Here is a 72,089-nt window from a genome sequence, read left to right on the forward strand (position 1 = left end):
ACTCTCTGCACTCTCTACACTTCTACAGTACTCCTCCTAGTCCTAAGCTCCAGTAAATCTCTCTCTCTTATAATCTAAATGGAGAGGACGCCAGCCACGTCCTCTCCCTATCAATCTCAATGCACGTGTGAAAATGGCGGCGACGCGCGGCTCCTTATATAGAATCCGAGTCTCGCGAGAATCCGACAGCGTCATGATGACGTTCGGGCGCGCTCGGGTTAACCGAGCAAGGCGGGAGGATCCGAGTCTGCTCGGACCCGTGAAAAAAACCATGAAGTTCGGGCGGGTTCGGATTCAGAGAAACCGAACCCGCTCATCTCTAGTATTTACCCTGCACAGAAACAAAATAACCCACCCAAATCTAACTCTCTCTGCAAATGTTATATCTGCCCCCCTGCAGTGCACATGGGGGGTCATTCCGAGTTGTTCGCTCGCAAGCTGCTTTTAGCAGCTTTGCACACGCTAAGCCGCCGCCTACTGGGAGTGAATCTTAGCTTATTAAAATTGCGAACGAAAGATTAGCAGAATTGCGAATAGACACTTCTTAGCAGTTTCTGAGTAGCTCCAGACTTACTCGGCATTTGCGATCAGTTCAGTCAGTTTCGTTCCTGGTTTGACGTCACAAACACACCCAGCGTTCGCCCAGACACTCCTCCGTTTCTCCAGCCACTCCCGCGTTTTTCCCAGAAACGGTAGCGTTTTTTCGCACACACCCATAAAACGGCCAGTTTCCGCCGAGAAACACCCACTTCCTGTCAATCACATTACAATCACCAGAACGAAGATAAAACCTCGTAATGCCGTGAGTAAAATACCTAACTGCATAGCAAATTTACTTGGCGCAGTCGCACTGCGGACATTGCGCATGCGCATTAACGACTAATCGCTCCGTTGCGAGAAAAAAATAACGAGCGAACAACTCGGAATGACCCCCATGGTTTTCCCCAACTGCTAAAAAATTTCCTGCTGCGATCAACTTGGAATTACCCCCTTTAAGTCACTTGAAATAGTGACTCCTAAATCCCTTTCCTCCTCAGTAGTTTCCATTATAGTACCCTTGATACTATATTTAGCCTTTGGGTTTTTGAGACCCAAGTGCATGATTTTGCATTTTTTTAGCATTAAACTGTAGTTGCCATGTTCTTGACCATTTTTCAAGTCTACTAGGTCATCAATCATTTGTTTTACCCCTCCTGGTGTGTCTACCCTGTTGCATATCTTTGTATCATCTGCAAAAAGGCATACTTTCCCTTCAATACCATTTGCAATGTCACCAACAAAGATATTAAAGAGAACTGGTCCGAGTACAGATCCCTGGGGTACTCCACTGGTAACATTTCCCTCCATAGATTGCACTCCATTTTCTACAACTGTCTGTTTCCTATCCTGCAACCAGTTTCTTATATATTTAACTATTTTATAATCCACCCCCACACTTTCAAGTTTATTTATCAGTCTGCGATGTGGGACAGTGTCAAATGCCTTACTAAAGTCTAGATATGCTACATCTACAGCTCCCCCTTGATCTATTATTTTCATCACAGAGTCAAAAAAGTCAATAAGATTTGTTTGGCATGATCTCCAACCAGTAAATCCATGCTGTTTTGGATCCAGTAAATTGTTTGATTTAAGATATTCCACAACTCTTTCTTTTAGTAGTTTTTCCATTACTTTCCATACTACTGGTCTGTAGTTACTTGCTTCTTCCTTGCTTCCACTTTTGTACAGTGGAACTACATTTGCTCTTTTCCAGTCCTCTGGAATGGCACCTGTATTTAGTGACTGGTTAAATAATTCTGTTAGTGGTGCCACCAGCACATCTTTTAGCTCTTTTAGTATCCTTTGGTGTATTCCATCTGGCCCCATTGATTTATCCACTTATAGTTTTGAAAGTTCAGTTAGGACCTTCTCCTCTGTAAATGTACTTTCATCTACCTTATTTTTATGTATTGTTCCCCTATCACACTGCACCAGACCCCAGTGTGCCCTACCAGCATGTATTGTCCCCTATCACACTGCACCTGCCCCCAGTGTGCCCTACCAGCATGTATTGTCCCCTGTCACACTGCACCAGCCCCCAGTGTGCCCTACCAGCATGCATTTTTCCTATATCACACTGCACCTGCCCCCAGTGTGCCCTACCACCATGTATTGTCCCCCTATCACAATGCACACACCCCCAGTGTGCCGTACCAGCATGTATTGTCCCCCTATCACACTGCACCTGCCCCCAGTGTTCCCTACCAACATGTATTGTCCCCTATCACACTGCACCTGCCCCAAGTGTGCCCTACCAGCATGTATTGTCTCCCTATCACACTGCACCTGCCCCCAGTGTGCCCTACCAGCATGTATTGTTCCCTATCACACTGCACTTGCCCCCCGTGTGCCCTACCAGCATGTATTGTTCCCCTATCACACTGCACCTGCCCCCAGTGTGCCCTACCAGCATGTATTGTCCCCTATCACACTGCACCTGCCCCCAGTGTACCCTACCAGCATGTATTGTCCCCTATCACACTGCACCCACCCCCAGTGTTCCCTACCAGCATGTATTGTTCCCCTATCACACTGCACCTGCCCCCAGTGTGCCCAACCAGCATGTATTCCCCTATCACACTGCACCTGCCCCCAGTGTGCCCTATCAGCATGTATTGTCCCCCTATCACACTGCACCCACCCTCCAGTGTTCCCTACCAGCATGTATTGTCCCCTATCACACTACACCCGCCCCCAGTGTGCCCTACCAGCATGTATTGTTCCCCTAACACACTGCACCCACCCCCAGTGTGCCCTACCAGCATGTATTCCCCTATCACACTGCACCTGCCCCCAGTGTTCCCTACCAGCATGTATTCCCCTATCACACTGCACCTGCCCCCAGTGTGCCCTACCAGCATGTATTGTCCCCTATCACACTGCACCTGCCCCCAGTGTGCCCTACGAGCATGTATTGTCCCCTGTCACACTGCACCTGCCCCCAGTGTACCCTACCAGCATGTATTGTCCCCTGTCACACTGCAACTGCCCCCAGTGTGCCCTACCAGCATGTATTCCCCTATCACACTGCACCTGCCCCCAGTGTGCCCTACCAGCATGTATTGTCCCCTCTCACACTACACCTGCCCCCAGTGTGCCCTACCAGCATGTATTGTCCTCTATCACACTGCACCTGCCCCCAGTATGCCCTACCAGCATGTATTGTCCCCTATCACACTGCACCCGCCCCCGAGTGTGCCCTACCAGCATGTATTGTTCCTCTATCACACTGTACCATCCTCCAGTGTGCGCTACCAGCATGTATTGTTCCCCTCTCACACTACACCTGCCCCCAGTGTGCCCTACCAGCATGTATTGTCCCCTATCACACTGCACCTGCCCCCAGTGTGCCCTACCAGCATGTATTGTCCCCTATCACACTGCACCTGCCCCCAGTGTGCCCTACCAGCATGTATTGTCCCCTCTCACACTACACCTGCCCCCAGTGTGCCCTACCAGCATGTATTGTCCCCTATCACACTGCACCTGCCCCCAGTGTTCCCTACCAGCATGTATTGTCCCCTATCACACTGCACCTGCCCCCAGTGTTCCCTACCAGCATGTATTGTCCCCTATCACACTGCACCTGCCCCCAGTGTTCCCTACCAGCATGTATTGTCCCCTGTCACACTGCACCTGCCCCCAGTGTGCCCTACCAGCATGTATTGTCCCCTATCACACTGCACCTGCCCCCAGTGTGCCCTACCAGCATGTATTGTCCCCTATCACACTGCACCTGCCCCCAGTGTGCCCTACCAGCATGTATTGTCCCCTGTCACACTGCATCAGCCCCCAGTGTGCCCTACCAGCATGTATTGTTCCTCTATCACACTGCACCTGCCCCCAGTGTACCCTACCAGCATGTATTGTTCCTCTATCACACTGCACCTGCCCCCAGTATGCTCTACCAGCATGTATTGTTCCTCTATCACACTGCACCTGCCCCCAGTGTGCCCTACCAGCATGTATTGTTCCTCTATCACACTGCACCTGCCCCCAGTGTGCCCTACCAGCATGTATTGTTCCTCTATCACACTGCACCTGCCCCCAGTGTGCCCTACCAGCATGTATTGTCCCCCTATCACACTGCACCCGCTCCCAGTGTTCCCTACCAGCATGTATTGTCCCCCTATCACACTGCACCTGCCCCCAGTGTGCCCTACCAGCATGTATTGTCCCCTGTCACACTGCACCTGCCCCCAGTGTGCCCTACCAGCATGTTTTCCCCTATCACACTGCACCTGCCCCCAGTGTGCCCTATCAGCATGTATTGTCCCCTATCACACTGCACCTGCCCCCAGTGTTCCCTACCAGCATGTATTGTCCCACATCACACTGCACCTGCCCCCAGTGTTCCCTACCAGCATGTATTGTCCCACATCACACTGCACCTGCCCCCAGTGTGCCCTACCAGCATGTATTGTCCCCTGTCACACTGCACCAGCCCCCAGTGTGCCCTACCAGCATGTATTGTTCCTCTATCACACTGCACCTGCCCCCAGTGTGCCCTACCAGCATGTATTGTTCCTCTATCACACTGCACCTGCCCCCAGTGTGCCCTACCAGCATGTATTGTCCCACTATCACACTGCACCCGCTCCCAGTGTTCCCTACCAGCATGTATTGTCCCCTGTCACACTGCACCTGCCCCCAGTGTGCCCTACCAGCATGTATTGTCCCCTATCACACTGCACCTGCCCCCAGTGTTCCCTACCAGCATGTATTGTCCCACATCACACTGCACCTGCCCCCAGTGTTCCCTACCAGCATGTATTGTCCCACATCACACTGCACCTGCCCCCAGTGTGCCCTACCAGCATGTATTGTCCCCTATCACACTACACCTGCCCCCAGTGTGCCCTACCAGCATGTATTGTCCCCTATCACACTGCACCTGCCCCCAGTGTGCCCTACCAGCATGTATTGTCCCCTATCACACTACACCTGCCCCCAGTGTGCCCTACCAGCATGTATTGTCCCCTATCACACTGCACCTGCCCCCAGTGTGCCCTACCAGCATGTATTGTCCCCTGTCACACTGCACCTGCCCCCAGTGTGCCCTACCAGCATGTATTGTCCCCTGTCACACTGCACCAGCCCCCAGTGTGCCCTACCAGCATGTATTGTTCCTCTATCACACTGCACCCGCCCCCAGTGTGCCCTACCAGCATGTATTGTTCCTCTATCACACTGTACCAGGCTCTTCTGCACCCTCCACCACATAGTACCAGCCTACCCAACCTGTGGCTCCATTATACTGTGCCAGCCCTTTGCCACAGTTTCATCACATATTACCAATGTTCCTGTGCCATCCATCACATAGTCTAGCCCCTAATGTTTCTCCATCACAATGTACCAATCTCTTAGTGTCACATCATACTATCCCAGCCTGTAATATGATTGATCACACTGTACCAGCCTCTAATGTAAACCATCACACTGTACCAGCCTCCAATATGCCCCATCACACTGTACCAGCCTCTAATATGCCCCATCACACTGTACTAGCCTCTAATATGCCCCATCACACTGTACCAGCCTCTAATGTGAACCATCACACTCTACCAGCCTCTAATGTGCCCCATCACACTGCACCAGCCTCTAATATGCCCCATCAGACCGTACCAGCCTGTAATATGCCCCATCACACTGTACCAGCCTCTAATGTGCCCCATCAAACTGTACCAGCCTCTAATATGCCCCATTACATTGTATCAACCTCTGATGTGTCTTCTCAGACTGTATCTTCTCCATGTGCTCTATCACACTGTAGCAGCCTGTAATGTCTCACATTGGGGGTAATTCCAAGTTGATCGCAGCAGGATTTTTGATAGCAATTGGGCAAAACCATGTGCACTGCAGGGGAGGCAGATATAACATGTGCAGAGAGAGTTAGATTTGGGTGTGGTGTGTTCAATCTGCAATCTAATTTGCAGTGTAAAAATAAAGCAGCCAGTATTTACCCTGCACAGAAACAAAATAACCCACCCAAATCTAACTCTCTCTGCAAATTGCTATCTGCCTCCCCTGCAGTGCACATGGTTTTGCCCAACTGCTAAAAAATTTCCTGCTGCGATCAACTTGCAATTACCCCCATTATACCGTATTGTACCAACCTTTAATGTGAACTATCCCAGTGTACTAGCCTCTTATGTGTCCCAACACACTGTACCTTCCTCTAAGTGTCCCATTGCACGTGCTGTTCCCTATCGCTGGAATTCTCTACCTCTTCTTATCAGACTTTCCACCTCTCTACAAAATTTTGATGGGCTCTCAAGACCCACTTCTTCATCAAACCTAGCCGTCTCTCATCCTAACCCTGTGTCTCCTTGTGAGCTCTCACTAGCAGGGCCCTCTCCCCTCGTGCTTATTCCTTCTTGACATTAGACTACCTCCTACTCCATACTTCCTACACTGGCACCTAACCCTCTGTTTTGGCCACCCTGAGGCTTTTCTTAGTGTCATGACCACTACAGCGTCTATATTGTCTTATAGTCGCTGTGTCTTGTTTTGCTAATTTGTTTATGTACGTTGGGGGTAATTCAGATCTGATCACTGCTGTGCGTAGGCGTGACGGACGGCTGCAAAGGGGATCCATTCGCCCAGGCATTTGCAAGGAGATTGACAGGAAGAAGGCGTTTGTGGGTGGCAACTGACCGTTTTCAGGGAGTGTTTGGAAAAACGCAGGCGTGTTCATGCATTTGCAGGGCGGGTGTCTGACGTCAAATCCGGTCCTGAACAGGCTGAAGTGATCGCAGCGGCTGAGTAAGTCCTGGGCTAAGCAGAGGCTGCACAAGATCTGTTTGTACAGCTCAGCCTCACATGCGATCGCACACTTGCACAGTTAAAATACACTCCCCGGTGGGCGGCGACTATCTGATCACAGGGCTGCAAAAATCGCTGCCCAGCGATCAGGTCTGAATTACCTCCTATAACGGGCCTTCCTGTGCCCCATCACACTATATTGGGTCCTCCTGTTCCCTATCACACTATAACAGGCCTTCCTGTGCCCCATCACACTATAACAGGCCCTCCTGTGCCCCATCACATTATAACTAGAGATGAGCGCCGGAAATTTTTCGGGTTTTGTGTTTTGGTTTTGGGTTCGGTTCCGCGGCCGTGTTTTGGGTTCGACCGCGTTTTGGCAAAACCTCACCGAATTTTTTTTGTCGGATTCGGGTGTGTTTTGGATTCGGGTGTTTTTTTCAAAAAACCCTAAAAAACAGCTTAAATCATAGAATTTGGGGGTCATTTTGATCCCAAAGTATTATTAACCTCAAAAACCATAATTTACACTCATTTTCAGTCTATTCTGAATACCTCACACCTCACAATATTATTTTTAGTCCTAAAATTTGCACCGAGGTCGCTGTGTGAGTAAGATAAGCGACCCTAGTGGCCGACACAAACACCGGGCCCATCTAGGAGTGGCACTGCAGTGTCACGCAGGATGTCCCTTCCAAAAAACCCTCCCCAAACAGCACATGACGCAAAGAAAAAAAGAGGCGCAATGAGGTAGCTGACTGTGTGAGTAAGATAAGCGACCCTAGTGGCCGACACAAACACCGGGCCCATCTAGGAGTGGCACTGCAGTGTCACGCAGGATGTCCCTTCCAAAAAACCCTCCCCAAACAGCACATGACGCAAAGAAAAAAAGAGGCGCAATGAGGTAGCTGACTGTGTGAGTAAGATAAGCGACCCTAGTGGCCGACACAAACACCGGGCCCATCTAGTAGTGGCACTGCAGTGTCACGCAGGATGGCCCTTCCAAAAAACCCTCCCCAAACAGCACATGACGCAAAGAAAAAAAGAGGCGCAATGAGGTAGCTGACTGTGTGAGTAAGATAAGCGACCCTAGTGGCCGACACAAACACCGGGCCCATCTAGGAGTGGCACTGCAGTGTCACGCAGGATGGCCCTTCCAAAAAACCCTCCCCAAACAGCACATGACGCAAAGAAAAATAAAAGAAAAAAGAGGTGCAAGATGGAATTGTCCTTGGGCCCTCCCACCCACCCTTATGTTGTATAAACAGGACATGCACACTTTAACCAACCCATCATTTCAGTGACAGGGTCTGCCACACGACTGTGACTGATATGACGGGTTGGTTTGGACCCCCCCAAAAAAGAAGCAATTAATCTCTCCTTGCACAAACTGGCTCTACAGAGGCAAGATGTCCACCTCATCATCATCCTCCGATATATCACCGTGTACATCCCCCTCCTCACAGATTATCAATTCGTCCCCACTGGAATCCACCATCTCAGCTCCCTGTGTACTTTGTGGAGGCAATTGCTGCTGGTCAATGTCTCCGCGGAGGAATTGATTATAATTCATTTTAATGAACATCATCTTCTCCACATTTTCTGGATGTAACCTCGTACGCCGATTGCTGACAAGGTGAGCGGCGGCACTAAACACTCTTTCGGAGTACACACTTGTGGGAGGGCAACTTAGGTAGAATAAAGCCAGTTTGTGCAAGGGCCTCCAAATTGCCTCTTTTTCCTGCCAGTATAAGTACGGACTGTGTGACGTGCCTACTTGGATGCGGTCACTCATATAATCCTCCACCATTCTTTCAATGTTGAGAGAATCATATGCAGTGACAGTAGACGACATGTCCGTAATCGTTGTCAGGTCCTTCAGTCCGGACCAGATATCAGCAGTCGCTCCAGACTGCCCTGCATCACCGCCAGCGGGTGGGCTCGGAATTCTGAGCCTTTTCCTCGCACCCCCAGTTGCGGGAGAATGTGAAGGAGGAGATGTTGACAGGTCGCGTTCCGCTTGACTTGACAATTTTCTCACCAGCAGGTCTTTCAACCCCAGCAGACTTGTGTCTGCCGGAAAGAGAGATCCAAGGTAGGTTTTAAATCTAGGATCGAGCACGGTGGCCAAAATGTAGTGCTCTGATTTCAACAGATTGACCACCCGTGAATCCTTGTTAAGCGAATTAAGGGCTCCATCCACAAGTCCCACATGCCTAGCGGAATCGCTCCGTGTTAGCTCCTCCTTCAATGTCTCCAGCTTCTTCTGCAAAAGCCTGATGAGGGGAATGACCTGACTCAGGCTGGCAGTGTCTGAACTGACTTCACGTGTGGCAAGTTCAAAGGGCATCAGAACCTTGCACAACGTTGAAATCATTCTCCACTGCACTTGAGACAGGTGCATTCCACCTCCTATATCGTGCTCAATTGTATAGGCTTGAATGGCCTTTTGCTGCTCCTCCAACCTCTGAAGCATATAGAGGGTTGAATTCCACCTCGTTACCACTTCTTGCTTCAGATGATGGCAGGGCAGGTTCAGTAGTTTTTGGTGGTGCTCCAGTCTTCTGTACGTGGTGCCTGTACGCCGAAAGTGTCCCGCAATTCTTCTGGCCACCGACAGCATCTCTTGCACGCCCCTGTCGTTTTTTAAAAAATTCTGCACCACCAAATTCAAGGTATGTGCAAAACATGGGACGTGCTGGAATTTGTCCATATTTAATGCACACACAATATTGCTGGCGTTGTCCGATGCCACAAATCCACAGGAGAGTCCAATTGGGGTAAGCCATTCCGCGATGATCTTCCTCAGTTGCCATAAGAGGTTTTCAGCTGTGTGCGTATTCTGGAAAGCGGTGATACAAAGCGTAGCCTGCCTAGGAAAGATTTGGCGTTTGCGAGATGCTGCTACTGGTGCCGCCGCTGCTGTTCTTGCGGCGGGAGTCCATATATCTACCCAGTGGGCTGTCACAGTCATATAGTCCTGACCCTGCCCTGCTCCACTTGTCCACATGTCCGTGGTTAAGTGGACATTGGGTACAACTGCATTTTTTAGGACACTGGTGAGTCTTTTTCTGACGTCCGTGTACATTCTCGGTATCGCCTGCCTAGAGAAGTGGAGCCTAGATGGTATTTGGTAACGGGGGCACACTGCCTCAATAAATTGTCTAGTTCCCTGTGAACTAACGGCGGATACCGGACGCACGTCTAACACCAACATAGTTGTCAAGGCCTCAGTTATCCGCTTTGCAGCAGGATGACTGCTGTGATATTTCATCTTCCTCGCAAAGGACTGTTGGACAGTCAATTGCTTACTGGAAGTAGTACAAGTGGGCTTACGACTTCCCCTCTGGGATGACCATCGACTCCCAGCAGCAACAACAGCAGCGCCAGCAGCAGTAGGCGTTACACGCAAGGATGCATCGGAGGAATCCCAGGCAGGAGAGGACTCGTCAGAATTGCCAGTGACATGGCCTGCAGGACTATTGGCATTCCTGGGGAAGGAGGAAATTGACACTGAGGGAGTTGGTGGGGTGGTTTGCGTGAGCTTGGTTACAAGAGGAAGGGATTTACTGGTCAGTGGACTGCTTCCGCTGTCGCCCAAAGTTTTTGAACTTGTCACTGACTTATTATGAATGCGCTGCAGGTGACGTATAAGGGAGGATGTTCCGAGGTGGTTAACGTCCTTACCCCTACTTATTACAGCTTGACAAAGGGAACACACGGCTTGACAAATGTTGTCCGCATTTCTGGTGAAATACTTCCACACCGAAGAGCTGATTTTTTTGGTATTTTCACCAGGCATGTCAACGGCCATATTCCTCCCACGGACAACAGGTGTCTCCCCGGGTGCCTGACTTAAACAAACCACCTCACCATCAGAATCCTCCTTGTCAATTTCCTCCCCAGCGCCAGCAACACCCATATCCTCCTCATCCTGGTGTACTTCAACACTGACATCTTCAATCTGACTATCAGGAACTGGACTGCGGGTGCTCCTTCCAGCACTTGCAGGGGGCGTGCAAATGGTGGAAGGCGCATGCTCTTCACGTCCAGTGTTGGGAAGGTCAGGCATCGCAACCGACACAATTGGACTCTCCTTGTGGATTTGGGATTTCGAAGAACGCACAGTTCTTTGCGGTGCTTTTGCCAGCTTGAGTCTTTTCAGTTTTCTAGCGAGAGGCTGAGTGCTTCCATCCTCATGTGAAGCTGAACCACTAGCCATGAACATAGGCCAGGGCCTCAGCCGTTCCTTGCCACTCCGTGTGGTAAATGGCATATTGGCAAGTTTACGCTTCTCCTCCGACAATTTTATTTTAGGTTTTGGAGTCCTTTTTTTACTGATATTTGGTGTTTTGGATTTGACATGCTCTGTACTATGACATTGGGCATCGGCCTTGGCAGACGACGTTGCTGGCATTTCATCGTCTCGGCCATGACTAGTGGCAGCAGCTTCAGCACGAGGTGGAAGTGGATCTTGATCTTTCCCTAATTTTGGAACCTCAACATTTTTGTTCTCCATATTTTAATAGGCACAACTAAAAGGCACCTCAGGTAAACAATGGAGATGGATGGATACTAGTATACAATTATGGATGGACTGCCGAGTGCCGACACAGAGGTAGCTACAGCCGTGGACTACCGTACTGTACTGTGTCTGCTGCTAATATAGACTGGTTGATAATGAGATGTAGTATGTATAAAGAAGAAAGAAAAAAAAACCACGGGTAGGTGGTATACAATTATGGATGGACTGCCGAGTGCCGACACAGAGGTAGCTACAGCCGTGGACTACCGTACTGTACTGTGTCTGCTGCTAATATAGACTGGATGATAATGAGATGTAGTATGTATGTATAAAGAAGAAAGAAAAAAAAAAACACGGGTAGGTGGTATACAATTATGGATGGACTGCCGAGTGCCGACACAGAGGTAGCTACAGCCATGGTCTACCGTACTGTGTCTGCTGCTAATATAGACTGGTTGATAATGAGATGTAGTATGTATAAAGAAGAAAGAAAAAAAAACCACGGGTAGGTGGTATACAATTATGGACGGACTGCCGAGTGCCGACACAGAGGTAGCTACAGCCGTGGACTACCGTACTGTACTGTGTCTGCTGCTAATATAGACTGGATGATAATGAGATGTAGTATGTATGTATAAAGAAGAAAGAAAAAAAACCACGGGTAGGTGGTATACAATTATGGATGGACTGCCGAGTGCCGACACAGAGGTAGCTACAGCCGTGGACTACCGTACTGTGTCTGCTGCTAATATAGACTGGTTGATAATGAGATGTAGTATGTATAAAGAAGAAAGAAAAAAAAACCCACGGGTAGGTGGTATACAATTATGGACGGACTGCCGAGTGCCGACACAGAGGTAGCTACAGCCGTGGACTACCGTACTGTACTGTGTCTGCTGCTAATATAGACTGGATGATAATGAGATGTAGTATGTATGTATAAAGAAGAAAGAAAAAAAAACCACGGGTAGGTGGTATACAATTATGGATGGACTGCCGAGTGCCGACACAGAGGTAGCTACAGCCGTGGACTACCGTACTGTGTCTGCTGCTAATATAGACTGGTTGATAATGAGATGTAGTATGTATAAAGAAGAAAGAAAAAAAAAACCACGGGTAGGTGGTATACAATTATGGACGGACTGCCGAGTGCCGACACAGAGGTAGCTACAGCCGTGGACTACCGTACTGTACTGTGTCTGCTGCTAATATAGACTGGATGATAATGAGATGTAGTATGTATGTATAAAGAAGAAAGAAAAAAAAACCACGGGTAGGTGGTATACAATTATGGATGGACTGCCGAGTGCCGACACAGAGGTAGCTACAGCCGTGGACTACCGTACTGTGTCTGCTGCTAATATAGACTGGTTGATAATGAGATGTAGTATGTATAAAGAAGAAAGAAAAAAAAAACCACGGGTAGGTGGTATACAATTATGGACGGACTGCCGAGTGCCGACACAGAGGTAGCTACAGCCGTGGACTACCGTACTGTACTGTGTCTGCTGCTAATATAGACTGGATGATAATGAGATGTAGTATGTATAAAGAAGAAAGAAAAAAAAACCACGGGTAGGTGGTATACAATTATGGATGGACTGCCGAGTGCCGACACAGAGGTAGCTACAGCCGTGGACTACCGTACTGTGTCTGCTGCTAATATAGACTGGTTGATAATGAGATGTAGTATGTATAAAGAAGAAAGAAAAAAAAAATCCACGGGTAGGTGGTATACAATTATGGACGGACTGCCGAGTGCCGACACAGAGGTAGCTACAGCCGTGGACTACCGTACTGTACTGTGTCTGCTGCTAATATAGACTGGATGATAATGAGATGTAGTATGTATAAAGAAGAAAGAAAAAAAAAACCACGGGTAGGTGGTACACAATTATGGATGGACTGCCGAGTGCCGACACAGAGGTAGCTACAGCCGTGAACTACCGTACTGTGTCTGCTGCGACTGGATGATAAATAATGATATAAAAAATATATATATATCACTACTGCAGCCGGACAGGTATATATTATATAATGACGGACCTGCTGGACACTGTCTGTCAGCAGAATGAGTTTTTTATTTTATAGAATAAAAAAACACCACACAAGTCACACGACGTGTGTTTAACTTTTACAGGCAGACATTCACAATACAATATAGTATACTATATACTGGTGGTCAGGTCACTGGTCAGTCACACTGGCAGTGGCACTCCTGCAGAAAAAAAGTGTGCACTGTTTTAATTTTAATATGTACTCCTGGCTCCTGCTATAACCTAACTGCTCCCCAGTCTCCCCCACAATTAAGCTGTGTGAGCACAGTCAGATATTATACATAGATGATGCAGCAGCACACTGGGCTGAGCACAGATATGGTATGTGACTGAGTCACTGTGTATCGTTTTTTCAGGCAGAGAACGGATTATATTAAATAATATAAAACTGCACTGGTGGTCACTGGTCAGTCACTAGTATAACTAACTAATACTATCAGCAAAATTCTGCACTCTCTGTCTGAGTACTCCTCCTAAGCTCCAGTAAATGAAGTGTCACTGTCTCACTCTGTCACTAGTATAACTAACTAATACTATCAGCAAAATTCTGCACTCTCTGTCTGAGTACTCCTCCTAAGCTCCAGTAAATGAAGTGTCACTGTCTCACTCTCACTCTCCTATCTATTTCTTCTCTAAACGGAGAGGACGCCAGCCACGTCCTCTCACTATCAATCTCAATGCACGTGTAAAATGGCGGCGACGCGCGGCTCCTTATATAGAATCCGAGTCTCGCGATAGAATCCGAGCCTCGCGAGAATCCGACAGCGTCATGATGACGTTCGGGCGCGCTCGGGTTAACCGAGCAAGGCGGGAAGATCCGAGTCGCTCGGATCCGTGTAAAAAAAGCTGAAGTTCGGGCGGGTTCGGATTCCGAGGAACCGAACCCGCTCATCTCTAATTATAACAAGCCCTCCTGTGCCCCATCACACTATAACAGGCCCTCCTGTGCCCCATCACACTATAACGGGCCCTCCTGTGCCCCATCACACTATAACAGGCCCTCCTGTGCCCCATCACATTATAACAGGCCCTCCTGTGCCCCATCACACTATAACAGGCCCTCCTGTGCCCCATAACACTATAACAGGCCCTCCTGTGCCCCATCACACTATAACAGGCCCTCCTGTGCCCCATCACACTATAACAGGCCCTCCTGTGCCCCATCACATTATAACAAGCCCTCCTGTGCCCCATCACACTATAACAGGCCCTCCTGTGCCCCATCACACTATAACAGGCCCTCCTGTGCCCCATCACATTATAACAAGCCCTCCTGTGCCCCATCACACTATAACAGGCCCTCCTGTGCCCCATCACACTATAACGGGCCCTCCTATGCCCCATCACACTATAACGGGCCCTCCTGTGCCCCATCACACTATAACAGGCCCTCCTGTGCCCCATCGTATTATAACAGGCCCTCCTGTTCCCCATCACACTATAACAGGCCCTCCTGTGCCCCATCACACTATAACAGGCCCTCCTGTGCCCCATCACACTATAACGGGCCCTCCTATGCCCCATCACACTATAACGGGCCCTCCTGTGCCCCATCACACTATAACAGGCCCTCCTGTGCCCCATCGTATTATAACAGGCCCTCCTGTTCCCCATCACACTATAACAGGCCCTCCTGTGCTCCATCACACTATAACAGGCCCTCCTGTGCCCCATCACACTATATCAGGCCCTCCTGTGCCCCATCACACTATAACACGCCCTCCTGTGCCCCATCACACTATAACAGGCCCTCCTGTGCCCCATCACACTATAACAGGCCCTCCTGTGCCCCATCACATTATAACAAGCCCTCCTGTGCCCCATCACACTATAACAGGCCCTCCTGTGCCCCATCACACTATAACAGGCCCTCCTGTGCCCCATCACATTATAACAAGCCCTCCTGTGCCCCATCACACTATAACAGGCCCTCCTGTGCCCCATCACACTATAACGGGCCCTCCTATGCCCCATCACACTATAACGGGCCCTCCTGTGCCCCATCACACTATAACAGGCCCTCCTGTGCCCCATCGTATTATAACAGGCCCTCCTGTTCCCCATCACACTATAACAGGCCCTCCTGTGCCCCATCACACTATAACAGGCCCTCCTGTGCCCCATCACACTATAACGGGCCCTCCTATGCCCCATCACACTATAACGGGCCCTCCTGTGCCCCATCACACTATAACAGGCCCTCCTGTGCCCCATCGTATTATAACAGGCCCTCCTGTTCCCCATCACACTATAACAGGCCCTCCTGTGCCCCATCACACTATAACAGGCCCTCCTGTGCCCCATCACACTATATCAGGCCCTCCTGTGCCCCATCACACTATAACAGGCCCTCCTGTGCCCCATCACACTATAACAGGCCCTCCTGTGCCTCATCACATTATAACAGACCCTCCTGTGCCCCATCACACTATAACAGGCCCTCCTGTGCCCCATCACACTATAACAGGCCCTCCTGTGCCCCATCACACTATAACAGGCCCTCCTATGCCCCATCACACTATAACAGGCCCTCCTGTGCCCCATCACACTATAACAGGCCCTCCTGTGCCCCATCACACTATAACGGGCCCTCCTATGCCCCATCACACTATAACGGGCCCTCCTGTGCCCCATCACACTATAACAGGCCCTCCTGTGCCCCATCGTATTATAACAGGCCCTCCTGTTCCCCATCACACTATAACAGGCCCTCCTGTGCCCCATCACACTATAACAGGCCCTCCTGTGCCCCATCACACTATATCAGGCCCTCCTGTGCCCCATCACACTATAACAGGCCCTCCTGTGCCCCATCACACTATAACAGGCCCTCCTGTGCCTCATCACATTATAACAGACCCTCCTGTGCCCCATCACACTATAACAGGCCCTCCTGTGCCCCATCACACTATAACAGGCCCTCCTGTGCCCCATCACACTATAACAGGCCCTCCTATGCCCCATCACACTATAACAGGCCCTCCTGTGCCCCATCACATTATAACAGGCCCTCCTGTGCCCCATCACACTATAACAGACCCTCCTGTGCCCCATCACACTATAACAGGCCCTCCTGTGCCCCATCATACTATAACAGGCCCAGTGGCGTAACTAGAAATTTTTCTCCCCCAAGCCAAAAAATTCTTTGGCGCCTCCCCCCCACCCGCCGCATAATTGGGAGCAAGAAAGGGATAAATATGCGCGCGCCTTCGGCGCGCGCTGCAAAAAAGGGGCGTGGTTTTGTTGGAATGGGCGTGGTTTCTCATAAAGGGGCGTGGTATTGCAGGAAAAGACTACCTTATACCCCAGTTTTGCAACCTGCACGCCCAGACGTTAGCCACCACAGGAAAGAAAAATAATCCTGATTCATGCCCCTTACATTATTTGTCATTTTTCCTCCTTATAGTAATGCCCAGTATACATTATGCCACATACTGCAATGGCCTTAGCCATTATGCCACACACAATAATGCACATGACACAATATGCACACACCATAATGCCCCCGACACATTATGCCACACACCGTAATGCCTGTGACACATTATGCCACACACCGTAATGCCTGTGACACATTATGCCACACACCATAATGCCCCCGACACATTATGACAGGAATCGCAATGCCCGTTATACATTATGCTACACACTGCAATGCCCCTGATACATTATAGCACATACAATGCCTATGACACATTATGACACACACCGCAATGACCTTGAGACATTATACCACAATGCCCGTGATATAGTATACCATACACCGTAATGCCTGTGACACATACCGCAATGCCCTGCCCGTTATACCCTATGCCACACACCGCAATGCCCGTTATGTATTATGCCACACTGCAATGACCCTGAGACATTATACCACATACCACAATGCCCGTGATATAGTATACCACACACCGTAATGCCTGACACATTATGACACACACCGCAATGTCCGTGATACATTATGCCACACACTGCAATGACCCTGAGACATTATACCACATATCACAATGCCCGCGATATAGTATACCATACACCGTAATGCCTGTGACACATTATGACACACACCGCAATGTCCGTGATACATTATGCCACACACCGTAATGCCCATTACACATTAAGTCCTGCAGTAAGGCTTCTAATTACTTTTCAATTACCTTCTCGTTGTCAGGGGTTTCATGCACTGGGTGTCATGCTCGTTGCCAGGTGTTTCATGCACTGGGTGTCATGCTCGTTGTCAGGTGTTTCATGCACTGGGTGTCATGCTCGTTGCTAGGAGGTAGTCCTTGTTGCTAGGGCTGTGCTCCCAGTGCCACATATGACCCCAGTGCCAGATATTCCCCCACGGTGCCAGGTACTCACATGCCCCCGGTGCCAAATATAGCCCCCCCCCATGTGCCAGGTACACATATACCCCCCCCCGTGCCACATATGCCCCCAGTGCCAGATATTCCCCCCCAGTGCCACATATGCCCCCAGTGCCAGATATTCCCCCCGTGCCAGATATGCCGCCAGTGCCATATATTCCCCCCCAGTGCCACATATGCCCCCAGTGCCAGATATTCCCCCAGTGCCAGATATCCCCCCTAGTGCCAGACATCCCCCCCCCAGTGCCAGACATCCCCCCCCCCAGTGCCATATATGCCCCAGTGCCAGGCATCCCCCCCCCCAGTGCCAGATATCCCCCCCAGTGCCAGACACCCCCCCCCCCCAGTGCCATATATGCCCCAGTGCCAGACATCCCCCCCCAGTGCCATATATGCCCCAGTGCCAGACATCCCCCCCCAGTGCCAGATATCCCCCCCAGTGCCAGACATCCTCCCCCCCAGTGCCAGATATCCCCCCCAGTGCCATATATGCCCCAGTGCCAGATATCCCCCCTAGTGCCAGACATCTCCCCCCCAGTGCCATATATGCCCCAGTGCCAGATATCCCCCCCAGTGCCAGACATCCCCCCCCCCAGTGCCAGATATCCCCCCCCCCCAGTGCCATATATGCCCCAGTGCCAGATATCCCCCCTAGTGCCAGACATCTCCCCCCCAGTGCCATATATGCCCCAGTGCCAGACATCCCCCCCCCCCCAGTGCCAGATATTCCCCCCAGTGCCGCCGTCGCCGCCGCCGCTTATTGGAGGGACACGGAGGGCACAGATCGCCTCTCCTATGTCCCTCCTGCTGCATCATCTCCGGCGGCCGCGGGTCTAATAGGGGGAAGTGCCGTCCGTGAGCCAATTAGAGCTCACGGACGGCACTTTCCCCTATTAGACCCGCGGCCGCCGGAGATGATGCAGGAGGGACACAGGAGAGGCACACGCTGTGCCGTCCGTGTCCCTCCAACAAGCGGCGGCGGGAAGGAGAAAGCAGACTGACATGCGGGCGCTCGTCCGCATGTCAGTCTGCTGTAATCAGTGGCGCCCCCGCAGCCCCTCGCCCCCAAGCCACCGCGAGGGCTGCGGGGGCAGTAGTTACGCCACTGAACAGGCCCTCCTGTGCCCCATCACATTATAACAAGCCCTCCTGTGCCCCATCACACTATAACAGGCCCTCCTGTGCCCCATCACACTATAACGGGCCCTCCTGTGCCCCATCACACTATAGCGGGCCCTCCTGTGCCCCATCACACTATAACGGGCCCTCCTGTGCCCCATCACACTATAACAGGCCCTCCTGTGCCCCATCACACTATAACAGGCCCTCCTGTGCCCCATCACATTATAACAGGCCCTCCTGTGCCCCATCACACTATAACAGGCCCTCCTGTGCCCCATCACACTATAACAGGCCCTCCTGTGCCCCATCACACTATAACAGGCCCTCCTGTGCCCCATCACATTATAACAAGCCCTCCTGTGCCCCATCACACTATAACAGGCCCTCCTGTGCCCCATCACACTATAACAGGCCCTCCTGTGCCCCATCATCACATTATAACGGGCCCTCCTGTGCCCCATCACACTATAACAGGCCCTCCTGTGCCCCATCACACTATAACAGGCCCTCCTGTGCCCCATCACACTATAACAGGCCCTCCTGTGCCCCATCACACTATAACAGGCCCTCCTGTGCCTCATCACACTATAACAGGCCCTCCTGTGCCTCATCACACTATAACAGGCCCTCCTGTGCCCCATCACACTATAACAGGCCCTCCTGTGCCTCATCACACTATAACAGGCCCTCCTGTGCCCCATCACACTATAACGGGCCCTCCTGTGCCCCATCAAACTATAACGGGCCCTCCTGTGCCCCATCACACTATAAAGGGGCCTCCTGTGCCTCATCACACTATAACAGGCCCTCCGGTGCCCCATCACACTATAACAGGCCCTCCTGTGCCCCATCACAATATAACAGGCCCTCCGGTGCCCCATCACACTATAACAGGCCCTCCTGTGCCCCATCACACTATAACAGGCCCTCCTGTGCCCCATCACACTATAACAGGCCCTCCTGTGCCCCATCACACTATAACAGGCCCTCCTGTGCCCCATCACACTATAACAGGCCCTCCTGTGCCTCATCACACTATAACGGGCCCTCCTGTGCCCCATCACACTATAACGGGCCCTCCTGTGCCCCATCACACTATAACGGGCCCTCCTGTGCCCCATCACACTATAACGAGCCCTCCTGTGCCCCATCACACTATAACGGGCCCTCCTGTGCCCCATCACACTAGAACGGGCCCTCCTGTGCCCCATCACACTAGAACGGGCCCTCCTGTGCCCCATCACACTATAACGGGCCCGGCGGTGCCCCATCACACTATAACGGGCCCTCCTGTGCCCCATCACACTATAACGGGCCCTCCTGTGCCCCATCACACTATAACGGGCCCTCCTGTGCCCCATCACACTATAACGGGCCCTCCTGTGCCCCATCACGCTATAACGGGCCCTCCTGTGCCCCATCACGCTATAACGGGCCCTCCTGTGCCCCATCACGCTATAACGGGCCCTCCTGTGCCCCATCACCCTATAACCGGCCCTCCTGTGCCCCATCACGCTATAACGGGCCCTCCTGTGCCCCATCACCCTATAACGGGCCCTCCTCTGCCCCATCACACTATAACGGGCCCTCCTGTGCCCCATCACACTATAACGGGCCCTCCTGTGCCCCATCACACTATAACGGGCCCTCCTGTGCCCCATCACACTATAACGGGCCCTCCTGTGCCCCATCACACTATAACGGGCCCTCCTGTGCCCCATCACACTATAACGGGCCCTCCTGTGCCCCACCACACTATAACGGGCCCTCCTGTGCCTCATCACACTATAACGGGCCCTCCTCTGCCCCATCACACTATAACGGGCCCTCCTGTGCCCCATCACACTATAACGGGCCCTCCTGTGCCCCATCACACTATAACGGGCCCTCCTGTGCGCCATCACACTATAACGGGCCCTCCTGTGCCCCATCACACTATAACGGGCCCTCCTGTGCCTCAACAAACTATAACAGGCCTTCCTGTGCCTCATCACACTATAACAGGCCCTCCGGTGCCTCAACACACTATAACAGGCCTTCCTTTGCCTCATCACACTATATCAGGCCCTCCTGTGCCCCATCACACTATAACGGGCCCTCCTGTGCCCCATCACACTATAACGGGCCCTCCTGTGCCCCATCACACTATAACAGGCCCTCCTGTGCCCCATCATACTATAACAGGCCCTCCTGTGCCCCATCACACTATAACAGGCCCTCCTGTGCCCCATCACACTATAACAGGCCCTCCTGTGACCCATCACACTATAACAGGCCCTCCTGTGCCCCATCACACTATAACAGGCCCTCCTGTGCCCCATCACACTATAACGGGCCCTCCTGTGCCTAAACACACTATAACAGGCCTTCCTGTGCCCCATCACACTATAACGGGCCCTCCTGTGCCTCAACACACTATAACGGGCCCTCCTGTGCCCCATCACACTATAACAGGCCCTCCGGTGCCTCAACACACTATAACAGGCCTTCCTGTGCCTCATCACACTATATCGGGCCCTCCTGTGCCCCATCACACTATAACGGGCCCTCCTGTGCCCCATCACACTATAACGGGCCCTCCTGTGCCCCATCACACTATAACAGGCCCTCCTGTGCCCCATCACACTATAACAGGCCCTCCTGTGCCCCATCACACTATAACAGACCCTCCTGTGCCCCATCACACTATAACAGGCCCTCCTGTGCCTCATCACACTATAACAGGCCCTTCTGTGCCCCATCACTCTATAACGGGCCCTCCTGTTCCCCATCACACTATAACGGGCCCTCCTGTGCATCAACACACTATAACAGGCCCTCCTGTGCCCCATCACACTATAACAGGCCCTCCTGTGCCCCATCACACTATAATGGGAACTCCTGTGCCCCATCACAGTATAACGGGCCCTCCTGTGCCCCATCACACTATAACAGGCCCTCCTGTGCCTCATCACACTATAACAGGCCCTCCTGTGCCCCATCACACTATAACAGGCCCTCCTGTGCCCCATCACACTATAACAGGCCCTCCTGTGCCCCATCACACTATAACAGACCCTCCTGTGCCCCATCACACTATAACAGGCCCTCCTGTGCCTCATCACACTATAACAGGCCCTCCCTTGCCTCATCACACTATAACAGGCCCTTCTGTGCCCCATCACTCTATAACGGGCCCTCCTGTGCCCCATCACACTATAACGGGCCCTCCTGTGCCTCAACACACTATAACAGGCCCTCCTGTGCCCCATCACACTATAACAGGCCCTTCTGTGCCCCATCACACTATAATGGGAACTCCTGTGCCCCATCACAGTATAACGGGCCCTCCTGTGCCCCATCACACTATAACAGGCCCTCCTGTGCCTCATCACACTATAACAGGCCCTCCTGTGCCCCATCACACTATAACAGGCCCTCCTGTGCCCCATCACACTATAACAGGCCCTCCTGTGCCCCATCACACTATAACAGGCCCTCCTGTGCCCCATCACACTATAACAGGCCCTCCTGTGCCCCATCACACTATAGTGGGAACTCCTGTGCCTCATCACACTATAACGGGCCCTCCTGTGCCCCATCACACTATAACGGACCCTCCTGTGCCCCATCACACTATAACGAGCCCTCCTGTGCCCCATCACACTATAACGGGCCCTCCTGTGCCCCATCACACTAGAACGGGCCCTCCTGTGCCCCATCACACTAGAACGGGCCCTCCTGTGCCCCATCACACTATAACGGGCCCGGCGGTGCCCCATCACACTATAACGGGCCCTCCTGTGCCCCATCACACTATAACGGGCCCTCCTGTGCCCCATCACACTATAACGGGCCCTCCTGTGCCCCATCACACTATAACGGGCCCTCCTGTGCCCCATCACGCTATAACGGGCCCTCCTGTGCCCCATCACGCTATAACGGGCCCTCCTGTGCCCCATCACGCTATAACGGGCCCTCCTGTGCCCCATCACCCTATAACCGGCCCTCCTGTGCCCCATCACGCTATAACGGGCCCTCCTGTGCCCCATCACCCTATAACGGGCCCTCCTCTGCCCCATCACACTATAACGGGCCCTCCTGTGCCCCATCACACTATAACGGGCCCTCCTGTGCCCCATCACACTATAACGGGCCCTCCTGTGCCCCATCACACTATAACGGGCCCTCCTGTGCCCCATCACACTATAACGGGCCCTCCTGTGCCCCATCACACTATAACGGGCCCTCCTGTGCCCCACCACACTATAACGGGCCCTCCTGTGCCTCATCACACTATAACGGGCCCTCCTCTGCCCCATCACACTATAACGGGCCCTCCTGTGCCCCATCACACTATAACGGGCCCTCCTGTGCCCCATCACACTATAACGGGCCCTCCTGTGCGCCATCACACTATAACGGGCCCTCCTGTGCCCCATCACACTATAACGGGCCCTCCTGTGCCTCAACACACTATAACAGGCCTTCCTGTGCCTCATCACACTATAACAGGCCCTCCGGTGCCTCAACACACTATAACAGGCCTTCCTTTGCCTCATCACACTATATCAGGCCCTCCTGTGCCCCATCACACTATAACGGGCCCTCCTGTGCCCCATCACACTATAACGGGCCCTCCTGTGCCCCATCACACTATAACAGGCCCTCCTGTGCCCCATCACACTATAACAGGCCCTCCTGTGCCCCATCACACTATAACAGGCCCTCCTGTGCCCCATCACACTATAACAGGCCCTCCTGTGACCCATCACACTATAACAGGCCCTCCTGTGCCCCATCACACTATAACAGGCCCTCCTGTGCCCCATCACACTATAACGGGCCCTCCTGTGCCTAAACACACTATAACAGGCCTTCCTGTGCCCCATCACACTATAACGGGCCCTCCTGTGCCTCAACACACTATAACGGGCCCTCCTGTGCCCCATCACACTATAACAGGCCCTCCGGTGCCTCAACACACTATAACAGGCCTTCCTGTGCCTCATCACACTATATCGGGCCCTCCTGTGCCCCATCACACTATAACGGGCCCTCCTGTGCCCCATCACACTATAACGGGCCCTCCTGTGCCCCATCACACTATAACAGGCCCTCCTGTGCCCCATCACACTATAACAGACCCTCCTGTGCCCCATCACACTATAACAGGCCCTCCTGTGCCTCATCACACTATAACAGGCCCTTCTGTGCCCCATCACTCTATAACGGGCCCTCCTGTGCCCCATCACACTATAACGGGCCCTCCTGTGCATCAACACACTATAACAGGCCCTCCTGTGCCCCATCACACTATAACAGGCCCTCCTGTGCCCCATCACACTATAATGGGAACTCCTGTGCCCCATCACAGTATAACGGGCCCTCCTGTGCCCCATCACACTATAACAGGCCCTCCTGTGCCTCATCACACTATAACAGGCCCTCCTGTGCCCCATCACACTATAACAGGCCCTCCTGTGCCCCATCACACTATAACAGGCCCTCCTGTGCCCCATCACACTATAACAGACCCTCCTGTGCCCCATCACACTATAACAGGCCCTCCTGTGCCTCATCACACTATAACAGGCCCTCCTGTGCCTCATCACACTATAACAGGCCCTTCTGTGCCCCATCACTCTATAACGGGCCCTCCTGTGCCCCATCACACTATAACGGGCCCTCCTGTGCCTCAACACACTATAACAGGCCCTCCTGTGCCCCATCACACTATAACAGGCCCTTCTGTGCCCCATCACACTATAATGGGAACTCCTGTGCCCCATCACAGTATAACGGGCCCTCCTGTGCCCCATCACACTATAACAGGCCCTCCTGTGCCTCATCACACTATAACAGGCCCTCCTGTGCCCCATCACACTATAACAGGCCCTCCTGTGCCCCATCACACTATAACAGGCCCTCCTGTGCCCCATCACACTATAACAGGCCCTCCTGTGCCCCATCACACTATAACAGGCCCTCCTGTGCCCCATCACACTATAGTGGGAACTCCTGTGCCCCATCACACTACACCTGTCCATAATGTGCTGTATCAAACATTTTCCCCATCACCCTGTACAAACCTATTTTATACTGCATAGCACAGTACCCGCCCATTATGGGGCTAATTCAGATGTGGTTTGAGGAACTTTCGCTGCTGCTTACACTGGCGTGTCACTCTTTCTGAATGCATTGCTGATCCGAGCTGCGTCCTAGGCCATAGGCTGGCTGGGTGTGATTTCCATGACTACCCTCTTCTACTGCAACAAACCCTGTGGCCTGGGAGGCTACAGCGCACCAGTGGCCCTGTTTCTGCTATAAGACCTGGCAATGTACTCCCCCCCATCCCCCGATTTCCAAGAAGGCAAAGACACAATGGGGGTCATTCCAAGTTGTTCACTCGCTAGCAGTTTTTAGCAGCCGTGCAAACGCTATGCCGCCGCCCACTGGGAGTGTATTTTAGCTTAGCAGAAGTGCAAACGAAAGGATCGCAGAGCGGCTACAAAGTATTTTTGTGCAGTTTCAGAGTAGCTCAAAACCTACTCAGCGCTTGCGATCACTTCAGACTGTTCAGTTCCTGTTTTGACGTCACAAACACGCCCCGCATTCGCCCAGCCACGCCTGCATTTTTCCTGCCACGCCTGCGTTTTTCCGAACACTCCCTGAAAACGGTCAGTTGACACCCAGAAACGCCCACTTCATGTCAATCACTCTGCAGCCAGCAGTGCGACTGAAAAGCTTCGCTAGACCCTGTGTGAAACTACATCATTCGTTGTGCCCGTACGACGCGCGTGTGCATTGCACCGCATGCGCAGAACTGACTTTTTTAGCCTGATCACTGCGCTGCGAACAAATGCAGCTAGCGATCAACTCGGAATGACCACCAATGTATCATAATTAACATTGCACAGTGTAAAGGTTATATAGACAGTGATTTCTCAGAGATGGTGAGGTTCCATAAATGTCTTTATATTGCAATTATTACATCATTACATAAGTTGGGAAACAGAGGCCCAAATATAGTAAAGGAAAATGCCTTGTCGTACATAGTGCTCAACCATCCCTATGGATATGCCATGCTCAACACTAAGCCCCTCCACCCTGGCATTGGTACCCATGAAATCTCATATCCCTCCTTCCAATGCCATGTAGCTATATTTCCCAAGTAACCAATTTGAATCCATATAAGGGTTGTGTGTGTGACTGGGTAATGGGAATAAGGGAGTGTAAGTGTTACAGTATTGGTCTAAATTCCGTGTTCCGGAGATTGGGGCGCACAATTGGTGCGGATAATATTGGGGGTTATAACTGAAGTGATCTTTAATTAAGTCTTAATTTCCTGTGCTCTCTGTAGGAACAGCTTGGGGCTCAGGTGGGCGAGGTGGGAGCCCGGCTAGTTGGCGGCACTTCTCGTCTGCGCAGGCGGGTTCACGGAGCAACATGAAAGAGAAGGAAAGGGCCGTGAGATAATGGAGATGGCAGTAAGTCAACCCATTCACCAAACTCACCCCAATTCAACTGTACCACACCCCAATTCAACCATACCACACCCTCCAATTCAACCATATCACACCCTGAACCACCCAACCACGCCCGCTCCCCTTATTCTATGCCCACAAATAGTCACCTTGAATGATCTCATCTTCTTTGCACATAATGCGTGTGCAGATCTCCTTATTCACCATGTACACACGTCGCACACTGAAAACAGAGTAGTCAGGGTAAGTAAGAAGCGGAGGCAGGGGCATCATGCTGTGGTAAATGTAAGGGGTCTGGGACTCAGGGTCGACAGCAAAAAGGTCGACACACATTAGGTCGACGCCAATTGGTCGACACGCCTTAGGTCGACATGGACAAAAGGTCGACGTGGACAAAAGGTCGACAGGAACAAGGTCGACATGGAAAAAGGTCGACATGAGTTTTTTATGTTTTTTTGTGTCGTTTTCTTCGTAGAGTGACCGGGAACCCCAATTAGTGCACCGCATCCCCTCGCATGGTGCCTTCGCTCCGCTACCGCTTCGCTCGGCACAGATTACCGTTCCAATCGTAGTCCACGTGGATCGTTAAGTATGAAAAGGTTCCAAAAAAGAAAAAAAATCGTGAAAAACTCATGTCGACCCTTTTCCATGTCGACCTTGTTCCTGTCGACCTTTTGTCCACGTCGACCTAAGGTGCGTCGACCAATTGGCGTCGACCTAAGGTGTGTCGACCTTTTTGCTGTCGACCTGGAGTCCGGATACCAATGTAAGAGATAGGAGAGGGGCAGTATCCTGGAGGAGGGATCTCACAAGAACTGCATTCCTAAACAGGTCTAAATATCACCTTTCTAGCCGAATGCTATCACGTCATGTAATACACAGGAAAAACAGACCACAAGGGTATTCATTTAAAGGTATTGCACTGTTCATGTGACTATAATTACTGCTTTGTACAGGTTCTCCTGCATTTTCTGGTAAAAATATATAGCATTTTCTTTTTAGCGTCTTTCTGTCCCTTTCAGCCATGTCTTTATATAAGTATATGGAGTTGTTTATTTTTGTTGCTCAGGGATTCAACGCAGTTGTGTTGTTCTCTCTGCATTGGATATACTTGTATAAAGAAAAAAATCCACCTTTCACATGTAAATACATAGTTAAAAAGCATAGGAAATAGCACTAACTCCCTTCGCCGCTGAGGACAAGTCCCACTTATCCTCTGCATATACTATACCTTAAAACTGTGCATCTGCTACAATGTCACTTTTGTAAAAAAAAACAAAAAAAAAACTAAGTGATGGGCTCCCTTGTTTGAAAGACGAGAGATACATCAATGTAGGCAAAACCGTAAAAGTTATTGACTGGTGATAAGTGTGATTACTGGGAAGTATGCACCACATACTGAGCTCCGGGATCCTGGCCATCGGGATTCCATCCCCAACCCCACAAGTCCTATGCTGGGTGCCAAAGACCTGTCAGAAACAGGCTTCCCTTCCCATATGCACAACTCCGATTGCACGAACCTCTAGCTATAAACCCATGACACCATCACAAGTCAGCACAGTTCCATCACATCTGGAGTATACTGGAGTATGACAGGTGCCATTTCTCTGACGTCCTAGTGGATGCTGGGAACTCCGTAAGGACCATGGGGGATAGCGGCTCCGCAGGAGACTGGGCACAAAAGTAAAGCTTTAGGACTACCTGGTGTGCACTGGCTCCTCCCCCTATGACCCTCCTCCAAGCCTCAGTTAGATTTTTGTGCCCGACCGAGCAGGGTGCAATCTAGGGGGCTCTCCTGAGCTTCTTAGAAAAAGTTAGTTTTAGGTTTCTTATTTTCAGTGAGACCTGCTGGCAACAGGCTCACTGCATCGAGGGAATAAGGGGAGAAGAAGCGAACCTGCCTGCTTGCAGCCAGCTTGGGCTTCTTAGGCTACTGGACACCATTAGCTCCAGAGGGACCGAACACAGGCCCAGCCTCGGAGTCCGGTCCCAGAGCCGCGCCGCCGGCCCCCTTACAGAGCCAGAAGCAAGAAGAGGTCCGGAAAATCGGCGGCAGAAGACATCAGTCTTCAACAAGGTAGCGCACAGCACTGCAGCTGTGCGCCATTGCTCCTCAGGCACACTTCACACTCCGGTCACTGAGGGTGCAGGGCGCTAGGGGGGGGCGCCCTGAGCAGCAATAAAAACACCTTGGCTGGCGAAAATACATCACATATAACCCCCAGGGCTATATGGATGTATTTTAACCCCTGCCAGAATACAGCAAAACGCGGGAGAAAAGTCCGCCGAGAAGGGGGCGGAGCCTATCTCCTCAGCACACTGGCGCCATTTTCCCTCACAGCTCCGCTGGAAGGACGTCTCCCTGACTCTCCCCTGCAGTCCTGCACTACAGAAAAGGGTAAAAAAGAGAGGGGGGGCACTAATTGGCGCAGTTTGATAATATCAGCAGCTATAAGGGGAAAACACATTATATAGTGGTATCCCTATATATATATAGCGCTCTGGTGTGTGCTGGCATACTCTCCCTCTGTCTCCCCAAAGGGCTAGTGGGGTCCTGTCCGCTATCAGAGCATTCCCTGTGTGTGTGCTGTGTGTCGGTACGATTGTGTCGACATGTTTGAGGAGGAAAATGATGTGGAGGCGGAGCAATTGCCTGTAATAGAGATGTCACCCCCTAGGGAGTCGACACCTGAGTGGATGGGCTTATGGAAGGACTTACGTGACAGTGTCAGCTCTTTACAAAAGACGGTTGATGACATGAGGCAGCCGGCTACTCAGCTTGTGCCTGTCCAGGCGTCTCAAAGGCCATCAGGGGCTCTAAAACGCCCGTTACCTCAGATGGCAGACACAGATGCCGACACGGATACTGACTCCAGTGTCGACGATGAAGAGACGAATGTGACTTCCAGTAGGGCCACACGTTACATGATTGAGGCAATGAAAAATGTTTTACATATTTCTGATAATACAAGTACCACTAAAAAGGGTATTATGTTTGGTGAGAAAAAACTGCCTGTAGTTTTTCCTGCATCTGAGGAATTAAATGAAGTGTGTGATGAAGCGTGGGTTTCCCCCGATAAAAAACTGATAATTCCTAAAAGGTTATTGGCATCATACCCTTTCCCGCCAGAGGATAGGGCACGTTGGGAAACACCCCCTAGGGTGGATAAAGCGCTCACACGCTTGTCTAAACAGGTGGCACTACCCTCTCCTGAGACGGCCGCCCTTAAGGAACCTGCTGACAGAAAGCAGGAGAATATCCTAAAATGTATATACACTCACACGGGAGTTATACTGCGACCAGCAATCGCCTCAGCCTGGATGTGCAGTGCTGGGGTGGCTTGGTCGGATTCCCTGACGGACAATATTGATACCCTAGACAGGGACAGTATATTACTGACTATAGAGCATTTGAAAGATGCATTTCTTTATATGCGTGATGCACAGAGGGATATCTGCCGACTGGCATCAAGAGTAAGTGCGCTGTCCATTTCTGCCAGAAGAGGGTTATGGACGCGGCAGTGGTCAGGTGATGCGGATTCCAAAAGGCATATGGAAGTATTGCCTTATAAAGGGGAGGAGTTATTTGGGGTAGGTCTATCAGACCTGGTAGCCACGGCAACTGCTGGGAAATCCACATTTTTACCCCAGGTAGCCTCTCAACATAAGAAGACGCCGTATTATCAGGCGCAATCCTTTCGGCCCCATAAGGGCAAGCGAGCAAAAGGCTCCTCATTTCTGCCCCGTGGCAGGGGGAGAGGAAAAAGGCTGCAGCAAACAGCCAGTTCCCAGGAACAGAAGCCCTCTCCCGCCTCTGCCAAGTCCTCAGCATGACGCTGGGGCTTTACAAGCGGACTCAGGCACGGTGGGGGCCCGTCTCAAGAATTTCAGCGCGCAGTGGGCTCACTCACAAGTGGACCCCTGGATCCTTCAGGTGGTATCTCAGGGGTACAAATTGGAATTCGAGACGTCTCCCCCTCGCCGTTTCCTAAAGTCTGCTTTACCGACGTCTCCCTCCGACAGGAAGGCGGTATTGGAAGCCATTCACAAGCTGTATTCCCAGCAGGTGATAATCAAGGTACCCCTCCTGCAACAGGGAAAGGGGTATTATTCCACGCTGTTTGTGGTACCGAAGCCGGACGGCTCGGTGAGACCTATTTTAAATCTAAAATCCTTGAACACTTACATACAGAGGTTCAAATTCAAGATGGAGTCACTCAGAGCGGTGATTGCGAACCTGGAAGAAGGGGATTATATGGTGTCTCTGGACATCAAGGATGCTTACCTCCATGTCCCAATTTACCCTTCTCACCAAGGGTACCTCAGGTTTGTGGTACAGAACTGTCACTATCAGTTTCAGACGCTGCCGTTTGGATTGTCCACGGCACCCCGGGTCTTTACCAAAGTAATGGCTGAAATGATGATACTCCTTCGAAGGAAGGGAGTTTTAGTTATCCCTTACTTGGACGATCTCCTGATAAGGGCAAGATCCAGGGAACAGTTGGAAGTCGGGGTAGCACTATCTCAGGTAGTGTTGCGGCAGCACGGTTGGATTCTCAGTATTCCAAAATCGCAGCTGATCCCGACGACGCGTCTTCTATTCCTAGGGATGATCCTGGACACAGTCCAGAAAAAGGTGTTTCTCCCGGAGGAGAAAGCCAGGGAGTTATCCGAGCTAGTCAGAAACCTCCTAAAACCAGGCCAAGTCTCAGTGCATCAATGCACAAGGGTCCTGGGAAAAATGGTGGCTTCCTACGAAGCAATCCCATTCGGCAGATTCCACGCAAGAACTTTCCAGTGGGACCTGCTGGACAAATGGTTCGGATCGCATCTTCAGATGCATCAGCGGATAACCCTGTCACCAAAGACAAGGGTGTCTCTCCTGTGGTGGTTACAGAGTGCTCATCTTCTAGAGGGCCGCAGATTCGGCATTCAGGACTGGGTCCTGGTGACCACGGATGCCAGCCTGCAAGGCTGGGGAGCAGTCACACAGGGAAGGAATTTCCAGGGCTTGTGGTCAAGCCTGGAGACATCACTTCACATAAATATCCTGGAGCTAAGGGCCATTTACAATGCTCTAAGCCTAGCAAGACCGCTGCTTCAAGGTCAGCCGGTGCTGATCCAGTCGGACAACATCACGGCAGTCGCCCACGTAAACAGACAGGGCTGCACAAGAAGCAGGAGGGCAATGGCAGAAGCTGCAAGGCTTCTTCGCTGGGCGGAAAATCATGTGATAGCACTGTCAGCAGTGTTCATTCCGGGAGTGGACAACTGGGAAGCAGACTTCCTCAGCAGGCACGACCTCTACCCGGGAGAGTGGGGACTTCACCCAGAAGTCTTCCACATGATTGTGAACCGTTGGGAAAAACCAAAGGTGGACATGATGGCGTCCCGCCTCAACAAAAAACTGGACAGGTATTGCGCCAGGTCAAGGGACCCTCAAGCAATAGCTGTGGACGCTCTGGTAACACCGTGGGTGTACCAGTCGGTGTATGTGTTCCCTCCTCTGCCTCTCATACCCAAGGTACTGAGAATTATAAGACGGAGAGGAGTAAGAACTATACTCGTGGCTCCGGATTGGCCAAGAAGGACTTGGTACCCGGAACTTCAAGAGATGCTCACAGAGGACCCGTGGCCTCTACCTCTAAGAAGGGACCTGCTCCAGCAAGGACCCTGTCTGTTCCAAGACTTACCGCGGCTGCGTTTGACGGCATGGCGGTTGAACGCCGGATCCTGAAGGAAAAAGGCATTCCAGATGAAGTCATCCCTACTTTGATTAAAGCCAGAAAGGATGTAACCACAAAGCATTATCATCGCATTTGGCGTAAATATGTTGCGTGGTGCGAGGCCAGGAAGGCCCCTACAGAGGAATTTCAACTGGGTCGATTCCTGCATTTCCTGCAAACAGGAGTGTCTATGGGCCTAAAATTGGGGTCCATTAAGGTTCAAATTTCGGCCCTGTCGATTTTCTTCCAGAAAGAACTGGCTTCAGTTCCTGAAGTTCAGACGTTTGTCAAGGGGGTACTGCATATACAGCCTCCTTTTGTGCCTCCAGTGGCACCTTGGGATCTCAATGTAGTTTTGGGGTTCCTAAAATCACATTGGTTTGAACCACTCACCACTGTGGACTTAAAATATCTCACATGGAAAGTGGTAATGCTGTTGGCCTTGGCTTCGGCCAGGCGTGTGTCAGAATTGGCGGCTTTATCCTATAAAAGCCCTTACCTGATTTTTCATACGGACAGGGCAGAATTGAGGACTCGTCCTCAATTTCTCCCTAAGGTGGTTTCAGCGTTTCACCTGAACCAGCCTATTGTGGTACCTGCGGCTGCTAGGGACTTGGAGGACTCCAAGTTGCTGGACGTAGTCAGGGCCCTGAAAATATATGTTTCCAGGACGGCTGGAGTCAGAAAATCTGACTCGCTGTTTATCCTGTATGCACCCAACAAGCTGGGTGCTCCTGCTTCTAAGCAGACTATTGCTCGTTGGATTTGTAGTACAATTCAGCTTGCACATTCTGTGGCAGGCCTGCCACAGCCAAAATCTGTAAAAGCCCATTCCACAAGGAAGGTGGGCTCATCTTGGGCGGCTGCCCGAGGGGTCTCGGCTTTACAACTTTGCCGAGCAGCTACTTGGTCAGGGGCAAACACGTTTGCTAAATAATACAGATTTGATACCCTGGCTGAGGAGGACCTGGAGTTCTCTCATTCGGTGTTGCAGAGTCATCCGCACTCTCCCGCCCGTTTGGGAGCTTTGGTATAATCCCCATGGTCCTTACGGAGTTCCCAGCATCCACTAGGACGTCAGAGAAAATAAGAATTTACTTACCGATAATTCTATTTCTCGTAGTTCGTAGTGGATGCTGGGCGCCCATCCCAAGTGCGGATTGTCTGCAATACTTGTACATAGTTATTGTTAACTAAATCGGGTTATTGTTGTTGTGAGCCATCTATTCAGAGGCTCCTCTATTATCATGCTGTTAACTGGGTTCATATCACAAGTTGTACAGTGTGATTGGTGTGGCTGGTATGAGTCTTACCCGGGATTCATGAATCCTTCCTTATTGTGTACGCTCGTCCGGGCACAGTATCCTAACTGAGGCTTGGAGGAGGGTCATAGGGGGAGGAGCCAGTGCACACCAGGTAGTCCTAAAGCTTTACTTTTGTGCCCAGTCTCCTGCGGAGCCGCTATCCCCCATGGTCCTTACGGAGTTCTCAGCATCCACTACGGACTACGAGAAATAGAATTATCGGTAAGTAAATTCTTATTTTTGCCAGTGATTTCTTAGTGCACATGTGCAGATCTCTGGTAACATTGCACTAGGGTGGCCAATCCCGGGATCGGCGGGATCCCAGGATTTAGGCCAAAAATCATCTGGGATTCAATCTCGGCATTAGAAGCTTAAATCCCGGGGATTTTCGAGTTCAGGTGGTCATTTTTTTTTTTTTAATGCCGGGCAGCATTGAGCGTCCTCAGGAGGCTCAGACGCTGCCCGGCTCCCCCTGCGCAGCGTGACGTGAAGTCAGAGGTCACGCTGCGCACACAGCTGCCTGCCACCCACCGCACGGACCCCACCAAACCGGAGGAAGTTACCCACCCTCTCAGGTACAGTGGTGGTGAGTTCTGTGGGTGCGGTGGGGTGAGGCGGAGGACACACAGGAAACAAACCAATCCCGGGTATCCCAGAGAATCCTGAGATTGACTACCCCACATGGCACCTCCGCATGAGCCATATTTTCAGGTATTATAATGCCCCTGATCTCTACAGATGATATCCCGCAATAGCCGCTGTGTCAGTGCTGTTCAGGTTTTTCCTATAATGAGGGGAACACGTGTGTGGTAAAGTGCACGGTACTTACCTCATACTTGCTTACTTTTGAAAAAGCATGTCAGGGAGATTGTGAAAGTAACACCTATAAGCGCAGATGTGTACTGCTACATCTGAGAGGCGTGTCATGAAAATGACTTACATAAAAAGGTAAATGAGCCCCAAAGTTAGTATACTGTATACACATATACTGTAAGTGTCCACGAGAAACCTTATTTAAAATTAATGTAGCCATAGGGATCATTGTGCCTTATAACCAATGCAGGGAAATGGCGCTGATGATCCCATTGGAATGTATATATCTCTAATTTATCTTTTCCCCAAGAATATAACAGCTATATAATGGGGGTAAGGTAAAATCAGGGAGATTGATAGTCTATTCAGGGAGTGAGGGAGATTGCTGCTATTTCAGGGAGTCTCCTGCAGAATGAGGGAGGGTAGGCAACTCTGACTTACCTGGTGACACACAAGTAGCTGATACACTGTTTGACGGGTTTCTGTACAGAGTACATCCGGGTGCAGGGATACTGGACCTCTCTACAGTCTGCGGGGGAGAGAGCGGATTAACACGAATACATTCCGGGTTATAGAATGCTTGTATATTCCTGTCACTCAGCACATTTATATGAGAGATTGCACACACTGCACTCTGGCCCTTGTAATAAGTCAGTAGTGTCCTCACAGTCAGTGGTACCATTGGCCGCTATCGTGCCACGTGCTAAGGTCCCTCCCTGAGAAATACAGATGCTGATCCCTTCCCAAAATATTATTTGGGCAGATATACAGGTACATGGTGTCGATGTGCACTGGGGGGGGGGGGACACACACAAATAAACCTATTCTCCTCTACGTTTTGTGTATATCGAATTGTGTGGTGTTTGGAATATAAAACATACTGCACTATGGGGGGAATTCAATTGGCAGCGAAGGGTGCGAATTGCCATTGCCGCGGCGTTTAAACACTGGCAACAGCACCCCATCTCGCACCCTTCACCTGGCTGATTTGCACCCCAATTCACACAACACTTTTGTGCGAAGGTCCCACTGCCGTAAATTGCATGGGGGTCACACAGATTTATCCGGGCGGAGGATTAGCCGGCAATTGAACAGCTATTGATATTTCTCTTTATATACACATGAGCCTATGGGCAGTCTGGCGGAATACAGATCGTACAACAGGCCGAGAAGCTATACAGAGTTTATTTTTGGTTTGGGTGAGCTACCCTGTACCACTACGAGGTTCTGATACATGAGTCCAGTGATCCTCTCCTAGGAGTCGTGGAAAAAGATAAATCTCTTTAATCTACAGATACGCTTGCTATAAGCATATTTCTGGAACAAATACATATATAGATAAAGCTTTTCTATATCACGGTCTTATTTAGTATACTATGCTATTTGGAACCTACTATCTGTATACTCACCGCCGGGGGCAGATGTCACTCATACTGTCTGTATACTCACTGCCAGGGGCAGCTGTGACTTATACTGTCTGTATACTCACTGCCGGGGGCATCTGTCACTCATACTGTCTGTAAACTCACTGCGGGGGGCAGGTGTTACTCATACTGTCTGTATACTCACTGCCGGAGGCAGCTGTCACTCATACTGTCTGTAAACTCACTGCCATGGGGCAGGTGTTACTCATACTGTCTGTATACTCACTGCCGGGGGCAGATGTCACTTATACTATCTGTATACTCACTGGTGTCACTTATACTATCTGTATACTCACCGCCGGGGGCAGGTGTCACTCATACTGTCTGTATACTCACTGCCGGGGGCAGCTGTCACTCATACTGTCTGTAAACTCACTGCGGGGGGCAGGTGTTACTCATACTGTCTGTATACTCACTGCCGGGGGCAGATGTCACTTATACTATCTGTATACTCACTGGTGTCACTTATACTATCTGTATACTCACCGCCGGGGGCAGGTGTCACTCATACTGTCTGTATACTCACTGCTGGGGGCAGGTGTTACTCATACTGTCTGTATACTCACTGCCGGAGGCAGCTGTCACTCATACTGTCTGTAAACTCACTGCCGGGGGTAGATGTCACTTATACTATCTGTATACTCACTGCCGGGGGCAGATGTCACTTTTTTTTGTATAATCTGTTTTTATTCAGAAAGACACAGAAATTACATCACGTTCAAGCACATAAGCAACAGTGCTTATTGATAGGATCAGGTACATTTTAGTCAAATAAAACAGAATGGTATGACTTATCAGACTCCAGGAGTCGGTTTAGGAACAGGCTTCAGTTTGTTGCCTTAGAGCATCAATGTATTACCAACTAGTTTGCTACCTGCAAAGTGGTTACAATCGTGATATCTTAGGTAAATATAATAAGATAGTTAAATAAAAAATAAGAAATAAAATAAAGAGCGGGGTATGGGGTATAGAGAAGAAAAAGAAAATAGGAGAGAGAGTGACCAGGTCTGGGGACCTTTGAGGTGAGCAATAGCTGCAATGCAATCACTTTAATCAGGTGTCTGTGAAGCTAAGTCATTTGGTAGCGTATACGTAGTCTTTGTAGTCCTTAGAGGATGTATATTCTATCCAGGGTAGCCAGGTGGCCATGAACTCCGATAGTTTGTCTCTGGAGACCAGGAGGATATTCTCCATATTCATAAAATAGGTAACTCTAGTAAACCACAATTTTCTTGTGGGCGGGTTTGGGGATCTCCAGAGTGTGGGGATGACTGCCCGTGCTGCATTAGCTAAATGACGGAGTAATGATGTCTTATGTTGTGCCAATGAAATCGAGGAGTGGGAGAGCAACCAAAAGGCGGGGTCAGTAGGGACCGGGGCTTGGAGTATGACTTGTGAAGTGGAGATGATATCGGCCCAAAAGGGGCCAAGTAGGGGGCAGTCCCACCAGATGTGCATTAGGGTGCCTGTGGCATTGAGGCATCTCCAGCATCTGTCCGTCACCCCGGGATACATGAAGTGAAGGAGAGAGGGGTGCCTGTACCATCTCATTAAAAGTTTATATTGGGTTTCCCTGACTTGAATACACACTGAGCTTTTATGAGATTTGATGAATATCCTCTGCCACTCTTTTTCTGTAAGTTGGATCCCGAGATCCTTCTCCCAGGCCACCTGAAAAGATGTGGATGTGTGGGCCGCAGAGCTCTGTAACAATTTATAGAGTGCAGAGACAGTATGCTTGGGGGTACATTTAGATACGCAGAGCCTTTCGAACTGTGTTAGTTCCTGTGAGGCCTGGATATATCTGCGCTCAGAGTGCAGGAAATGCCTAAGCTGTAGATATTTCCAGAAGTCATGTTGCGGGATTTCCCATTTTGATCGTATCTCTGAAAACTGCCTAACACCTGAGGGGGACGCCAGCTGGCCTACTCTAAAAAGACCCTCAAGGGCCCAGTTGCTAAAGTGAGAGGGAGTTAGACCTGGCAGAAAGTCGGGGTTGGCTAGAAAAGAAGTCAGTGGGCCGAAAGTGGATGATTGGGAGGACCAAGTGCGTGCTTTTTTCCAGAAGGTGAGGGTGGCGGTGATAGTTGGGTGGGGAACTAGTGACCTGGGCAGGGAAGGAAGCCAGGGGAAGATCTCTGGAAATTGTTGTATATATAGCCCCTCCAGAGCCACCCATTGCTTAGTATCCCGACTCCTCGTCCAATCCAACACCCTATTAAGCAATATTGCCCAATAATATCCTCTGACATCAGGTAGTTGGAAGCCACCACTACGGTAGGAACGGGTCATGGTGGATCGGCTGATTCTGGGCCGTCTCCGGGACCATATGAATTGTTGTATCAAGAGCCGTATGGATATGAACCAGGAGTCAGGGATCTGTATGGGGAGGGTCTGTAGTTTGTAGAGAAGCTTGGGGAGTGTATCCATTTTTACCACATTCACCCTTCCCAACCATGAGAGTGGTTTAAGATACCATCTACTAAAGTCAGCTCTGAGTGTACGGAGAAGGGGCGTAAAATTCAAAGTGAACAAACGAGACAGATCGCTCGGCAGCTGTACTCCCAAGTAAGATAGATGGGAGGTGTTCCAAGTGAAGGGAAAGGTTCGTTTTAGTTTGGCCACCGTGTCAGGTGGCGTGGAGATGTTCAGGGCACAAGATTTGGACATGTTAATCTTAAAATTGGAGAGAAGCCTAAAATAAGACAGCTCTTGCATGAGATGAGGGAGAGAAGAGGTCGGATGGGTTATTGTGGCTAATAGGTCATCAGCAAACAGGGAGAGTTTGTAGTCTGTGTCGCCAACTCTCAGGCCATTGATGCCATCGTTGGCTCTAATGGCTCTCGCGAGGGCCTCGATACAGAGGACAAAGAGAAGGGGAGATAATGGGCAACCCTGTCTTGTCCCGTTACTTATAAAAAAGGAGTCCGATAAGGATCTGTTAACTCGGACTCGAGCTGAGGGGGATTTATAAAGTCCCATAATTCTGCCAAGCGCTAGGGGGCCCAGTCCAATGTGCCCCAGTACAGAACCCATAAAGCCCCAGCTAACTCTATCAAAGGCCTTCTCGGCGTCGGTAGATAGGAGCATGGTAGGGGGGCCGCTCTGGGATGCTATATGGATTAGGTTCAACACCTTTGTGATGTTGTCTTTAGCTTCGCGATTTGGGACAAACCCCACTTGGTCGCTGTGGATTAGAGATGGTAGGAATGAGTTTAGTCTAATTGCCATTATTTTTGCGAAAAGTTTGACATCAACATTTAGAAGGGATATGGGTCTGTAGCTGGAGCACATCGAGGGGTCCTTACCAGGCTTAGGCAGAACAGAAATGTGGGCCTCGAGGGATTGGCCCGAAAAATGGGTATCTGCGGAAATGGAGTTGAAAGCCTGTAGAAGATAAGGAGAGATGAGGTCTTTAAATTGCTTATAGTAGGTGAGTGTGAAGCCGTCTGGCCCCGGGCTCTTACCAGAGGGTGTCAAAGCCAGAGCGCTTTCCAACTCTTGTTGGGTAAAAGGTAGTTCCAGGGCTTCCCTATCTGGGGGCGAAAGGGCGGGGTAAGACACTTTTTCTAGATACGCCTTCGCCTGCTGGACATCATAGGGGGTAGTAGTGCCATCGGGTCGGTTTTCTAGATTATAGAGTAGGGAGTAGTATTGCTTGAAGCATGCAGCAATTTCGGGGGTTTTGAATCGGAGGGCATCTCCATAGTCTTTTATGTTGTTGATATACAGGGAGGCGCGCTGAGCTTTAAGTGCTTGGGCTAGGAGGCGGCCGGGTTTATTGCCCCACTGATAATATTTGGAGTTGCATTTGCGGACTGAAAGCTGGATACTATCGGAGGGGGTTTTCTTTAATTGGGCACGTGTGTCGAGTAGCTCTAGATAGTCGGCCTCTGAGAGTGACGTTTTATGCGAGGACTCGAGGTGACGGAGACGTTCCATCAGTTTGGTGATTAGTGCTGACCGCTGTTTCTTCATAAATGACCCCAACTGTATGAGCTTACCTCTCATGGCGCATTTATGTGCTTCCCACAAGATAATTTTGGAAACATCATCGGTATCATTTATGGAGAAGAATTCAGACAGGGCCTTTTCTATTTCACCTTTGCAGTATTGGTCTTGGAGCAAAGACTCGTTGAGGCGCCAAGTCCATTGGCCTGGGGAAGCCTGGGGGGATGAAAGGGTCATGTGTACCGGGGCGTGGTCTGACCAGGATATCGAGCCTATGGAAGAGTCAACTAGTAAAGGGAGATGTCTGTGGCTCAAAAATATGTAGTCGAGGCGGGAGTATGTATTATGCGGGGGCGAGTAGAAGGAGTAGTCACGTTCGGAGGGATGGAGAACCCTCCATGAATCGGCAAGCTGAAGGTCGTGGAATAGTCGTCTGACTTGTCGGTATTGATGTTGGGAGGTTCGGTGGGCTCTGGAGGACGAGTCCAGTGATGGGTCCATTATCCAGTTCAGGTCTCCCCCCAAAACCACGATCCCCGAAAGGTAAGGTTCCAATTGGGTAAGGGCAGAGCGGAAAAAAGGGAGCTGGTCCTTGTTTGGGGCGTATAGAGCGACAAATGCGTAAGGGCACATACATATTTTACAGCTTACTATCAAGAGGCGACCCGGGATCGGCTTATGTACTGATACGTCTGACAGTTGGAGGGTCTTGGAGAATATTATCGCCACCCCTTTTGATTTAGTATCTGGATTGTTATTATAAAAGGCCTGGGGGTAACGATGGTTTGTCAAGGGGGGGTTCTTGGCGGAGATTTTAAAGTGTGTCTCTTGGACTAGCGCAACGTCTACTCTATCGGCCCAGAGGGAGCGCAAAAGGGATGATCTTTTCTCCGGCACATTTAGGCCCTTCGCATTGATCGATGTGACTTTAATTCTACCGGGGGATGCCATGAGAAGTATGGGTCCGTAGGTCCAGATCGGTCAATGAGAGAGTGGGAGGAAGAATTGGAAAAAGTGAGAAGAAGACAGGTTGTAGAAAGAGAACAACAATAACATTCAAAAAGCCCGCATTGAGGTTGCCGGTCCTTTTAAGGACTGGAAACCTGAGAGGCATAACTGCCAGAGGCGGGTGTGGGGCGTGTAGGGGAGCCACCGCCCGAGGCAACTTAACAGTGAGGATAGGAAAGTAATAATCATCGAACATATATAATTTGAGCTATTCGTAAACTGGAACTGTAAACTGTAAACCTCGTTAACACGGAAAAAACTTAATTTGGTTAGGGATAGGGAATCTCGTGAACATAAAGCAGGGGTTAAATTGGTGAGGCATCGGGTGATGTTTCAGCAGTAGTGGGGGATAGAATCACTTTATGACCAAAGGAGTCATATCCCGCCGCACCAGATCAATCAGGTAACGCTCGGGTCCCCGCCGGGGGGAGGGCCACCGGGGCTTTTTCTTCCAGCCCTCCGCACCTCCTTCCATGGTGCTCCGGTACGCAGAGGTCGGAGGGGTGGTAACTCTGGGGTGGAGAAATCCCAATTGCCTATGTCAAGTTTCGGTAGTCCCAGTCCAGTACAGAATTCCGGGAGGTCCGAATATGAGTCAAGGGTGTGGGTTTTCCCCGACAAGGAGACTTGGAGATTGAATGGGAAGCCCCAGCGATATTTCAACTGACGCTTACGGAGTTCATCCGTTAGGGGCTTGAGAGCCTTCCGCTGCTGGAGGGTGTGCCAGGACAAATCCTGATAGATCTGGATCATTGAGCCGTTGAAGTCGACCCCATCAAGTTGCCCGGCTTTACGCATGATATCATCCTTTTGGGAGAAATAATGCAATCTGTAGATAACGTCTCGTGGTCTGTCTGCAGAGAGACCTCTTGGTTTCAGAGCTCGTGTGCCCTATCAAAAGTGATGGTGTCGTTGGGGTCATTGCCCAGGATCTCGTTAAAGATTCTCATGAGGGCGTCTATCAGACCCGCCTGTGGAACGTCCTCCGGCAGTCCCCGGACACGGATATTGTTTCTCCTCCCTCTGTTATCCAGATCCGTTAGCCGTGAATGGAGGGAGCGGATCTCTGCGGACTGAGTGTCTAGGATGGTAGTCAGGGACTGTAGGAATGTGTCGGAGGTTTCCTGGTGGTCTTCCAAACTCGTCACCCGGTCAGAGATGTGGGAGATGTCTTGTCGCATAGCTGCCAGCTCCCTCCTCACTGTATCTTGTAGATCTTGCTTGGTGGGCAGGTTTTTCATGTAAGCTAAGATATCTTGTAGGTCCCTGCCTCCTGTGGGGCTAGTGCGTGTTGCTTCCGCACCTGGAGGGGATGGGTGAGGGATCTGTGGGGGAGTTGGGGGACCTGCGGCTAGGGGGCTATCAGCTGTAGCGGGAGGTGTAGGTTGTAGAAAGGACCTCATTGCGGACTGTGACATGTTTCCCCGTGGGGTGGATGTGTCGGTCTTTTTAGAAGGTCTCTTGTTCCTGGTCATCACTCGATCAGCAGCGGGAGGTTTAGATTCCCTATAAGCAAATCAACGAGGTGAAGTTTGATTGCATAGCTCACATATGGATGCCTTCAGCGGGGTGGCTCCCTGTGGGTTGGCATCAGCAGTGCATTACGGTATCGGTATCGTCGACAGCTAGGCGCAGCACATGTCTAGCTGCGCTTTATACTCAGAGAGGTCAGGGGATTTTCATGAAGTTTCCCTGGGATGGGTTGGATGTACTTCTTTGGTGAAATGGCCACCAGGGGGAGTGCTCAGTGTGGATAAAGCCCCAGGGTCCGTGGCTGGATCTCCCTCAGAGCCTCCTGGGTGTGGATAATAATTGAGACCCTGGCTTCAGAGATGGGGCTAGGCCGCAGCTTGCAGGAAGGTTTTGAGGCCTCACCCCGGCACCTCGGGATCGGTCCCTGCTGCCCAGATGATGTCCCTTTGTCAGAGAAGGGAAATAGAAGGGGGGATTGGGTGGGTTTTGGGGTGGGGGTGTTCACCTCTGTGCGGGTGATAGTAGGCTCAGGTGGAACAGGGGACTCCCAGGGCACGGGGGAGTCCCGGAATCTACCCGTGTAGGAGATGGCCCGGGCCGCGAGGTCCACGGCGCTGTGCTGCAGGAGTGCGGGGGAGGTGCGGCTGGCCCGCGTAAATCGCGGGTGGGGGACAGGTCCGCCTGCCGCTGTTTGAGCTCCGGCAGCGGCGCTGACTCACCCCTGGATGTGGGTCCGGCCTCTCAATCCTCAACTGGGGTGCAGGGGATCAGAGCTGGGCAGCGCTGACCTCAGCCGCCGGCTCGCAGCGCGCGTCCGCCCCCGGAGATGGTGATCCGGGTCTCCTCCGTGGAGAAGGCTGCAGTCGGCTAGTGACGGAGGGAGCCGCTCGTTCTTCCCTCGCCGCCCGGTACGTCATCCACTGCCGCGGACGGACTCTCGTAAGGGCGGGGGTGTCGCAGGGCCTCCAGATGCTCAGGGGAAGCAGGCGGGGGTACTCACCGGCCGCACGGGGCCGCCGCCGGGCACCTAATTTCTGCACTTCGGCTGCCGGATCCCGGGTGAGAAAGGGTCACGGGCGCTGCCGCTGTCGACTTCGAGGGGGTAAGCTGTTCAGCGCTCCACTGTTCCACCGTCCGGGGGGAGAGATCCACAGTCCGGGGAGAGAGATCTACTCCAGTCCCCGGCTTCACAGTGAGGGGAAGGCCACAACCCGCAGGGACCCTTAAAAGAGTCCCACGGCTCCGTGGCAAAAGCCCCTCAATCACAAGCGTAGGTGGGTGATATCTGGGGATAATGGGGGTAGTGGGAGTCCCCAAAAGGTCAATAATTAAGCTCAAAGTGCGGGGTTTACAGGAGCTCCGAGGAATCACGTCCTCTCAGCTTGGTGTCTAGGCCACGCCCCCCAGATGTCACTTATACTATCTGTATACTCACTGGTGTCACTTATACTATCTGTATACTCACCGCCGGGGGCAGGTGTCACTCATACTGTCTGTATACTCACTGCCGGGGGCAGGTGTTACTCATACTGTCTGTATACTCACTGCCGGAGGCAGCTGTCACTCATGCTGTCTGTAAACTCACTGCCGGGGGCAGATGTCACTTATACTATCTGTATACTCACTGGTGTCACTTATACTATCTGTATACTCACCGCCGGGGGCAGGTGTCACTCATACTGTCTGTATACTCACTGCCGGGGGCAGGTGTTACTCATACTGTCTGCATACTCACTGCCGGGGGCAGATGTCACTTATACTATCTGTATACTCACTGGTGTCACTTATACTATCTGTATACTCACCGCCGGGGGCAGATGTCACTCATACTGTCTGTATACTCACTGCCAGGGGCAGCTGTGACTTATACTGCCTGTATACTCACTGCCGGGGGCAGCTGTCACTCATACTGTCTGTATACTCACTGCCGGGGGCAGATGTCACTTATACTATCTGTATACTCACTGGTGTCACTTATACTATCTGTATACTCACCGCCGGGGGCAGGTGTCACTCATACTGTCTGTATACTCACTGCCGGGGGCAGCTGTCACTCATACTGTCTGTAAACTCACTGCGGGGGGGCAGGTATTACTCATACTGTCTGTATACTCACTGCCGGAGGCAGCTGTCACTCATACTGTCTGTAAACTTACTGCGGGGGGCAGGTATTACTCACACTGTCTGTATACTCACTGCCGGGGGCAGATGTCACTTATACTATCTGTATACTCACTGGTGTCACTTATACTATCTGTATACTCACCGCCGGGGGCAGGTGTCACTCATACTGTCTGTATACTCACTGCCGGGGGCAGGTGTTACTCATACTGTCTGTATACTCACTGCCGGAGGCAGCTGTCACTCATACTGTCTGTAAACTCACTGCTGGGGGTAGATGTCACTTATACTATCTGTATACTCACTGCCGGGGGCAGATGTCACTTATACTATCTGTATACTCACTGGTGTCACTTATACTATCTGTATACTCACCGCCGGGGGCAGGTGTCACTCATACTGTCTGTATACTCACTGCCGGGGGCAGGTGTTACTCATACTGTCTGTATACTCACTGCCGGAGGCAGCTGTCACTCATACTGTCTGTAAACTCACTGCCGGGGGCAGATGTCACTTATACTATCTGTATACTCACTGGTGTCACTTATACTATCTGTATACTCACCGCCGGGGGCAGGTGTCACTCATACTGTCTGTATACTCACTGCCGGGGGCAGGTGTTACTCATACTGTCTGTATACTCACTGCCGGGGGCAGATGTCACTTATACTATCTGTATACTCACTGGTGTCACTTATACTATCTGTATACTCACCGCCGGGGGCAGGTGTCACTCATACTGTCTGTATACTCACTGCCGGGGGCAGGTGTCACTTATACTATCTGTATACTCATTGCCGGGGGCAGGTGTAACTCATACTATCTGTATACTCACCGCCGGGGGCAGGTATCACTTATACTATCTGTATACTCACTGCCAGGGGCAGGTGTCACTTATACTATCTGTATACTCACCGCCGGGGGCAAGTGTCACTCATACTGTCTGTATACTCACTGCCGGGGGCAGGTGTCACTTATACTATCTGTATACTCATTGCCGGGGGCAGGTGTAACTCATACTATCTGTATACTCACCGCCGGGGGCAGGTATCACTTATACTATCTGTATACTCACTGCCAGGGGCAGGTGTCACTTATACTATCTGTATACTCATTGCCAGAGGCAGGTGTCACCTATACTATCTGTATACTCACCGCCGGGGGCAGCTGTCACTCATACTATCTGTATACTCACCGCCGGGGGCAGGTGTCACTTATACTATCTGTATACTCACCGCCGGGGGCAGGTGTCACTCATACTGTCTGTATACTCACCGCCGGGGGCAGCTGTGACTTTACTTTCAGAATCTGTAACAAAGATATATACATTAGCATTGGTTATTTGGAATTAACCATCTTTGCTCGAGCATGCATATCCTTAAAACCTGGCCTGTCAGCATGCTTTGAGGACCGAGTTTGAGAAGCACAGGAATGTGCCGTCCTGCAGGCCACTCGCCAAGTTGCTTCCAGATGAACCTCATACTCAGCCCATTCCCCTGTTTTTAATCCATTTGGTTACTTTGGTTGAAACCAGCTGGGACGTCACTAGACGGAAGTACCACAAATTCTCCACCACCCTTCTGCTCTGTAGGCTGCCACAGAATCTCTGGTATATAATGGATCTGGTACTGACAACTGGGATTAGTGCTACCTAGAGCAGAGGCGCAGAGTCTAACACGCCCGTGGTGTTTGCCAGGAACGTACGCAAAGAGGTTTGGCCTTCGCTGCGCCCAATACGCAGGATGCAGTGCACTGTCTGGGATCCCAGAGTGACAGGCAGGGGATTAGTAGAGAAGCCAGTGCTTTTAGGTCTGATAACCAGGCATGTATGATTGAGGAGTGACAGGGAGGGATTCTACATACCGTCCTCTCTGGTACCATCTGGAGATGGCGATAGCTTCCGGGGAAAGCTAGCTTGGTAAATTTGGCAAATAAGCATCCCCCATAGGTTCTCTATAGGGGCTGCTTTTGTGATCGAAAATGTGGGGGCCACAGCAGATGTCTCTGATATTTGCTGCAGACCCCCGTATATACATACGGGGGAAAAACAACAGAGCAGTACATGGAAAACGTTTATAACTTAAAGTTGCTAGCATTTGTCCAGTTTTGGATTGATAACCAGACCAAACATTCAGTTCTGACCGTGTGCTGGCTCACCTGTGTCTGGTGACGGATCAACAGTGTCATCGTCTGGAAGACAGAATGCAAGTATTATAGTAGGGTACAGTTATGTCTATTAGGGGTCTGCTCGTTAAGCACTGCAGAGCGGTAGCGCTAATTTAGATCCAACTGGCTGCAAGTTATAGCGGTGGAAACTAAACCACTGCAGAAATTCTACATTGCTCCAGTGCGGGGACGAGCTATAAGGCAGCGTTTGGTGCTATTCAAATGTTTTTTGTTGCATTGTATTAGCTGCAGATCGCTGTGTGCTGACTAGCAGCTTATAGATGTGCATTCCAAGTGCGGACTGGAATGGGCTGATCTTCCAAAGCTTGCTGTCTAGTGCCATCTTGTGGACATTTTTAATAATACAATTTTTAGGCGCAGTATGACTTATTATTACCAGTTATTTATATAGCGCACACATATTCCGTAGCGCTTTACAGAGAATATTTGTTCATTTACATCAGTCCCTGCCCCAGTGGAGCTTAAAATCTATATTCCCTATCACATGTACACACAGACACATTCACGCTAGGCAGGGGCGTTTGGAGAGAGGAGGGGACCCGTGTGCAGCCTCCATCATGGGCCCCCTCCTCTCCACTACTGTGCATGCGCAGGTCTCCGGGATCATGGCGCCTTGTTCCCGGGGACACCTCCATTGCGTATGCGCAAATCACTCTGAAATAGCCACGGCGGCCATTTTTCGAGTGATCTGTGCCCGCACAGCAGGGCCTTCCTCGCGGGACTCCGGAGGGGTAAGTATATTCTATGGGTGCGCTGTGGGCCCCCTGGACCCAGGGGCCCGTGTCCACCACACACACTGCACCCATTATAGAAACGCCTATGATGCTATTTAACTTACTGGTATATTATTTTTGGATTGTGGAAGGAACCTGGAGTACCCGGAGGAAACCCACGTAAATAGGGGGAGAATATACAAACTCCACACAGTTAGGGCCATGATGTGACTCAAACCCATGACCTCAGTGCTGTGAGGCAGTATTGCTAACTATTACACCAACTCATACTTGCCTACCTGACCCTCTCCATGAGGGAGAAAATGCTCTGTTCCTGGACTTTCCTGGTAATGTATGATTGCCATCACCTGTGGTGAGCTCGTTAATTGATAAGAAAGGCGTTTCACCACAGATGATGGCAATCATACATTGCCAGGAAAGTCCAGGAACAGAGCGTTTTCTCCCTCATGGAGAGGGTCAGGTAGGCAAGTATGCACCAACTTAAGTGATTTACTTTCTGAATGGTTTTTGTTTTGTAAATTTTTTTTATGCCGCCATGTTTGAAAGTGTAACTCCTACCGAGCATGTCCAGGAAAGTCCAGGAACAGAGCATTTTCTCCCTCATGGAGAGGGTCAAGTAGGCAAGTATGAAGTGCCCCATTCATCAGCTGCACCACTGTACTTGAAATGCACTTTTGAGTGTAGGTTGAGAAGTAGAACATGTTGGAGGCGGGGCACTCCGGCCCTCATTCAGACGTGGTAGGAGTTGCTTACATAGAAGCAGCAGTGATAGCACTAATATGGTAATGCAGCAGGTAGCGTTGCGCCTCCTGCTACATTACTGATCCGAGAACTGCGTCCTAGGGTGCAGTATCGGATCATCTCAGACACCGTCGGCCGTCTACGTGATTCATGGAGTGGCACAAGCCGGCCACCACATTTGCTACACAGAGGCCAGGAAGCCTCGGTGCTCTGATGTAGATCCTAGCCTTTCCCCTACCCCACAACGTCAGTGAGCCGCCTACGTTTTAAGAAACTAAGACCATCGCCACCCCCTCCCCGCCCCCAAATGACGTCAGAATTTCAATCACTGTGCTGTATGGGTTCGGCGGGTGTGCAAAGTATCGAACAATTGTACTTTACGGCAAGTACAGGGTTCTGAGTGATAGCCTCCAAACGCATGCACCGACTCAGTTATCAGAGAACCCCACATGAAGTTATTTCTACAATGACACTTGTGGATTAGGTACTAGTGTAGGTTACAGTGAGACTCCAAAATGTGGAATTGAAAGAAAATCATAGTTGTTTTGTGTGGGCCTCCCTATATTAATTGCATTACTTGGGCTACATGGATGGAGGGGGTCCCTGACACCTGTCCTGATAATTGTTCTCCTTTACATGGTATTGTCATTCGACCCCCCTGCACTTTTCAGTTCTGGAAATAGGAAATTCACAGGAAAAGGGAACAGCTGCTCCGCTGCTTGTTGGGCACAGGTGAAGGCATCCAGGGGGAAGCAGTGCTAGGCAGAGCCGGATTAAGACCATGGGGGGCCCAGGGCACTTAAGACAGCGGGGCCCCTAATAAAGAGAAGGCAGATTACTATATATATATATCTATATATATATATATATACAGACAGACAGGCAGTAGCTTAGTAAAACTTGCCTTCCCAAGCAGCACACACGGACACATCACATGCCAGACAAACTCCTTCCCTGCACTCCCGTCCCCACTGCAGCGGCGGCCACACAGACAGAACAGCTGAGCGGAGCGACGGCTCAGCTGTCCAATAATGTATGAATGAAGCAGCCTGTCATTCAGTCATTGGCTGGGCACGCAGGCTGCAGGGGCAGGCTGCTTCATCGCTGCTGCAGTGGGGACAGGAGCCGGGCGGCACAGCACCGCATATAGGATTGGAAGAGAGATCCGATCTGTGGTGTGGCGGGGGGCCCCTTTGGAAAGGGGGGCCCGGGGTATGTACCCCCCGCCGTCCCTCCCCCCCTAATCTGGCTCTGGTGCTAGGCCGCTGGAGGCTAAAGGGTACAGTTAGCCAGAAAACAATAGCTTCACATAGTGATCTCTACCCAACACTAAGGGCCTAATTCAGACCTAATCGCTGTTGTGCGAATTCGCAAGGCGGACAATTATTGAACGACTGCACATGAGTACGGATCATAATGTGCAGGCGCGAGACCAAACTGCGATAGAAATCAGCAGTTTTTTTATCGCTAGACAATCGCAAGTTGATTGACAGGAAGCAGGCGTTTGTGGGTGGTAAGTGGCCATTTTCTGGGAGTGTCAGAAAAAAACGCAGGCGTGCTCAAGCGTGTGCGACTGTGGGACAGTCCCAGAAAAACCAGACAGTCTTGCGAAAATCAGGACAGTTGGGAGGTATGGTTTGTCCCAGTCTCTTAGGAAAGAGGCCAATGGGGGCTAATTCAGACCTGATTGCTCCTGTGCCTTTTCGTATCTCAGCCCAGCGATCGCCTCTGCCTGATTAACAGGCAGAGGTGTTCGTTGGGCAGGAGGGGTCGGGCTGGCGGTGTTGGGCCGCCATTTTGGGGGTGCGGTCCAGGCAACGTAGGCGTGCCTGGACCGTGCGGGGGGTGGGCCGCGGCAGCTGCTTGACATCACACGCAGCTGCTGCGACCCGGAGAGCGACCGGTAGCTCCCTGCCAGCACGCAGGGGCTGCACTGGCTGGGAGCTACTCTTCAGGTACAAAAGCATCACCGACGTGTGATGCTTTTGTAAATGTGCGGGGGGGTGGGGGGGCAGACATACGGAGCGGACTAGCCCTGTGATGGGCATCCCCCCGCATGTCAGGGTGCTGATCTTAGCTGTGCAAAATTTTGCACGACTATGATCAGGTCTGAATTAGGCCCAATATTCACTATGCAATGCTCTATCAAAGTGCAGTTAGTGCTATTTTGATCCACTGAGCTCAGCAGTAATGCAGCGTATTTTATTACATTGCATAGTGAATATTAAATATCTGTGGGGTTTTTCTAACATTAAAAAAACACATATTCGATATGCAATGTAATTAAAATACACTGCACTACTGCTGAGGACATGGCTATCACTATCTGCTCTTTGAACAGAACTTCTCTACCCGATGGCAGTGATATTAGTGTTTTTATTAATATTGTTGAATTGCCAGCATAATGTTATTTTAGAATTAAATAACATTGGGGCTAATTCAGACAAGATCGCTGCTGTGCTTTTTTGCACAGCAGCCGATCAGGGTCTGAACTGCGCGTGGGCCGGCGCATGGCAGACAGGTGATGGCCATCTCAGCCCAGCGATCGCCTCTGCCTAACTGACAGGCAGAGGCGGTGGCTGGGCTGGAGGGGGCGGGCGGGCCGGCGGCGTTTGGTCGCCTTTTTTTGGGGGGGGGGGGCCACGACGGCTGTGTGACACACGCAGCCGCCGCAACCCAGACAGCGATGTACTCGTCAAGAACAAAAGCATCGCCGCTGTGCGATGCTTTTGTATTTGTGCAGGGGGGGGGGGGGTCGGGCCTGGCATGCGAGGCGGACTAACCCTGTGCTGGGCGTCCCCCCCGCATGTCTGAGTAACTGATCGTAGCCGTGTAAAATTTTGTGTGGCTGCGATCAGGTCTGAACTAGGACCATTATGCCAGAAATTCAACAATATTAATAAAAAATACTAATGTCAGTGGTAGAGGACTTCTTTTCAAAGTGCAGATAATATATTATGGCCCACTTTACTCAGCAGTAGTGACGTGTATGTATAATAACAACCCTAACTGTGTGAAGTTTGTATATTCTCCCCATGCTTGTGTGGGTATTCTCCCCATTCTTGTGTGGGTTACCTCTGGGTACTCCAGTGTCCTCCCACACTCCAAAAATATATTACGTGTAAATCAGTGTGTGTACATGTGTTTAGGGCAGACTAGATGGGCCAAGTGGTTCTTATCTGCTGTCAAACTCTCTTGTTTCTTTGTCTACATCTGAACAATACACCTATATGGCAATACATTTATTGGCACATGCAGGGGAGGGATGAGTGGGTCTTGGGTCAAGTGGGGGGGTGGGGGTGGAGGTGGTTGGAGGGAAGAGGGGGGCCCCAGAGGTATCAGAGTATCGGGCCCGAAGATTTCTGTTTCCGGCCCTGTGTGTGAGACTGTAGACTAAAGTCAGGGTTACTTCCCCACATATCCCTGCACACACAGCAGCTACACGGGTGGATTGTGAATATTAGTGAGTGCTTGGGAGAAGGTTTTGTGTCTGAGGCGGGGGGTGGCCAACGCCAGTCAGTGGCCGGTGCCTAGCTACTGTAGGTGACTGCAGCCAATCAGTGGCCGGTGACTAGCTACTGTAGGTGACTGCAGCCAATCGGTGGCCGGTGCCTAGCTACTGTAGGTGACTGCAGCCAATCAGTGGCCGGTGCCTAGCTACTGTAGGTGACTGCAGCCAATCAGTGGCCGGTGACTAGCTACTGTAGGTGACTGCAGTACCTAGTCAGTAACAGGGTCGCAGGAAAACTTGTTGCTGGTGTAATGCTGGAACCTCCTAATGCTGTCTGTGCCATCCTGACATTATCCTGAATAAACTACAGCAAGCTGGTTCAGCAAGACGTGTGTGGCCATTCAGTTACTACTGTGATAGCCACACAAGTAAAACAGTCTCAGACTCAATCTTCTACAACACATGGAAACGCGCCACAGTCAACATTGATAGAATGAAAGTGATCAAGTGGACTAGCGCGTTTCACCAAGTTTCATGTATGGGGTGCTCTTGACATCTAGGGAATTTTTATCCACACTGTAATCGTTCATAGATCACTTTTTTAAATTGAATGCTGATCACCATACTAGGGGGGTCATTCAGATCTGATCGCTAGGTAGCAATTTTTGCAGCGCTGCGATCAGATACTCGCCGCCTACAGGGGGAGTGTATTTTCGCTGTGCAAGTGTGCGATCGCATGTGTAGCAGAGCTGCACAAACTGATTTTGTGCAGTCTCTGCGCAGCCCAGGACTTACGTCTCCGCTGCGATCACATCAGGCTGATCAGGACCGGATTTGACGTCAGACACCCGCCCTTTAAACGCTTGGTCCAGTCTGCGTTTTTCCGGACACTCCCTGAAAATGGTCAGTTGCCACCCACAAACAGCCTCTTCCTGTCAATCTCCTTGCAAACGCCCGTGCAAATGGATCCTTTGCACAATCCCGTTGCAGGCCGCCGATCCCCATTGCAGCTGTCCGTTGCGCCGGTGCAGTGCGGCTCAGACTGAATGACCCCCTTGGCTCCTAAAGAGCTACATGTAGTTCATTTTATAAATATGTCAGCAGGGAGCTATAAATGTCTCTAGCTGCTCAGCTAAAGATTTAGAGGCCTATTTATTAACATCATTTTTACTAAAATAATGCGATAAAGGTGTTTTCTGTTCTCACCCCCTTTTCACATTATTTTAGTATCACCTGAATGTATTAAAGGGCATTTGGAGCAGTTTTCCTGAAAAACTGCTCCAAACCCTTTAATTCACTTTTTTTTAGTAACCCACATCGCATTCCCCATACTTACTGCTGCAAAATGGCAGCACACATTACAGCACCGAGGGTAACAGTGCAGGAGAAGGACCCGGCTCCCGGAAGCCTCCTGAAGCAGCGCGGACTGGCTCCCTGGACAGGTGAATATATTGATTTTTGGGGGGGGGGGTCCGTGGCGCGCAAGGATAGTCGCAACAGGGGGGGAAGTCGTCCGGGCGGCAGCGGTAGTGGTGATGTCGGCGGGGGTGGCGCATGCGCAGTAGGACATCGGGGTATTTTAAGCTCTGTTCCTGCATGCGATAATTGATACATCCCTGCGATGTAATCAATTATCGCAGTGCGAGTTTGGGCGATTTTATCACCTGGATGCGGATGGTGATAAAAAGGCCCCTAAGTAAAATGTAGACTTTCCTAATCATGACATAATAGTAAGGCATGACCACAGTGATATAAGAAGGGATAGGAGCTGGTCCGTCATACCATCTACTTACAGTACATTATATAATACGTATCCCACTAACCGGTGTCTCTCCGGCTCATCACATTTCCCAGAGCTGGCAGCGCTGCGGAACACAGAAACAGGACAGAGCGTTACTTTATCCTGGAATATTACACAGCAATCTTATCATCTGTACTCAGTGTGCTTTATTCCCCAATGTTTCAGCTCATAATTATTAGCTCAGTTTAAGCTACAGCTGTAAGTTTTTTCCCCCCCATAAAAAGTCCCTTATCCCTTATCATTGCAATTTACCAAAAATGATTGCCAGAGTGATAGTGGCCCAGAATGGTAACGATGAATTTACTGATTGGCCGAGCCAGTCTCGGATGTGTCCTCACACACACAGCCTCAATACACCGCGCAGCGTTAGATTTTTGGCGCGAGCCGTGTAGCAGAATAAAATTCTTGGACTTTTCACCGCCAAATAGGTCATCACACCCTGTGATAAATCAGACACTTTGTTTTTAAAATAGCGGAATGTACAGGGTGATTTCAGATGCGGTTGCAGCTTTCTTGGCCGATAATCAGTAGTATTTACAGTGATATGGAAATTAAAGAATAACTCCACTATGGGGGTTATTCAGCCATCTGCGTTTATCTTCTCAAATGCTGTGGGCCGCCCAGCGTGTATGGGGCCGCCTCCCGATGCGTCCGCAATCTAATTGCGAATGTATCAGATCTAAGGTTGACCCCTGGGCGCTGTCAGCAGCCATTTTTTTATCAGAGCGGCTGCGTGTGACATAATGCAGCCGCCCCGAAAATAGTCCCGGCCCGCCCCTCCCAAACGCCATCGGCAAACTGTGCTGATGCAGCCAGGTGGGAATGACCCTCTATATTCCCAAACTGACATCGTTCCCATCAAGCAGAGAGCAATGGATGGGTGCCACTAGTAGGGAGGCCAATCCCGGGCCGTTTTTTCAATCCCGGGATTCGGGATTGAAAAACGCTCAATCGCGGGATTGCAGTAGGGATCAGTGAAGAAGGGTGTAGGGAGCAGCACTGGAGGGTAGGTGGTGGTGCGGGAGGGTGTAGGTAGCGGCGCGGAAGGCAGGGAGGGTGTAGGTAGTGGTGCGGGAGGGTGTAGGTAGCTGGGCGGGAGGATGTAGGTAGCGGTGTGGGAGGGTGTAGGTAGCTGGGCGGGAGGATGTAGGTAGCGGTGCGGGAGGGTGTAGGTAGCTGGGTGGGAGGATGTAAGTAGCGGTGCGGGAGGGTGTAGGTAGCTGGGCGGGAGGATGTAGGTAGCGGTGCGGGAGGGTGTAGGTAGCTGGGCGGGAGGATGTAAGTAGCGGTGCGGGAGGGTGTAGGTAGCTGGGCGGGAGGGTGTAGGCAGCGGTGCGGAGGGTGTAGGAAGCTGGGCGGGAGGATGTAGGTAGCTGGGCGGGAGGGTGTACAGTAGGTAGCGGGGAGGGTTGGTAGTGGCGCGGGAGGGAGGCTGGGTGTAAGTAATATCACTTACTATTAGGTGGACGGCAGCCATGGGCACACTGAACGCGGCGGCATTTCAAATGAAGCGCCGGCCGCCAGCCAACCAGAGCTGGCGGACCGGCAGCCAATCAGGGAAGCGGCCGCAGCAGTCGCTCCTGATTGGCTGCCGGTCCGCCAGCTCTGATTGGCTGCCGGCCGGCGCCACATTTGAAGTGCCGACGCGTTCAGCGTTTGTCTATGGCTGCCGCCCGCCTAATTGTAAGTAGTATTACTTACACACCCACCCTCCCGCGCATGCACAGTGTAATCCCGTGAATCCCGGCATTTTTAGGCCCAAATCCCGGGATCCCGCCGATCCCGATCCTAGGATTGGCCTCCCTAGCCACTAGGCCGACCTGAGAAGTATCAGGCTTCAGTATAGGAGGTGGGGAGGGGGCGGGCGAGTCCACTCCTTATTAGGATGCTGCCTCCCAAAGAAATACTCACCAAGAGCCAAAACTGTGATAAGCAACAAACACAGACATCTGCTATTCATTCCCGCCATCTCTGTGGAATAGAGAGATTATTATGGACAGTTTGCCTGAAATGAGTTAAAGGTACTGCATTAGTAAAGGGTGGTCTTACATAAGTAAAGTTAATTGAAGGCGCGGTGACAGAAGAGCGTCAGTATAAATACCGACCTGTGCGTCAGTATAAATACACCCATTCTGAAGAATTTGTTTTGCACCTACTGTAATTTAACTAGTACCAAACCAAGTATACAGCTAGGGGGTGGGGCGCACCACAATCAGACTGCGCACGTGCAGACAGGGAGCTACGCTCTGCTCTCCTGGAGAACTCTTAGGAGTATAGCCCTTAGGCTACAATGGCTAATAGCATTTGAAGATGGAGAAAGAAACAGATGTGCGCCCCATGTCAAATAAAAGGGAATTGCAGCCCATAAAGAACATGGGATCCTCCTGGCAAAATTGCTACCAGCACGTGGCAGGCTGGGCTATAACAGGGCAAGCTGCAGCACGTGGTTCCCCCGTTATATCAGACAGTCCCATCCTCTTCAGCATGGGCTAAATCTGGCTCACTGACTTTCCAGCTGCCCCATGCGGGAGAGGGTAGCTGGGTCAGTACAGCGGGGGCGTGGCCTCATTGCGGGTGGGCGGTACAGGGGCGTGGAGGCATGATTGCATCATTGTGGCCCCGCCTCCACTATTCAGTGCCCAGATTACCGGTTTTGAAAAGCGGAGGGAGGAGCTATGATGACCCGATTCAGCACGAATCGCATCATTGGTCTCCCTGGACCGCCCACTTTGAAGAACGGCTGAGGGGGGCTGAGACCGGGTTCGGGAGTCTTGGCTACCTTTCCAGGAGCCTCCTGGCTGAGCCGGGAGGGTAGGTAAGTATGGAATAAAATCCTTAGGTAATAAAATCCTTCGGGCCCTGTACAGAAAACACTAGGGCTCCTTCCCTGCCAAGTGGTTAAAAGGTTGGATGTTTTGCTGTGGCGCTGTAGGGGTGGCCTGGGGCCTCGATTAAGGGATTTGCATTGAATTGTGTCATTGCAGCCCCCCCCCCCCCCCACTCTACATTGCTGCAAATCGCCCCTCCTGCTCCTCCCACATTGTTGCATTAATTAATCACAGTCTACAAGCATGAGTATAATGCGTATAAGGGGCTGATTCAGCGTTCATGTCTGCAGCTTGTGGCGGTCACCTGTCTGAAACTTTACTCAAATACCGCTACACGCATATAAATGTGCTGTTACCGATAGCAACCAGTGAAACCATTCCATTCCCCACTGCAAGTATGACTATATTGTAAATAAATGTGCTGTTACCTAAAGCAACCAGTGAAACAATTCCATTCCCCACTGCAAGTATGACTATATTGTGAATAAATGTGCTGTTACCAATAGCAACCAGTGAAACAATTCCATTCCCCACTGCAAGCATGACTATATTGTGCATAAATGTGCTGTTACCGATAGCAACCAGTGAAATACTTTCTTTCCCCACTAAAAGTATAACTATAATATATATAAATGGACTGTTACCAATAGCAACCAGTGAAACAATTCCATTCCCCACTGCAAGTATGACTATAATGTGTATAAATATGCTGTTACCAATAACAACCAATGAGACACTTCCTTTGCCCACTATGAGTATAATGTGCATAAATGTACTGTTACCAACAGCAATCACATGACACTTCTTCCCCCCCCCTCCACGTACTGTATGACTATGTGTATAAAAGTGCTGTTATCGATAGCAACCGATAAGCACTAGAAAAACAGCACCAGAAAACGCCAGCATCTGACATAACAGCAAGACAGATGGAGGCAGAGACCGTGCTTTTCCTTCCACCACCTATACCGTCTCCATGAGTCTCTTATTCCTCCGTCTCTGCCACACCAGCTGCTCAGAGATCATTGCAGCATCCCTCACTGACTCTCTTACTTGATTGCTCTCTCGCTCCATCCATCTCCCTAGCTCTCTCACACTCATTCTATCACTGTCTCTCGCTGCTCGCTTTTGTCTTCTCTCTCTCTCACATCTTGTGCTCGCTCATGACTTCCCTTTACCCATTTCTCACCCTCCTGTTTGCCCCTGTCTCTTTACACCCCCCACCCCCCATGTCACACACTTTTGTCTCCCAGTTCCTCATCTGCTCCATGTTTAATTCAGTCAGGAAAAGCCGCAACTTACTTAACGTGTTCCTTGTGCGAGTCTCTGGGCCGTTTCCTTGCTGCCTGTCCCACTTGCTGCGTTCCTTCTTCTGTCCCCTTCTCTACTCCCCTTCTATTCCCCTCAAATTTTTTTTTTGTCTTTAATCCAGTATTTCTGAATTAAAAGCCGCACCCAGAGACACGGAATCCTTCAGCAGTTGGGCAGCTGCTTGGTCTGCATAGACTCACTGCAATGTGTCAGTGTGTAACACCTGCGGTATGGAGTGGATATACTGTACATGTGTAGTCACACATGCATGTTCTCTTACAGCACCGATCTCGCCCATACATGTGCAGTCACACACGCATGTACCAGTCTCGGTCTTTGACATTCCACGTATGCAGCGACATTTGCAGGAAAAGCCAGTAACCCAAATAATCTTACGTCTTTCTCCGTCCAACTGGAGCGTGTGTGTGTATTATATAAATACAGTACCTATACTTACCTGTACCTACCTGTTCCCGGCGTCCTTGTCTGGTGTGTAGAACAGTCCTGTTACGAGTTTGCTTAACAACCAATGGCAGTGGACACCAGAAACCAGAACAATTAGGTATTGTTTCAGTGCGGGGACAGCTGCTCCAGAATACAGCGACCCCCAGCACTGCTACCCAAGTAGCAAAATTACTTACCCTCGCCGTTCCCGCCAATTGCGCATGCGTGACCTGAGATCAGGGCGTGAAGTGAGATGGTGGGATATGATTAGGTTTACCTTGGGGAGAGATAAAATGGAAAAAGATAAGTTATTAACCAATCAACTTCTGTCATTTTTCAAACACAGCCTGGAACATGGCAGTTAGACGCTGATAGGTTGGAACTTTATCTCTCTCCAAGGTTATCTCCCCCAGAATTTTTTTTAGAGTTTTCTGAATAATAGATGACCACATTGGGCCCCTAATAATGAAAGGACTCTAGTATGATGAAACTAGCATGACTCCAGCAGTTGACTCAGGCACCATATCACCTGTATGCGTATGACAGCAAAACTTTAAGACAGAAACCAATATATCCATACTGTATGTCACAGTCAGGCCTTGATGCCTGGATTAGTAGAGGTACTGTATACAGAGACCCTTCACATCAGCTCAGACTTTTTGGAAGACTGATGAAATTCGGGGGAGTTCTCCTGGCTCCCAGGAGAGTGGCCAACCCTCCCATTTACATACATCTCTCCAGTGATATGAATTAAGGCCCCACCCACCACTAATAACATGATGATTGGAATCGTGTAACAACATGAGACGGGAATGAGGTTCAGACATACTTGCCTACTTGATCCTCTCTATGAGGCAGAAAATGCTCTGTTCCTGGACTTTCCTGGTAATGCATGATTGCCATCACCTGTGGTGAAACACCTTTCTTATCAATTAACTAGCTCACCACAGGTGATGGCAATCATACATTACCAGAAAAGTCCAGATACAGAGCATTTTCTCCCTCATGGAGAGGGTCAGGTAGGCAAGTATGGGTTCAGATCGTGCATGGCCAAGCATACGTAAGTCATACTTGCCTACCTGACCCTCTCCATGAGGGAGAAAATGCTCTGTATCTGGACTTTTCTGGTAATGTATGATTGCCATCACCTGTGGTGAGCTAGTTAATTGATAAGAAAGGTGTTTCACCACAGGTGATGGCAATCATGCATTACCAGGAAAGTCCAGGAACAGAGCATTTTCTCCCTCATGGAGAGGGTCAGGTAGGCAAGTATGGGTTCAGATCATGCATGGCCAAGCATACGTAAGTCATACTTGCCTACCTGACCCTCTCCATGAGGGAGAAAATGCTCTGTTCCTGGACTTTTCTGGTAATGTATGATTGCCATCACCTGTGGTGAAACGCCTTTCTTATCAATTACCTAGCTCACCACAGGTGATGGCAATCATACATTACCAGAAAAGTCCAGGAACAGAGCATTTTCTCCCTCATGGAGAGGGTCAGGTAGGCAAGTATGGGTTCAGATCGTGCATGGCCAAGCATACGTAAGTCATACTTGCCTACCTGACCCTCTCCATGAGGGAGAAAATGCTCTGTTCCTGGACTTTCCTGGTAATGTATGATTGCCATCACCTGTGGTGAGCTAGTTAATTGATAAGAAAGGTGTTTCACCACAGATGATGGCAATCATACATTACCAGGAAAGTCCAGGAACAGAGCACTTTCTCCCTCATGGAGAGGGTCAGGTAGGCAAGTATGACGTAACTGCGGGGGGAGTATCTGAAAATACCTAATTCCCTCTAATTATGGTGTTAGCTTTTGGGATCCAAAGCCAAGCTTTGTGGAGCTTAGTAAATTTGGCATTTTTGCAGGCCCTATAGAAACCTATGGGGCCTGCTTTTGCTATCATAAATAGGGGCCATAGGAAATATCGCTATGCATTCATAGGATGCATAATTCAGATACTATCTGAAAGAGCTGTTTTTCTGGGTATTTCCCACTAAAAAAGCTTTAATAAATACAGTATGCTCCTAATTCAACTAAACCATGGTTGGAAAAACACTTTGTCACACTATGGGCTACTCCTGAGTTCTGACACGACAAAACATAATTTTAACAAATTATAGCATTTAACTTTAAAGTTTAGACAGTCTCTTAGGTGCAGTAAAGGCGGTAAAAGTGTGTCTTGGCTCACATACAGTACAGTATATTTCTGTCAACTGTGCTCTCTGGTAAAATGGTGCCTCAGCGGACATAGGGCCGGAGGCATGGCGCATCCCGTCACTCATTTCAAGCATAATGGCATTTATTAACGCTGTATGCTTGAAGAAAATCACAAAGGACAGCTCTCCCAGTCAGAGCTGTCCTTCCGGGTTTAGGACCTAGGAGTTCTTCAGTGCATACGTTAAGTGATGCGCAAGCCGCAAAGGGTGCTGGGAGAGATCTGAGTGGAACCCTCTCAGGGAGAAACACAGAAAAATAATCATTGGTTTCTATAGCGTTGCCCACCGCATCCAGGCTCCTGGGCTTGGTGCATATGCGGTAAGCGGCCAAACCTCAGAAAACAGCAATTTATGCTGTAAATCATGCTTTGCTGCATCCAGCCCATATAGTTCTGCCACCAATGTTCTCTGGTAAAATGGTGCCTTATAGCACATATAGTTCTGCCACCAGTGTACTATGGTAAAATGGTGCCTCATAGCACATATAGTTCTGCCACCAGTGTTCTATGGTAAAATGGTGCCTCATAGCACATATAGTTCTGCCACCAGTGTTCTCTGGTAAAATGGTGCCTCATAGCATATATATTTCTGTCAGTAGTGCTCTCTGGTAAAATGGTGCCTCATAGCACATATATATCTGACAGCAGTGCTCTCTAGTAAAGTGGGGCCTCAAAGCATATATAGGGGGTAATTCAGATCTGAACAGGGCAAGTCCGCCCTGCATGTCGGCCCCTAAACCCCCCCCCCCCCGCAAGGGTGCAAAAGCTTTCGCACCCAGCTAGTAGCTTCCTGCCTGCCTGCATGTGACATCACACAGCCGCCGCGTCCCGCAACGGTCCTGACACGCCGCGGCATTCTAACACCTTTGGCATGCCCCGCGACCGCCTCTGCCTGTCAATCAGCGATCCAGTCTGAATTACCCCTATAGTTCTGCCACCAGTGTTCTCTGGTAAAATGGGTCCTCAGAGCACATACTGTATATTTCTGTCAGTAGTGTTCTCTGGTAAAATGGGTCCTCAGAGCACATACTGTATATTTCTGTCAGTAGTGTTCTCTGGTAAAATGGTTCCTCAGAGCACATACTGTATATTTCTGTCAGTAGTGTTCTCTGGTAAAATGGTTCCTCAGAGCACATACTGTATATTTCTGTCAGTAGTGTACTCTGGTAAAATGGTTCCTCAGAGCACATACTGTATATTTCTGTCAGTAGTGTTCTCTGGTAAAATGGGTCCTCAGAGCACATACTGTATATTTCTGTCAGTAGTGTTCTCTGGTAAAATGGGTCCTCAGAGCACATACTGTATATTTCTGTCAGTAGTGTTCTCTGGTAAAATGGTTCCTCAGAGCACATACAGTACTATAAACATATATACTGGAGTAGGTAAGAATAGGTACACGTAAAGGGACACACACACACGAGAAGATAAAAATGGACGATATGCACGATAAAGAAATTGTCATGCATATCGTCCAGTGTGTATGCATGATACCGATGTGCGCTCCTGTGGGTCATTATCGTTTATCTTTATCGGATGAACATGTAGTCCAATTTAGGCAATATCTTTCATGACTGCATGTTCCGGAATGTGAGGGGTGAAGTCACTGAACAATGCTGGTCATTCCGAGTTGATCGCTAGCTGCATTTGTTCTCAGCGCAGCAATCAGGCTAAAAATGGCAGTTATGCGTATGCGGCGCAATGCTCACGCGCGACGTACGGGCACAACGAACGATGCCGTTTTGCACAGGGTCTAGCGATGCATTTCAGTTGTACTGGTTGCCGCAGAGTGATTGACATGAAGTGGGCGTTTCTGGGTGGCAACTGACCGTTTTCAGGGAGTGTTTGGAAAAACGCCGGCGTGGCTGGGCGAACGCTGGGCGGGTGTGTGACGTCAAATCCGGAACTGAATAGTCTGAAGTGATCTCAAGCGCTGAGTAGGTTTTGAGCTACTCTGAAACTACACAAAAATTTTTTGTAGCCGCTCTGCAATACAGCCATTCGCACTTCTGCTAAGTTAAAATACACTCCCAGTGGGTGGCGGCATAGCGTTTGCATGGCTGTCAAAAACTGCTAGCGAGCGAACAACTCGGAATGACCCCCAATATCTACTATTCTGCGGCTGGGGACATTTCAAGGGAAATCTATATCTTTATTGAGGCTAAATCTTCTCGCGTGTATGCTCCTTAAGAGGTTGGACTCCCGGGTTAGGTGAGTGTAGTTGCACCTGTATTATATAAACATTAGGGGACAGATGAATGGACACGTATAGGTACAGGTAAAATATAGCTAATCATTAGAGAACAGATGAATGGATTAGGTAATATAGGTAAGTATAAGAGGATGTAAACCTGGATTAGGTAAATATTATTACACATAAGAGGATAGATGCCTGGATTAGGCAAATGGTACTGTGGATGTAGTATAGTAGTTATATACAGAACTCCATAAATAGAGACCCATGTGAGCCTAATCCTATATGTGTGATGTCTCTGACTGTTCCTAGGGCCTAATTCAGACCTGATTGCAGCAGCAAAACCATGTGCACTTCAGGTGGGGCAGATGTAACATGTGCAGAGAGAGTTAGATTTGGGTGGGTTGTATTTTTTCTGTGCAAAGTAAATACTGGCTGCTTTATTTTTACACTGCAATTTAGATTTCAGTTTGGCAGGCGATCAGGTACTAACTGTGCATGCGTATGCACCGCAATGCGCAGGCACGTCAGACAGCGGGATAGTGCGAAAAATCTGATCGCACCGGCGTTCGCAAGGTAATTGACAAGAAGAGGCCGTTTGTGGGTGGCAACTGAGCGTTTACTGGGAGTGTTCGGGAAAACGCAGGCGTTTTCAGGGAGGGTGTGTGACGTCAGCTCCGGACCCGATCAGCCCGTTCTCATCGCACTGGAGGAGTAAGTCCTGGGCTGCGCACACAATGCACAAAGTGGATTTTTGCAGCTCGGTGTACACATGCGATCGCACACTTGCACGGCGAATTTACACTCCCCCTGGAGGCGGCGACTATCATATCGCAGGACATCAAAGTGAGCAGCCCAGCGATCAGATCTGAATTAGGCCCCTAGTCTGTTGGTAGTGAATGCTGCTGGTGCCCCTCTGCAGAGCCGGATTAAGAGGGGGGTCCCGGGGATAAGTACCCCGGGCCCCCTTTTTTTGAAAGGGCCACCCGTCGCCGCCGCAGATCGGAACAGAGATCCGATCTGCGGTATTGCACTGCGCTCCCGGGAACCGGCGACACACGCAGCGGCAGGGCTGTCCTGTCCCTGGCGGCTCTGGCTCCCGGCGGCAGCTTCACAGGCTGTGATGGAAGGACAGCTGAGCGACGGCTCAGCTGTCCAATAACATGAGGAGCAGCAGCAGCCTGCGGCTCAGACATTGGCTGCCGCTGGGCGCGCAGGGAAGGAGTAGGGAGGACAGCCGCGTGAGGCGTGGAGGCAGCAGCCAGCCCAGCACCCTTTCTCAGCCAGGCTAGCCAGCTCTCAGACTCCTAAAAAAAACGGAAGGCTGCGTAATTTACATTATGTACTGGGTTTTAATATATATATATATATATATATATATATATATATATTTATATATATATGTATATATAAACATGTGTGTATATAATATATATATATATATATATCTGGTATATATATATATATATATATATGTGTATATATAAATATGTGTGTGTATATAATATATATATATATATATATATACACACGTGTGGGTGTATGAATATATATATATATGTGTGTGTGTGTATATATATATATATATATATGTGGTGAGTGTGAGTGTGTGTGTGTGTGTGTGTGTATATATATATATATATATATATATATACACACACACACCCCCTTTGAATAGGGGCCCCACTGTCTTAAGTACCCCGGGCCCCCCATGGTCTTAATCCGGCTCTGCCCCTCTGTATTTGTATGTGGGCATAGTGGGTACAATGGGGGTCATTCCGAGTTGTTCGCTCGCAAGCTGCTTTTAGAAGCTTTGCACACGCTAAGCCGCCGCCTACTAGGAGTGAATCTTAGCTTATCAAAATTGCGAACGAAAGATTAGCAGAATTGCGAATAGACACTTCTTAGCAGTTTCTGAGTAGCTCCAGACTTACTCGGCATCTGCGATCAGTTCAGTCAGTTTCGTTCCTGGTTTGACATCACAAACACTCCCAGCGTTCGGCCAGACACCTATCTAACGTCCCCACATTCATTTTAGCCAGAACTTTTTCATTGAGTTCTGCACTCTGATGTAATTTCTCAATGATCCTAAGACACTACATACAGTATAAGGAAGCGTATTGTACTGCACTAATACTCTTGGGCCTGGTGGAATTAAACAGGAGATACTCTCCTTGCTGAGCCATTAGAGCAGTCAGTGTGACTCTGCCTGGCTTCCAGTCTGAAAAAAATCTCTTCATTTTCTAACCTAGTATACATAAAAAATGGTCAAAATAAAGATGCAGTGAAGTCAGATACAGGGCCTAATTCAGACCCGATCGCTGTTTGTGTGAATTCGCAAGGTGGGCGATTATCGATCGACTGCACATGCGTACGGATCTTAGGGGGTCATTGTAAGTTGATTCGTTCACTAGCTACTTTTTGCAGCGCTGTGATCAGATAGTCGCCGCCTACAGGGGAGTGTATTTTCTAGTGATGTGCACCAAAAAGTGTTTTGGTTTTGGATTCGGTTCCGCGGCCGTGTTTTGGATTCGGACGCGTTTTGGCAAAACCTCCCTGAAAATTTTTTGTCGGATTCGGGTGTTTTTTTACAAAAAAACCTCAAAAACAGCTTAAATCAGAGAATTTGGAGGTCTTTTTGATCCCATAGTATTATTAACCTCAATAACCATAATTTCCACTAATTTTCAGTCTATTCTGAACACATCACACCTCACAATCTTATTTTTAGTCCTAAAATTTGCACAGAGGTCGCTGGATGACTAAGCTAAGCGACCCAAGTGGCCGACACAAACACCTGGCCCATCTAGGAGTGGCACTGCAGTGTCAGACAGGATGGCACTTCAAAAAAATAGTCCCCAAACAGCACATGATGCAAAGAAAAAAAGAGGCGCAATGAGGTAGCTGTGTGACTAAGCTAAGCGACACAAGTGGCCGACACAAACACCTGGCCCATCTAGGAGTGGCACTGCAGTGTCAGACAAGATGGCACTTCAAAAAAATAGTCCCCAAACAGCACATGATGCAAAGAAAAAAGAGGCGCAATGAGGTAGCTGTGCGACTAAGCTAAGCGACCCAAGTGGCCGACACAAACACCTGGCCCATCTAGGAGTGGCACTGCAGTGTCAGACAGGATGGCAGATTTTAAAAATAGTCCCCAAACAGCACATGATGCAAAGAAAAAAAGAGGTGCACCAAGGTCGCTGGATGGCTAAGCTAAGCGACCCAAGTGGCCGACACAAACACCTGGCCCATCTAGGAGTGGCACTGCAGTGTCAGACAGGATGGCAGATTAAAAAAATTGTCCCCAAACAGCACATGATGCAAAGAAAAAAAGAGGCGCAATAAGGTAGCTGTGTGACTAAGCTAAGAGACCCAAGTGGCCGACATAAACACCTGACCCATCTAGGAGTGGCACTGCAGTGTCAGACAGGATGGCAGATTTAAAAAATAGTCCCCAGACAGCACATGATGCAAAGAAAAAAAGAGGTGCACCAAGGTCGCTGGATGGCTAAGCTAAGCGACACAAGTGGCCAACACAAACACCTGGCCCATCTAGGAGTGGCACTGAAGTGTCAGACAGGATGGCACTTCCAAAAATAGTCCCCAAACAGCACATGATGCAAAGAAAAATGAAAGAAAAAAAGAGGTGCAAGCTGGAATTGTCCTTGGGTCCTCCCATCCACCCTTATGTTGTATAAACAGGACATGCACACTTTAACAAACCCATAATTTCAGCAACAGGGTCTGCCACACGACTGTGACTGAAATGACTGGTTGTTTTGGGCCCTCACCAAAAAAAGAAGCAATCAATCTCTCCTTGCACAAACTGGCTCTACAGAGGCAAGATGTCCACCTCCTCCTCTTCCTCTGATTCCTCACCCTTTTCACTGTGTACATCCCCCTCCTCACAGATTATTAATTCGTCCCTACTGGAATCCACCATCTCAGGTCCCTGTGTACTTTCAGGAGGCAATTGCTGGTGAATGTCTCCACGGAGGAATTGATTATAATTCATTTTGATGAACATCATCTTCTCCACATTTTCTGGAAGTAACCTCGTACGCCGATTGCTGACAAGGTGAGCGGCTGCACTAAACACTCTTTTGGAGTACACACTGGAGGGGGGGGCAATTTAGGTAAAATAAAGCCAGTTTGTGCAAGGGCCTCCAAATTGCCTCTTTTTCCTGTCAGTATACGTACGGACTGTCTGACTTGCCTACTTGGATGCGGTCACTCATATAATCCTCCACCATTCTTTCAATGGTGACAGAATCATATGCAGTGACAGTAGACATGTCAGTAATCGTTGGCAGGTCCTTCAGTCCGGACAAGATGTCAGCACTCGCTCCAGACTGCCTTGCATCACCGCCAGCGGGTGGGCTCGGAATTCTTAGCCTTTTCCTCGCACCCACAGTTGCGGGAGAATGTGAAGGAGGAGCTGTTGACGGGTCACGTTCCGCTTGACTTGACAATTTTCTCACCAGCAGGTCTTTGAACCTCTGCAGACTTGTGTCTGCCGGAAAGAGAGATACAACGTAGGTTTTAAATCTAGGATCGAGCACGGTGGCCAAAATGTAGTGCTCTGATTTCAACAGATTGACCACCCGGGAATCCTGGTTAAGCGCATTAAGGGCTCCATCCACAAGTCCCACATGCCTAGCGGAATCGCTCTGTTTTAGCTCCTCCTTCAATGTCTCCAGCTTCTTCTGCAAAAGCCTGATGAGGGGAATGACCTGACTCAGGCTGGCAGTGTCTGAACTGACTTCACGTGTGGCAAATTCAAAGGGTTGCAGAACCTTGCACAACGTTGAAATCATTCTCCACTGCTTTTGAGTCAGGTGCATTCCCCCTCCTATGCCTATATCGTAGGCAGATGTATAGGCTTGAATGGCCTTTTGCTGCTCCTCCATCCTCTGAAGCATATAGAGGGTTGAATTCCACCTCGTTACCACCTCTTGCTTCAGATGATGGCAGGGCAGGTTCAGGACTGTTTGCTGGTGCTCCAGTCTTCGGCACGCGGTGGCTGAATGCTGAAAGTGGCCCGCAATTCTTCGGGCCACCGATAGCATCTCTTGCACGCCCCTGTCGTTTTTTAAATAATTGTGCACCACCAAATTCAATGTATGTGCAAAACATGGGACGTGCTGGAATTTGCCCAGATGTAATGCACGCACAATATTGCTGGCGTTGTCCGATGTCACAAATCCCCAGGAGAGTCCAATTGGGATAAGCCATTCTGAGATGATGTTCCTCAGTTTCCGTAAGAGGTTGTCAGCTGTGTGCCTCTTATGGAAAGCGGTGATACAAAGCGTAGCCTGCCTAGGAACGAGTTGGCATTTGCGAGATGCTGCTACTGGTGCCGCCGCTGCTGTTCTTGCTGCGGGAGGCAATACATCTACCCAGTGGGCTGTCACAGTCATATAGCCCTGAGTCTGCCCTGCTCCGCTTGTCCACATGTCCGTGGTTAAGTGGACATTGGGTACAACTGCATTTTTTAGGACACTGGTGACTCTTTTTCTGACGTCTGTGTACATTTTCGGTATTGCCTGCCTAGAGAAATGGAACCTAGATGGTATTTGGTACCGGAAACACAGTACCTCAATCAAGTCTCTAGTTCCCTGTGAATTAACGGTGGATACCGGAAACACGTTTCTCACCACCCAGGCTGCCAAGGCCTGAGTTATCCGCTTTGCAGCAGGATGACTGCTGTGATATTTCATCTTCCTCGCAAAGGACTGTTGGACAGTCAATTGCTTACTGGAAGTAGTACAAGTGGTCTTCCGACTTCCCCTCTGGGATGACGATCGACTCCCAGCAGCAACAACAGCAGCGCCAGCAGCAGTAGGCGTTACACTCAAGGATGCATCGGAGGAATCCCAGGCAGGAGAGGACTCGTCAGACTTGACAGTAACATAGTAACATAGTATCTGAGGTTGAAAAAAGACAATTGTCCATCGAGTTCAACCTATTTGTGGTGTCCTATGCATGATGATTTGACTAAAATTTCTGATTGATGCTGCTGTCAGCCATTGTATTTTATCCCTATTTATAGTAACTATAATGCATGACTATGCACCATACCCCTGGATATCCTTATCCAATAGGAATTTATCTAACCCATTCTTAAAGGTGTTGACAGATTCCGCCATTACAACTCCCTCGGGCAGGGAATTCCAAACACGTATTGTCCTTACCGTGAAAAAGCCTTTACGCCGTATTGTGCGGAATCTCCTTTCCTCTAACCTGAGCGAGTGTCCACGAGTCCTCTGTGTTGATCTAACCAAAAACAGGTCCCGCGCAAGCTCTGTGTATTGTCCCCTTATATATTTGTAGATGTTGATCATATCCCCTCTTAGTCTCCGCTTTTCCAATGTAAACATGCCTAGTCTTTCAAGCCTTTCCTTGTATTCCATCGTCTCCATGCCCTTAATTAGTTTGGTCGCCCTCCTCTGTACCTTTTCAAGCTCCAGGATATCCTTTTTGTAGTACGGTGCCCAGAACTGTACACAGTATTCAAGGTGTGGCCTCACTAGTGATTTATATAACGGGAGTATAATACTCTCATCCCTAGCATCAATACCCCGTTTTATGCATGCTAATATCTTATTAGCCTTCTTTGCTGCAGTCCTACTTTGGGTACTACTGCTTAGCTTGCTATCTATGAGGACACCTAAGTCCTTTTCCAGTACAGAATCCCCTAATTTTACCCCATTTAGTAGGTAGGTGTAATTTTTGTTCTTGTTACCACAGTGCATTACCTTACACTTGTCTGTGTTGAAGCGCATTCTCCATTTGGCTGCCCATGCTTCTAATTTAACTAAGTCGTTCTGAAGAGACTCGGCATCCTCCTCTGTATTTATAGCCTTACACAATTTGGTATCATCTGCAAAAATTGACACCATGCTCTCTAGACCTTCTGTTAGGTCGTTAATGAAAATATTGAACAATACTGAGCCTTGCGGCACACCACTTAGCACTTCAGTCCAAGTTGAAAAAGATCCATTAACCACAACGCGCTGCTTCCTATTATCTAACCAGTTTTTGACCCAAGTGCATATTGTGCTTCCTAGCCCTGATTCTTGTAGCTTGTATATAAGTCTCATGTGTGGTACAGTATCGAACGCTTTGGCAAAGTCTAAAAAGATTACATACACGTCTTTACCCTGATCTAGGTTTGCGCTTACTGTTTCATAAAAGCCAAGTAAGTTGGTTTGACAGGATCTGTCCTTCATAAACCCATGTTGATTCCTTTTAATGACCTTATTGGTTTCAAGGAACTTCTGAATACTATCTCTTAGAATACCTTCCAATACTTTCCCCACTATAGATGTAAGACTAACTGGTCTATAATTACCTGGTTCAGCTTTACTTCCCTTTTTGAATATAGGCACTACTTCCACTATACGCCAGTCTTTGGGAACCATACCTGATATAACTGAATCCTCAAAGATCAAAGATAGCGGTTTTGCCAGTTCAGAGTGAAGCTCCATTAGAACCCTTGGATGAATACCATCGGGCCCTGGTGATTTATTAATCTTTAAATGTTTTAATCGGTCACAGACTACTTCCTCGCTTAAATAAGTACCTATCAGTGTGATATTGTCATTATTGAGATTGTGTGTCAGTCCCTTAATTGGGTCCTCTCTAGTGAATACTGTTGAAAAAAACTCATTTAGTGTGTCCGCTATGTCATTATCATTTTTGCTTAAGACTCCCAACTTGTCTTTCAAAGGGCCTATACTCTCCTTTTTTAATTTCTTGCTATTAATGTATTTAAATAATTTTTTGGGATTCACTTTGCTTTCCTTTGCTACTAGTTTTTCAGTTTCTACTTTAGCCGCTCTTATTTCCTTTTTGCAATTTTTGTTACATTCCTTATAGTGCTGAAATGACTCTGCTTCCCCGTCAGATTTGTATTTTTTAAATGCTCGCCTTTTCTTGCCCATAAGTTCCTTAATCTTTTTGTTAAGCCACATCGGTTTATGATTTTTATTCCCTTTTTTGCTACTCATAGGAATATATTTGAGTGTATTTTTAGCTAGCAGGAATTTTAGTACCTTCCATTTCTCCGTAGTATTTTTTCCTAAAAACAAACCTTCCCATTCAATTTCCCTGAAAAATACCCTCATCTTTTCAAAATTTGCTTTGCTAAAGTTTAAAGTCCTAGTTGAGCCAGTATAGGGCTGTTTGTAGAAACTGATATTGAATGTGACCATATTGTGGTCGCTGTTTCCTATGGGTTCCCCTACTATAATACCCGATACCAAATCCTGATTGTTTGTTAATACCAGGTCTAAGATTGCATTGTACCTAGTTGGTTCCTCAATTAGTTGGACTAGGTAGTTATCATTTAGTGTGTTTTAAAAACATACTGCCCCTAGCAGTATCACATGAATCGTTTTTCCAGTTTATCTCTGGATAGTTAAAATCTCCCATCACTACTATGTCTCCTACTCCTGCTGCTTTTTCAATTTGCTTTAGTAACAATTCATCATCAGATGCGTTGATACCAGGCGGCCTATAGCATACACCCAATACTAACTTTTTTGTTCCTTTTTCCCCGCATGCAATTTCTACCCATAATGTCTCAACAGTGTCTATAGTCCCCTCCTGAATATCTTCCCATATATTAGGTTTTAAAAACGGCTTTACGTACAGACACACCCCTCCACCCTTTTTATTTAGTCTGTCTCTCCTAAACAGTGTATAGCCCTCTAGATTGACTGTCCAATCATGAGATTCATCCCACCAAGTTTCAGTAATGCCTATAATATCATACTGTTTGCTTGCTGCAAGTATTTCTAGTTCACCCTTTTTACCAGTAATGCTTCTGGTGTTTACATACATACAACTAAGATAAGTATTTTCCCTTGCGTTAGGGACATCTTTCACCTTATGTGGCAAGGATGACCTGTAATCGTCATTGGTTAGTGCTTTGGTAAAATCCCTTTTAGTACCCATGTTAGTAACCTTGCTGCCTGCTCTTACCCTCCCCCCAACTTCTCCCCCATTTCGTTTACTACCGCCATCCCCACTATTGTCACTGCATGACCCGTAGTTTCTAGCTAAACCCTCCCCCCAGGCTCCTAGTTTAAAATCTCCTCCAACCTTCTAACCATCCTTCCCCCCAGCACCGCTGCGCCCTCCTCAGTCAGGTGCAATCCGTCATGACAAAAGAGATGGCGCCTGACTGAGAAGTCCACCCAGTGTTCCAGGAACACAAACCCCTCTTTCCTGCACCAATCCTTAAGCCACACATTTACCTCCCTAATCTCCCTCTGCCTCCCTGGACTAGCGCGTGGCACGGGTAATAATTCCGAGAATATTACCTTAGATGTCCTTGCCTTCAGTTTCTTTCCTAAGTCCCTATAGTCTTTCTTAAGGACATCCCACCTTCCGCTAGCTTTGTCATTGGTGCCAACGTGCACCAAGACCGCCGGGTCTTTGCCAGCCCCTCCCAACAATCTATCTACCCGGTCCGCGATGTGCCGTACCCGAGCACCCGGGAGACAACAGACAGTGACATGGCCTGCAGGACTATTGGCTTTCCTGTGTAAGGAGGAAATTGACACTGAGGGAGTTGGTGGTGTGGTTTGCAGGAGCTTTGTTACAAGAGGAAGGGATTTAGTGGTCAGTGGACTGCTTCCGCTGTCATCCAAAGTTTTTGAACTTGTCACTGACTTCTGATGAACGCAGTCCAGGTGACATATAAGGAAGGATGTTCCTAGGTGGTTAATGTCCTTACCCCTACTTATTACAGCTTGACAAAGGCAACACACGGCTTGACACCAGTTGTCCGCATTTCTGTTGAAATAATTCCACACGAAGAGGTGATTTTTTTGGTATTTTGACCAGGCATGTCAATGGCCATATTCGTCCCACGGACAACAGGTGTCTCCCCGGGTGCCTGACTTAAACAAACCACCTCACCATCAGAATCCTTGTCAATTTCCTCCCCAGCGCCAGCAACACCCATATCCTCATCCTGGTGTACTTCAACAGTGACATCTTCAATTTGACTA

At 49.7% G+C, this 72,089-nt stretch overlaps 1 protein-coding gene across 2 annotated transcripts; it reads right to left on the reverse strand.

The window, feature by feature from the left end:
* Positions 1 to 25,808: 25,808 nt before the first annotated feature.
* On the reverse strand, positions 25,809 to 57,309 carry MFAP5 (microfibril associated protein 5). 2 transcript variants are annotated; one of them, XM_063962527.1, is made up of 8 exons: positions 57,200 to 57,309; positions 54,984 to 55,043; positions 53,095 to 53,136; positions 46,316 to 46,348; positions 45,434 to 45,466; positions 34,623 to 34,710; positions 26,488 to 26,561; positions 25,809 to 26,274 (listed from the first exon to the last, which is right to left on the reverse strand). In XM_063962527.1, exons 2-8 carry the CDS (start codon positions 55,039 to 55,041, stop codon positions 26,192 to 26,194), a joined length of 411 nt encoding a protein of 136 aa, XP_063818597.1. In that variant the 5' UTR covers positions 55,042 to 55,043; positions 57,200 to 57,309; the 3' UTR covers positions 25,809 to 26,191. The 2 variants fall into 2 exon arrangements, with proteins under 2 accessions (XP_063818597.1, XP_063818599.1); XM_063962529.1 differs by having other exon boundaries at positions 54,984 to 55,077; positions 57,200 to 57,296.
* Positions 57,310 to 72,089: the final 14,780 nt, after the last annotated feature.

The sequence above is a fragment of the Pseudophryne corroboree genome, chromosome 3 (genome assembly GCF_028390025.1).
Source record: "Pseudophryne corroboree isolate aPseCor3 chromosome 3, aPseCor3.hap2, whole genome shotgun sequence".
In the NCBI taxonomy this organism is placed as follows: Eukaryota; Metazoa; Chordata; class Amphibia; order Anura; family Myobatrachidae; genus Pseudophryne; species Pseudophryne corroboree.

Bases quoted from the DNA above. Each gene is read 5' to 3' on its own strand.
- MFAP5 (XM_063962527.1), bottom strand. From the start codon at position 55,041: ATGGCGGGAATGAATAGCAGATGTCTGTGTTTGTTGCTTATCACAGTT. The intron at 46,349-53,094 runs GTTAGTGGGATA...TCTGTCTTCCAG, and splicing joins GATGAGCCGGAGAGACACCG to ACGATGACACTGTTGATCCG. The intron at 45,467-46,315 runs GTGAGCCAGCAC...TCTTTGTTACAG, and splicing joins TGATCCGTCACCAGACACAG to ATTCTGAAAGTAAAGTCACA.